The 72,089-nt window shown below is 46.4% G+C and overlaps 1 protein-coding gene across 2 annotated transcripts; it reads left to right on the top strand.

Annotated features, from left to right (window-relative positions):
• The first annotated feature begins 41,170 nt into the window (after nucleotides 1–41,170).
• On the top strand, nucleotides 41,171–70,770 carry LOC123188613 (folate-biopterin transporter 1, chloroplastic). 2 transcript variants are annotated; one of them, XM_044600778.1, is made up of 10 exons: nucleotides 41,171–41,420; nucleotides 55,770–56,029; nucleotides 56,328–56,392; nucleotides 56,479–56,641; nucleotides 60,998–61,072; nucleotides 68,555–68,703; nucleotides 68,790–69,038; nucleotides 69,454–69,622; nucleotides 69,709–69,801; nucleotides 70,152–70,770. In XM_044600778.1, exons 1-10 carry the CDS (start codon nucleotides 41,303–41,305, stop codon nucleotides 70,434–70,436), a joined length of 1,626 nt encoding a protein of 541 aa, XP_044456713.1. In that variant the 5' UTR covers nucleotides 41,171–41,302; the 3' UTR covers nucleotides 70,437–70,770. The 2 variants fall into 2 exon arrangements, with proteins under 2 accessions (XP_044456713.1, XP_044456714.1); XM_044600779.1 differs by lacking the exon at nucleotides 60,998–61,072.
• The last annotated feature ends 1,319 nt before the right edge of the window (nucleotides 70,771–72,089 follow it).

Genomic DNA, 72,089 nt, shown 5'->3' with positions numbered 1-72,089 from the left:
CACAATGTCCCCATTGAAATTGAAGGGTGGGAATGCCATGTTTCCCCCATTGTTTTGAAGTCTTCCAAAATTGACCACACTCTGGGAATGGAGAGATTGAAAACATGTACCGCTTCTATCATTTGCGCCACTAAAAACGTCCATCTACTACATCCTTCAAAGGAGATAGTAAGCTACCATGCTCATCTTGTTCAAAATGTCGAAGCACGAATTTATTCCTTGAATGTGTTAAACGCTTCTCCTCTTATGAGAATTAAAAAAGCTCTGGTTGTTGGTGAATTCCAAGGTGTCTTTCCAGAAGAACTACCCAGTCCATGACCTTGAACTTGTTGTTGTTAAATTTGCACTAAAGTTGCGGTGACATTTCCTTCTTGGTAATCGTTGCGAGATCTTCATCGATAATCAAAGTCTAAAGTATCTGTTACTCAGCTAGATTTGGATCTCCATCAGCAGCGATATATGGAAGTAATTACAGACTATGACTATGGTATTTCTTATACCCCTGGCAAGGCTAATGTCATGGCCGATGCCCTGAGTCGCAAGTCTTATTGCCACAACCCCATGGCTTATAAAGCCCAACCCCTGCATGATGAGCTCACTTACAGAGAGCATCCGATCCGCATTCTCGATCAAGCTAAACGACGCATCCATCAAAGGGCTATCAAATTTCTTAAAGTCCAGTGGTCAAATCATTCTAAAGATGAGGCCACATGGGAATGCGAGGATCATCTTCGTGATGAATACCCCGCTTTGTTTCCGTCTACCTCCTAAATCTCGGGACGAGATTTCTTGTAATGGAGGAGATTTGTAACGCTCGGATAATTAAGCTATAGTAATACCATGCTAATGGCGCCTAGTCATCACTGTTACTGTTGCTAATCTCACTTGATTCAAAACTGATTCATATTCAAATTTAAAATAAAGTTAAAGTTTAAAGTTTTCAAAATGTTAAAACTAAAGTGTTCTACATGTGTTATTATGCATAGAAAATATTGGTGAAGAAACCACATTTTTATAAACTATTTAAATACCCTAAAATAAATAAAACAGTAGCTAAAACAATTAATTAAATGCCTTTTGTAATTTCTAAAATGTTAAACTATTTCATTTGGGAGTTAAACTTTTTGTGGCAGTGGGCTAAGTCATAACACTAAATTAGGAGTTGGTTTTGTATTTTATTAAACTAAAAATAAATGAAACTAAAATAGAAAACATAAAACAGAAATAGAAAATAGAAAAGTTTTAGAAAGAGAAAAGAAGTAGAGGAACTGCTACTGCTGCACTGGACCCTAGTGGCCATAGTGCAGGCCCAGCCCACCAAACCCCTCATCTTCGTCCTCCTCGTTCACCCAGGAGTGGTAGCCGCATGCACAACGTCCGTGGGCATGGATGCGCACGCGACGGCCATATGAGGACCCTAGCGACCTACTAGGTCACCCCGCGCCCCTTTGGGCGAACCCTAGCCCCCAGATCTCTTCCACCCTCTCTCCCATGCTCTCCCTCTCTCGAACCCGCCCAAAAACCACTGCTATCGCCGTTGCCTAGCCACCCGCGCGGCCATCGGCTGCCCCTCACCGCGTCGTGGTGTCCTGGAGATCCGCCGTCGTCTCCTATGTCGCTCGAGGCCACCCATTGGAGCTCAAGACCTCCGCATCGAGCTCCTCGACTCCGTCTTCAACCTCTGCCCCACCGGACCTCACCGCCTCCAGTGATTCCCCGAGTTCGGTGGCCTCCCCTGCCACACCACCCCGAGCTCTCCTCCACTTCCCCTCTCTGCCTAAGCTCCAGCTCCTCCCTAGCTCGCCTCGTCGTGGTTGCTCGACTCACCGCCACCCTGTTCCGTAGTCACCATAGCTAGGAACCTCGTAACCTGTGACCGAGCACGGCATCGTGCTTAGTGCCTCCCCAGCAACCCAACACCGTCGCCCGCTGGCCTTGCCGTGCTTTGCTTCATCGGTTTCATCCTCTCCCGCGGCCGCTTCCACCGCATCTTGTCACCAATGTCGCCACAGTCCACCTCCAGCCTCCCCGCCGACCTCATCCGACGCGGCATCAAGCCCACGTTTGAACGCGCCAAGCATCTCCCCAATCCGCGCCTTCTACGTGAATTCTGGCAATGCCCGAGCCACTCCACGGCAGTTTTGGTCGACGAGGCATCGCCGCCAGTGCGCCACCACCCCCTGGCCCACTAATGTGTAGGCCCCGGGCTATTAACCACTAAACCCCTCGCCCCTCACTCACACTGGGGCCCCGCCCCCTAATTAACCACAACTTAATTAAATTGACTAATTAACTAACCTAATTAGTCCCTGACATGTGGGGCCTGCCCTCCAATTAACCCCGCGTTAATTTTAACCTGTGATTAAATGGTTGAGCTAATGACAGGTGGGACCCTCCACGGTTCCTGTGGATAAGGCTGACTAGACCGACCAGTCAGCCTCTGTGTTGCATTTGCTGGGTACACTTATATGTACCCATATCAATTAAATATTAATTTGTTTTCGAATTAAATTAAAACCAAAAATAAGAAATTGTTTAAATCTTTGGAAAAATTAATAGAAATTAATCCGTAGCTCGGATGAAAAAGTTTTATATATGAAAGTTGCTCAGAAAAATATGACGAATCCGAATATGCCTTCCATTCATCTGTCACATGCCCCCAGCATAGCGAACGTGGAACTGTCCCCTCTCGTTCATTTGTCCAAAATGCCAAACTTTGGGAAAATATTCTCGGGTGTTTTCCCCTTGCGTCGGTATCGTGTAGTACTGCGTTAGAACAACCCTAGCTCTGCCTATTGTCATGTCATGCATCTGTGTGCTTTGTATTTACTATTTCTTCCCCCTCTTCTACTCTGGTAGATGATGACCCACAAGTATATGGATCAATTGTAGTCCTTTCGATAAGAGTGTCGAACCCAACGAGGTGCAGAAGGAAATGACAAGTGGTTTTCAGTAAGGTAATTTCTGCAAGCACTGAAATTGTCGGTAACAGATAGTTTGATAGCAAGGCAATTTGTAATGAGTAAGTAACAGTAGCGATAAGTGAAGTGCAGCAAGGTAGCCCAATCCTTCTATGGCAAAGGACAAGCCAAAATGGTTTCTTATAATAAGGAAAGCGTTCTTGACGGTACACGAGAATTTCATCTGGTCACTTTTATTATGTTGATTCGATTCGTGTCCGCTACTTTGATAATTTGATATGTGGGTGGATCGGTGCTTAGGTGTTGTTCTTACTTGAATAAACCTCCTACTTATGATTAACCCCCTCGCAAGCATCCACAACTACGAGAAAATTATTAAGATAAAATCTAACCATAGCATTAAACTTTTGGATCCAAATCGATCCCTGACGAAGTAGCGCATAAACTAGGGTTCAAGCTTCTATCACTCTAGCAACCCATCATCTAATAACTACTCCACAATGCATTCCCTTAGGCCCAAATATGGTGACGTGCCATGTAGTCGACGTTCACATGACACCACTAATGGAATCACAACATACATACCATCAAAATATCAAACACATATCAAGTTCACATGATTACTTGCAACAAGATTTCTCCTGTGACCTCAAGAACAAAAGTAACTACTCACAAATGATAATCATAATTAAGATCAGAGGGGTATTAAATAGCATAATGGATCTAAACATATAATCTTCCACCAAATAAACCATATAGTAATCAACTACAAGATGTAATCAACACTATTAGTCACCCACAGGTGCCAATCTGAGGTTCCGGTAAAAAGACTGAACACGAGAGATGAACTAGGATTTGAGGGGAGATGGTGATGTTGAATATGTTGATGGAGATTGCCCTCCCAAAGATGAGAGGGTTGTTGGTGATGGTGATGACGATGATTTGCCCCTCCGGGAGGGAAGTTCCCCCGGCGGAATCGCTCCACCGGAGGGCAAAAGAGCTCATGCCCAAGTTCCGCCTCGAGACGGCGGCGCTCCGTCCCGAAAGTCCTCTCTTTATTTTTTCTAGGTAAAAATGACTTATATACCAGAACAGGGGCACCGGAGGTGGGCTGAGGAGGGCACAACCCACCAGGGCGTGCGTGGCCTCCCTGGCGCACCCAGGTGGGTTGTGCCCACCTGGTGGGCCCCTATGGTAGTTATGTGCTCCAATATTCATCATATATTCCAAAACAATTCTCCGTAAAGTTTCAGCTCATTTGGAGATGTGCAGAATAGGTAACTCTGATGTAGCTTTTTCAGGTCCTGAATTCCAGCTGCCTACATTCTCCCTCGTATAAACCTTGCATATTATGAAAGAAAAGGCATTAGAATAACCCAAAAGAATTATTATGCATAAAAACATAATAAATAACAGTAGATAAACATGATGCAAAATGGACGTATCGATATACCAAGAGACCACCGCTGCCCTTGTGATTGACTACGTCATTGACGACCCTTCTTCCTTTTCAGCAGATCTTTCAGGCAAGCAAAACCCCCCTTGATCATTCCTATATCGCCCATTTCATTATTTCTCATGCTTGCATTAGAATTTGCTACTATATTTGATTGCTCTTATTCCGATGCATAGCCTGCTTTTGTAACCTTCTCTTGTACCTTACCTACTTATCCTAAACTACATAGTATAGGTTGGATAGTGATCCATCAGTGACCCCTCATCTTGTCCTAGTTGCCCCGGCTTGATGACCGATGACTTGATCAACGTGATCGACGTCCAGAGCCCTACACATAATCTCACATCCTCTTTAATTGTATGACTCTACATAGCTACTATCGAGTGCCGAGGGCGATACCTCGTAACACACTCCTGATGATAACTCTCTAGCGCATCTAATCGGTCGTGGTCTATCGAGGGTGATTCCTCCTTCACAACGCCCGATACGACTCTATCATGCAACACCTCAAGTGTGAACCTCGAGGGTGATTCCTCCTAAGTTCATCTTGACGATTACATCAAGTGGATTCCATCGAGGGTGATTCCGTGGATTCCCCCTTGATGTTATGGACACACGGTTACCTTGGCTTTACCCCAGGACCATATTAAGTCAGGTCAGCCCTGAGGGGTACCCGCGAGATATGTGAAGTCGGGTTGACCGTGGGGGTACCCACAAGAGTTACTGTTACTATAGGACTAAAGGGACAGGCAGTACCAACCCGGTAGAGGTGGACCTGAGTTCCCGACAGTCTCTGGATATTTGGGTTGACCTAGAGGGTACCCGCGAGATAATTACGAGGCATGCCCGGGCAGGTAGACCGCCCTAGAGAAAGAGGGTTGGCCCTAGCCCTTGCCTTATTTCCTCGAGATGGCACGATGGAGTCACATGATCATGAGTCTCTGCTCGTCTCCGCGAGCTCCCAATACACTAAGGGTTTGGGTATTTGATCTAATTTAGCCACTGGCCTATACGCACTAACCGCCACGCGGGATCAGTTATGGGCACTCGGCGTCATACGTTTCTTCTGAAAGCTCTGTCAGACATCCAGTTCAGCATTGTGGCATGGTTGGATCATGCCATACATGACAGAGGTGGCGCTAGTATTCACCCTGCACACAACGACCCGGAGTGCAAAGGGCGATGAGCCCAAGACCCCAGAGCGCTTAGGATGTAGACCGGCGAGGACCTCTCTGCGGATCCTAGGTAGGACTACGACGTGTTGATATTCCGAGGCTGGGCATGACCCAGGAAAGTGTGTCCGGCCAGAGTAATCAAGTGTGTTGGGTAATGTGGTGCACCCTTGCAGGGAAGTTGTCTATTCGAATAGCCATGTCCACGATAATGACGCTCGGAGTTGTATCCTAGTCTATTACAACTAGAAATGGATACTTGAGACATGAGATGGATATGTTGGCTTTGGGATTGCTTTCTCGCGGGGAGTCGAGAAAGGATCTCTAGGCGTAATTACTACAACATGCTTGTTAATTATAATATGCTATTTTGTACTCTTCTGAATGTTGCAACATGCTTGAATATGCTAGCCTTTGATAGGCTAGGCATTCCCCTCTATTCTGGCATTCTATAGTTCAGTCCACATATACTTCCCTTCCCTTGATGCCCATGCATACTTTGTATAGATCCGATGCGTGCGAGTACTTTGGATGAGTACTCACGGTTGCTTTGCTACCTATTTTTCCCCTATCCTCAGTTGCTGCGACCAGATGGTGGATCCCAGGAGCTAGATGCCACCGCCGACATCTACTACTCCCCTGACAGAGCCTACTACTACATGGAGACCGTCGACGACCAGGAGTAGTTAGGAGGTCCCAGGCAGGAGGCCTTGCCTTTTCGATCCTTGTTGCTTTTGTGCTAGCCTTCTTAAGATAGTCTTGTTTAACTTATGTCTGTTCTCAGATATTGTTGCTTTCGCTGACTCTTGTGTTTCGAGCTTATGTATTCGAGCCCTCGAGGCCCCTGGCTTGTAATATAAAGCTTGTATTATTTTAACTTGTGTCTACTGTTCTGTTGTAACATCTTCCCGCGAGTCCCTGATCTTGATCGTACACATTTGCGTGTATGATTCGTGTACGATTGAATTCGAGGCCTCACAGAAATCAAGAAGAGTCTTGATATGATCCTAAGTATGATAAAACCAATATTACTATATTATGAATATAGATCATTAAGAAGTGTCTTGATGTGAGTTGGACTAATAGTAAGTTTAAATAAAACCAATGATACTATGTTAAATAAGCAGTGTCTTGACAGAGTTGGTGTGATACCAAGTGCAGTGAAACCAATGACACTATATTAGGCATTGTTCATAAGGAAAAGGAATCAAGATCAGACATGAGTAACACAAATATTGCAAGGTTTTGAATATGTCAAAACTAATGATGAAGGCTCTACCACAAACAAAGCATGAGGAACACCACATAAAGCCAAGGTGTTAAATGGACTATGCAGCTAGATTATTGACTCTAGTGCAAGTGGGAGATTGTTGGAAATTTATGCCCTAGAGGTAATAATATTGTATTATTATATTTACATTTTTCATAATTAAGAGTTTATATTCCATGCTATAATTGTTGTGATACTGGAATATGTGATTCAATGGAAAACTCATATGCGCGTGTGAAATGATAAACGATAAAGTATAGGTTCCTGGTCTTGCCTCTAAGACTGGCTCAAGTGTTGATGATGATCATGTTTTCCGAATCTCAGGATATCGTTAAGTGTAACAATAGTCCTGAAACAACGTTGAGAGTATAACATTAGAAGAACGATCATATTGAGTCGACCCAATCTTGTTTGTTATGCTTTGAGATAATATTGTCTGAAATCAATTGTTATAACACAGAGTGTTAGTATGTGTTTTAGTTCCTCAGACCATGAGAGTATCATAGTCGCTTCCCGCCATACGGTGGACTTTGGGGTTGCTCAAACGTCATTAGTAACACGATGATCATAACGACAACTTACGGGTTCATTGGAAAGTTTGATAATGGACTAGATAGCTCGAGAGTAGGATTTTCTCCTTTGATGATGGAGAGTGCTTCTCGGTGTGATGGAATCCATCATTGTCTAGCCAGACACAGGTGACTATGTCACAAAGGTGTCGGAATACTTCAACGGGAAAGAAGAGCAAAATCGGCAATGTGATCAACGGTATTTTGAGCATGTGCATGACTTAGGAGGATATCGATGCACACCGGGTTTTGTAAAGTATCATGAAGGAAAGGTAACATCACATAATAACCAAAGTTTCACTCGAATGTCATTCCTTAATCATAGGATCGATATGGACATCCACAGTTCTACTATGGGTCATTGAACAAAGGAGTTTCATTCATGTCTATGATTTACCGAACCTACGAGGTCACAAGATTAAGGTAATCACGATCTGTTGAATGTTTGTAGGATGAGAGTACCAAGGATTTATTTGTGGATTTTTTCATTAAAATCTGAAATAGTCCAAAGAGGAACCAGAAGCGTTTCGGGGTCACCGGAAGGGTTTGGAAGTTTATTGGGCAATACCGGGTATTATCAATAATTAATATATAGGTGGAAAATGTTTTTGGTGATGTTAGATTATATATAATATGCTCTAGTAATTGTTAGAGGGCTTTTATACTTAATTTAATATCAATGGACCTAAAAAGGCCAAGTGGCAGAGGGAGAATCGGGCCACAAAGGCCCATGTAGGGGTGGCGCCCCCTTTTCCCCTTGAGGGAGGCCGAATTGGACTTTGGAGGGGAGGAGGATTCCTTCCCTTGTGTGGCACCCCTTCCTCCCCTCTCAACCTATATATACTTGAGGTATTGACACTATTTGATATATATACAAGTTTTGGGAGCCTCCTCTAGTTCTAGTTCTTGTTGATCCTAGTTGATAAATTAGATCTTGACCTAGATCCTCTGATCCTCATAATTAGAAGCCTGGTGAGGTTCTAATCTCCCCCTCTAATTCTTTAGCGGTGATTAGCTTTGGACGGCGAAGCGTTGCCGGATCGTGAAGACCGTACGCTTGCAACCAAGTAGAGAGGTCATGCTTTTGGTCTTCCGTTTGAGGGATCATTCGAGGGTGATACGTCCATTTTGCATCATGTTTTCTTACTATTATGTATGATGTTTTTATCCATAATAATGATTTTGGAGTAATTCTAATGCCTTCTCTCTCATAATATGCAAGGTACACACAAAGAGGGAGAAGTCCGGCAGCTGGAAATCTGGACCTGGAAAAGCTATGTGAGGCCACCTATTCTGCAAAACTCCAAAAAAGCTAAAACTTCATAGAGATTTTTTATCAAATATATGAGGAATATTGGAGCAAATAACTACCAGAGGGGGCCCACCAGGTGGGCACAACCCACCTAGGCGCGCTAGGGAGCCCAGGCGCGCCCTGGTGGGTTGTGCTCACCCAGGCCCACCTCCGGTGCCCATCTTCTGGTATATAAGTCATTTTGACCTAGAAAAAATCAGGAGAGGACTTTCGGGATGGAGCGCCACCGTCTCAAGGCGGAACTTGGGCAGGAGCACTTTTGCCCTCCGACGGAGCGATTCCGCCGAGGGAACTTCCCTCCCGGAGGGGGAAATCATCGTCATCATCATCACCAACAACTCTCCCATCTTGGGGAGGGCAATCTCCATCAACATCTTCAACAGCATTATCTCATCTCAAACCCTAGTTAATCTCTTGTGTTCAATCTTGTTACCGGAACTATAGATTGGTGCCTGTGCGTGACTAGTAGTGTTGATTACATCTTGTAGTTGATTACTATATGGTTTATTTGGTGGAAGATTATATGTTCAGATCCAATATGCTATTTAATACCCCTCTGATCTTGAGCATGATTATCATTTGTGAGTAGTTACTTTTGTTCTTGAGGTCACGGGAGAAATCATGTTGCAAGTAATCATGTGAACTTGATAGGTGTTCGATATTTTGATAGTATCTATGTTGTGATTCCCTTAGTGGTGTCATGTGAACGTCGACTACATGACACTTCACCATATTTAGGACTAAGGGAATGCATTGTGGAGTATCAATTAGATGATGGGTTGCGAGAGTGACAGAAGCTTAAACCCTAGTTTATGCGCCATTCCGTAAGGGACCGATTGGATCCAAAAGTTTAATGCTATGGTTAGAATTTATTCTTAATACTTTTCTCGTAGTTGTGGATGCTTGCGGGAGGGTTAATCATAAGTAGGAGTTTTGTTCAACTAAGAACAACACCTAAGCACCGGTCCACCCACATATCAAGTTATCAAAGTACCGAACACGAATTAAGCCAACATGATGAAAGTGACTAGATGAAAATCCCGTGTATCCTCAAGAATGCTTTGCTTATCATAAAAGACCGTTTTGGCCTGTCCTTTGCCTCAAAAGTATTGGGCTACCTTGCCGCACTTTTGTTACTACTATCGTTACTTGCTCGTCACAAATTATATTGCTATCAGACTACTCTGTTACTTACAATTTCAGCACTTGCAGACATCACCTTGCTAAAAACCACTTGTCATTTCCTTCTGCTCCTCATTGGGTTCGACACTCTTACTTATCGAAAAGAGCTACAATTGATCCCCTATACTTGTGGGTCATAAAGGCTATTTTCTGGCACCGTTGCTGGGGAGTGAAGCGCCTTTGGTAAGTGGAATTTGGTAAGGAAATATTTATATAGTGTGCTGAAATTTATTGTCACTTGTTACTATGGGAAAAAAAATCCTTTGAGGGGTTTGTTCGGAGTATCTTCACCTCGACCGGAACCAAAATTAGCTACCCCTCAACCTACTGCACCCACTGAAAATATTGAATATGAAATTCCTTCGGGTATGATAGAACAACTGCTAGCTAATCCTTATGTAGGAGATGGAACCGAACATCCTGATATGCACTTGATATATGTAGAACAAATTTGTGGATTGTTCAAGCTTGCAGGTTTACCCGGAGATGAAGTTATGAAAAATGTTTTTCCTTTATCTTTGAAGGGAAAAGCATTGTCATGGTATAGGCTATGCGATGATATTGGATCTTGGAATTGGAATCATTTGAAATTGGAGTTCCATCAAAAAAATTATCCTATGCATCTAGTTCATCGTGATCGGATTTATATATATAATTTTTGGCCTCGTGAAGGAGAAAGTATCGCTCTAGCTTGGGGGAGGCTTAAGTCAATGTTACATTTATGCCCCAATCATGAGCTCTCAAGAGAAATTATTATCCAGAACTTTTATGCTCGGGTTTCTCGTAATGATCAAACCATGCTTGATACTTCTTGTGCTAGTTCTTTTATGAAGAAGACTATTGAATTCCGGTGGGATCTTTTGTAAAGAATTAAATGCAACTCTGGAGATTGGGAACTCAAAGAAGGTAAAGAGTCAAACTTAAGTATGATTGTGTTAAATCTTTTATGGATACCGATGATTTTCAAAAGTTTAGCACTAAATATGGACTTGACTCTGAGATAGTAGCCTCCTTTTGTGAATCATTTGCTACTCATGTTGATCTCCCTAAAGAGAAGTGGTTTAAATTTCACCCACCTATTAAAGAAGAAATCAAAGAACAGGTACCAATTAAAGAAGAAACTATACTTTACAATGTTGATCCAGTTGTTCCTTCTGTTTACATTGAGAAACCACCTTTCCCTGTAAGGATAAAGAAACATGCTAAAGTTTCAACCGTGGTCAACAAAATCTATATTAGAACACCTAAACCTGATGAACAAATTAAACTAGAACCTAGTATTGTTATGGTTAAAGATCTTTTGGAAGAATATATGGATTGGCATGTTATTTACTTCTGTGAAGAAGCTACTAGAATTGCCAAACCTGATCAAAAGGATAAACATAGACCTGTTGTTGGCATGCCCGTTGTCTAAGTTAAAATAGGAGATCACTATTATCATGGTTTATGTGACATAGGTGCTAGCGTGAGTGCTATTCCTTACACTTTGTATCAAGAAATTATGAATGGCATAGCACCTGCAGAGATAGAAGACATAGATGCTACTATTAAACTTGCTAATAGAGACACTATATCACCAATTGGGATTGTTAGAGATGTTGAAGTCTTGTGTTGGAAAATAAAATATCCTACTGATTTTCTTGTTCTTGGTTCCCCACAAGATGACTTTTGTCCCATTATCTTTGGTAGACCTTTCTTAAAAACGTTAATGCTAAAATTGACTATGAGAAGCAAATTGTCGGTGTTAGTTTTGGTGATGACTCTCATGAGTTTAATTTTTCCAAGTTTAGTAGAAAGCTTCATGAAAAAGAATTGCCTAGTAAAGATGAATTAATTGGTCTTGCTTCTATTGCTGTACCTCCTACTGATCCTTTAGAACAATATTTGCTAGACCATGAAAATGATTTACATATGCATGAAAGAAATGAAATAGATAAGATTTTCTTTGAACAGCGTCCTCTGCTTAAACACAATTTGCCTATTGAAACTCTAGGAGGTCCTCCTCCACCTAAAGGTGATCCTATGTTTGAATTAAAACAATTTCCAGACACTTTGAAATATGCTTATCTTGATGAGAAAAATATATATCATGTTATTATTAGTGCTAACCTTTCAGAACATGAAGAAGAAAGATTATCAAAAGTTCTAAGGAAGCACCGAGCTGCTATTGGATATACTCTTGATGATTTAAAGGGCATTAGTCAAACTCTATGTTAGCACAAAATTAATATGGAACCTGATGCTAAACCCGTTGTTGATCACCAACATCGGTTAAATCCAAAAATGAAGGAAGTGGTAAGAACGGAAATCTTAAAACTTCTGGAAGCGGGTATAATCTATCCTATAGCTGATAGTACACGGGTAAGTCTTGTTCATTGTGTCCCTAAGAAAGGAGGTATAACTGTTGTTCCTAATGATAAGAATGAACTTATTCCACAAAGAATTGTTACAGGCTATAGAATGGTAATTGATTTTAGAAAAATAAGCAAAGCAACTAGAACAGATCATTACCCTCTGCCTTTTATTGATCAAATGCTTGAAAGATTGTCTAAGCACACACACTTTTGCTTCCTTGATGGATATTCTGGTTTTTCACAAATACATGTTTCTCAATCTAATCAAGAAAAGACCACTTTTACTTGTCCCTTTGGAACCTATGCTTATAGACGTATGTCTTCGGTTTATGTAATGCAGACCTGCTACTTTTCAAAGATGTATGACTGCTATATTCTCTGACTTTTGTGAAAAGATTGTTGAGGTTTTCATGGATGACTTATCTGTTTATGGGAAGTCTTTTGATGATTGTTTAAGCAATCTTGATCGAGTTTTGCAGAGATGTGAACAAACAAATCTTGTTGTGAATTGGGAGAAGTGCCACTTTATGGTTAATGAAGGCATTGTCTAGGGTCATAAAATTTCTGAAAGAGGTATTTGAAGTGGACAAAGCTAAGGTTGACACAATTGAGAAAATGACATGTCCTAAAGATGTAAAAGGTATTCGTAGTTTCTTAGGTCATGATGGTTTCTATAGGAGATTTCTAGGCCTCTTACGAATCTTTTGCAAAAGGATATTCCTTTTGTTTTTTATGATGATTGTTTAGAAGCCTTTGAAACACTCAAGAAAGCCTTAATTTTTGCACCTATTGTTCAACCACCTGATTGGAACTTGCCTTTTGAAATTATGTGTGATGCTAGTGATTATGTTCTTGGTGTTGTTCTAGGACAAAGAGTTGATAAGAAATTGAATGTTATTCATTATGCTAGTAAAACTCTAGACAGTGCTCAACGAAACTATGCTACTACTGAAAAAGAATTCTTAGCAGTGAAGTTTGTTTGTGATAAATTTAGACCTTATATTGTTGATTCCAAAGTAATTGTTCACATCGATCATGCTGCTATTAAATATCTTATGGAAAGGAAAGATGTTAAACCTAGACTTATTCAATGGGTTCTCTTGTTACAAGAATTTGATTTACATATCATTGATAGAAAAGGAGCTGAGAACCCCGTAGCTGATAATTTACCTAGGCTTGAAAATGTGCCTAATGACCCACTACCTATTGATGATAGTTTTCCTGATAAGCAGTTAGCTGCAATAAATGTTGCTCATAGTACTCCTTGGTATGCTGACTAAGCTAATTACATTGTTGCTAAATATTTACCACCTACCTTTACGTATCAACAAAAGAAAAAAAAATCTTCTATGATTTAAGACATTATTTTTGGGATGACCCACATCTTTATAAAGAAGGAGTAGGTGGTATTATTAGACGTTGTGTACCTGAGCATGAACAGGGACAAATCCTACGGAAATGTCACTCTGAAGCTTATGGAGGATCTTGATAACCCACAAGTATAGGGGATCTTTTGTAGTCTTTTTCGATAAATAAGAGTGTCAAACCCAACGAGGAGCTAAAGGTAGAACACATATTCCCTCAAGTTCTATCGACCACCAATACAACTATACGAACACTTGACGTTTGCTTTATCGGAAACAAGTATGAAACTAGAAGTACTTTGTAGGTGTGACAGGATAGGTTTTCAAGATAATAAAGAGCATGTAAGTAAAATCTAGGGGCTGTTTAGATAAAGACACAACTAGGTAAGTTTTAGTAGAGAGCTTTTGTCAACAAGAAAGTTATTTGTCCCTAGGCAATCGATAACAAGTACCGGTAATCATTCTTGCAATTTTATATGAGGGAGAGGCATGAGCTAACATACTTTATCTACTTAGATCATATGCACTTATGATTGGAACTCTAGCAAGCATCCGCAACTACTAAAGATCATTAAGGTCATGAAACCCAACCATAGCATTAACTATCAAGTCCTCTTTATTCCCATACGTCATACCCCACCTACTCGGGTTTAAGTTTCTGTCACTCTCGCAACCCACTGTAAGCGAACCATGAACATATTGCAACACCCTACAGCGGGGGCCCCTCACGTTTGCATGAGAACGGAGGGCACGGTAGGACAGCACCATATATAAAATATACAATCATACCAACCAAGATCATGATTAACCCAGAGGACAAAACAGATCTACTCGAACATCATAGGATAACCATAGATCATTGGGAAATAATATATGGAGTTGAGCACCATGTTTAAGTAGAGATTATAGCGGGGAGAAGAGGTGTTACACCGCTGCATAGAGGCGGAGAAAGTTGGTGTTGACGGTAGCAAGATTGTTGATGTAGATCGTCGTTCCGATCGTTGCCCCTGTGGCACTCCGGCGCCACCGGAAGCGAGGGGGAGAGAGCCCCCTACTTCTTCTTCATACTTGGCCTCCCCCTAGATGGGGAGGAGAGTTCCCCCTCTGGTCCTTGGTCTCCATGGCGGTGGAGGGGCAGGGGGCCCTCTGAGATTGGATCTCCCTCTCTGTTCTCTTCTATTTCGCGCTCCCGATCTGGCCGAAAACCGTTTCTTATATTCCCAGTGATATGTAACTCCGATTGCGCTAAGATTTTAACACGATTTTTTCTGGATATAAGATTCCTTGCGCCCGAAGTGGAGGTCCAACCGACGTACGAGGTGGGCACAACCCACCACCGCGCGCCTGGCTCAGGGGTGGTGCGGTGGTGTCTTGTGCCCTGTGTGGGCCTCCGTTTGCGGTGATTCCAACTCCAAAAAATCACATATATTCCAAAATAATTCTCCGTGAAATTTTATTGCATTTGGACTTCGTTTGATATGGATACTTTGCGATACAAAAAACATGTAGAAAACAGGAACTGGCACTGGGCACCGGATAAGTAAGTTAGTCCAATAAATCATATAAAAAGTTGCCAAAAGTATGTAAAACTTGTATAATATTGGCATGAAACAATAAAAAATTATAGATATGACGGAGACATATCAGCATCCCCAAGCTTAATTCATGCTCGTCCTCGAGCAGGTAAATGATAAAAAAGATAATTTTTGATGTGGAATGCTACCTAACATAAACTTGATCATATGTCTAGTCATGGCATGAATATTAAGACATAAGCGATTCAAAGCAATAGTCTATAATTTGACATAAAGACATCAATACTCAGGCATCCCAACAAACAATCATGTCTTTCAAAATATCAACGCTAAAGAAAGTTATCCCTACAAAATCATATAGTCTTGTCATGCTCTGTCTTCTTAACATAAAGTATTTATCATGCACAACCCTGATGACAAGCCGAGCAATTGGTTCATACTTTTTAATGTGCTTCAGCTTTTTCAACTCTCACGTAATACATGAGCGCAAGCCATGGATATAGCACTACGGGTGGAATAGAGTATAATGATAGGGGTAAATATAGAGAAGACAAAAAAGTATAAAGTCTCACATCGATGCGGCTAACCGACGGGCTATGGAGATGCCCATCAATCGATATCAACGTGAGGAGTAGGGATTGCTATGCAACGGATGCACTAAGAGCTATAAGTGTATGAAAGCTCAATATGAAAACTAAGTGGGTGTGCATCTAATACTATAATGAAAAATTCCCACTAGTATATGAAAGTGACAACATAGGAGACTCTCCATATGAAAAACATGGTGCTACTTTGAAGCACAAGTGTGGCAGAGGATACTAACAATGCCCCTTCTCTCTTTGTTTATTTATTTATTTTTTCTTTTCCCCCTCTTTTTTCTTTCTTTTTTCTCTATTTCTTTGTTTTCTTTTTATATATTTTTTCTCTCATTGTCCGGAGTCTCATCCCGACTTGTGGGGGAATCATAGTCTCCATCATCCTTTCCTCACTGGGGCACTGCTCTAAAAATGATTAATGATGATCATCACACTTCTATTTACTTATAACTCAAAAGAAAATAAAAATTACAACTTGATACCTATGACAAAGTATGACTCTATATGAATGCCTCTGGCATGTACCAGGATGTGCAATGATCTAGCGTAACATGTATGAAAAATGATGAACGGTGGCTAAGCCACAAACACTATGTCAGCTATATGATCATGCAAAGCAATATGAAAATGAATGCTCAAGTCATCAAACAGAAGCGGTGGAAGTTGCATGGCAATATATCTCGGAATGGCCATGGAAAAGCCATAATAGGTAGGTATGGTGGCTGTTTTGAGGAAGATATAATTAAGGCTTATGTGTGATAGAGCATATCGTATCATGGGGTTTGGATGCACCTGCGAAGTTTGCACCACGTCTCGATGTGAGAAAGGGCAATGCACGATATTGTAGAGGCTAGCAAATTGCGAAAATGTAAGAGTGCGTATAATCCATGGACTCACATTAGTCATAAAGAACTCACATACTTATTGCAAAAGTTTATTAGCCTCGAAGCAAAGTACTACTACGCATGCCCCTAGGGGGGATAGATTGGTACGAAAAGACCATCGCTCGTCCCCGGCCACCACTCATAAGGAGGACAATCAATAATAAATCATGCTCCAACATCATAGCATAACGAGAGACTATACGTGCATGCTTCGGGAATCACAAACCTTAACACCAATATTCTTACTAAACACAACCATTTACTAGTACCTCCCACATATTATCATCTCTATATCGCAAAACTATTGCAAGGAATCAAACATATCATATTCAGTGATCCATAAGTTTTATGTAGGATTTTATGACTAACCATGCAGTTGACCAATTCCTTTTAACTCTCAAAATAGATATAAGTGAAGCATGAGAGTTTAGTTCTTTCTACAAAAGACCATGCTCTAGCAAATATAAGTGAAGCAAAAAAGCATTCTTCAAACAACAGTTTTCTATGTGAAGAGAAACAGGCAATCCAAACTTCAAATGATATAAGTGAAGCACATGAAGCATTCTATAAAGCCATACTCAAAAGATATAAGTGAAGTGCAATGAGCATTCTATAAATCAACCATGGACTATCTCATACCAGCATGGTGCATAAAATAAAAATGAAAACTAAAAGCAAAAGACACTCCAAGATTTGCACAGGTCAGGTGAACGAAACGAGACCGAAAATATGTCGATACTTGTTGGAGAAAGATGGGATGCCTTCTGGGCATCCCCAAGCTTAGATGCTTGAGTCTCCTCGAATATTTACTTGTGGTGCCTTGGTCATCCCCAAGCTTGAGCTCTTGCCTCTCCTCCTTCTCCTCATATCGAAGCCTCCTCGATCTTTGATCACTTCATCCACACAAAACTCAACAAAAAGTTTGGTAAGATCCGTTAGTATAATAAAGCAAACCAGTACTCTAGGTACTACTGCAAACCAATTCATATTTTGTTTTTTCATTGTAGCTACTTTAATATAACTTTTCCATAGCTTATACTACGGATAAAAATCGATAGTTTCATCAGAACGAGCAAAACAATGCATCAAAAACAGAATCTGTCTTAAATAGGACAGTATGTAGTAATCTGAACATTCACCATACCTCTGGTACTCCAAAAATTCTGAAAAAATAGGAAAAATAAACAATTTGTATAGAAAGACAGTGCAAAAAGGTTTCAGAACCGTTTGACGTTCCAGTAAAAAATGTAAAATTGAGTACTACAGCCAAAGTTTATGTTTTGCACCGCACAAACCAACAAGCAATCTAATCATCCTAAAGGCAAATCTTGGCACATTATTTTTATAATACAATGGAATTGTACAAGGGTATAATTATTTTTGTGAGAATCTTGATGAAAATTTTTGCATTGTTTCAATGAGCATGAACACAAGTGTTCAAGGTCGACCCTCACCTCTCCAATGCATAACTTCCAATCACTTCTCTTTTGTGAAAAGGTTTTTAAGTTCCCCTCTATATTTTTCATTTTTAAACTTTAAGAAAACACTCAACAGAAATAAATGACTCTCTAAAACTTATGGGTTGTCTCCCTGGCTGCGCTTTCTTCAAAGCCATTAAGCTAGGCATAAAGTGCTTAAGTAATGAATCCACCCGGATCCCAAGGTATATCAAAGCCAATTTGAATCAACAATGGCATTTAGTAGTGAGCACAAAGCAACATATATCAAGCAATGATGAAGTCTAACTTTATTCCTATGCATCAGCATGTCATACAAGAACAATTCATGAACATCAAGTAAAGGCCAATACATAGTATAAGCAGTTTCTTGCAATTTTATCGTGTTGGAAACATAAAGAGTCGGAGATGTAGTTCCTCTCTCATAATAATCGCAAGTAGGAGCAGCAAGTACATTCATAATATATTCATCAAAATCATCATGTGTGGTGGTAAAAGACAACCCATCAATAGAATCCTTAATAAGTGCAAACTTCTCCGATATAGTGTAGTTTGGAGAATTCAAAAAGATAATAGGACTATCATGTGTGGGTGCAATAGCAACAATTTCATTCTTAACATAAGGAACTATAGCATGTTCATCTCCATAAACATAATTCATATTGGCCACAAGCATAGCAAGCATCAAGTTCATCAAAAAGGGATATTTCAAATGAATCAATGGGATCATAACAATTATCATAGCATTCATCCTTCAGTAAGAACGAAGGGGTATTAAACAATGTATGAGTTGGAGGGTTACCCTCATTAGAAGGTGGGCACGGGTAGAAAATCCGTTCTTCCTCCGTTTGTTCTTCGCTCTCCTCGTCGTCTTTTTCATCCAATGAGCTCGCAGTTTCATAAATTTCTTCTTCCATAGACTCCTGCAAAATATTAATCTCTTCTTGGACAGTGGAGGAGTCCCCAATATATGGTTTAACATAGACATTAGAAGCATAATTATCATAACAATATTTAAGTATAGCAAAAATTTCAGATTTGTAAAGAGTAGCATCATACTTTTCAATCAAAGAATCAATTTCATAAGCACCCCTAAAAGCAACAAATTCTTCAATTTGTTCGATGTCAAAGTAATTATAATCACCTTTGGCATAAGAAGATACGATTCCATTATCAATAAACTCACATTGGTAGGGAAGGTGTTTCTTAGGGTCTTTAGAACAACAAGTAACATCATATAATTCACATAAATTCCAAGCATATCACAGCATAGTATTAATTTGATGCTATAAAAGTTTCCCTTTTCCAGTTAAACAATGTCGCACAAAACAAGCATTATCATCTAATAATTTTCCCTCAACTAAGCTAGTTGGGTTTTCAGCACGAGCACAAATGGATCGAAGATGATCCAAGTAGAAAGCTTCAGTAGTATGATATATTTTGGGTGGTTCTTCAACCATTGGTTTAGTAGGTACAACTAATTTTTTTGGTATTTTGCATTTCCTACCTATAAATAAAGATAGAAAACAAGAGCACAAAATAAAAATTACTTAGTGATAAAGCAAACAAGCACACACGAGAATATTCACTCCACGCTATTGCTCCCCGGCAACGGCGCCAGAAAAATGTCTTCATAAACCACAAGTATAGGGGATCATTTGTAGCCTTTTCGATAAATACGAGTGTCGAACCCAACGGGGAGTGAGGGAGTCCTGGATTAGGGGGTCTCCGGACAGCCGGGTTATATCCTTTGGCCGGACTGTTAGACTATGAAGATACAAGATTGAAGACTTCGTCTCGTGTCCGGATAGGACTCTACTTGGCGTGGAAGGCAAGCTAGGCAATACGGATATGGATATCTCCTCCTTTGTAACCGACATTGTGTAACCCTAACCCTCTTCGGTGTCTATATAAACCGGAGGGTTTTAGTCCGTAGGACAACATACAATCATACCATAGGCTAGCTTCTAGGGTTTACCCTCTCTGATCTCGTTGTAGATCTACTCTTGTACTACCCATATCATCAATATTAATCAAGCAGGACGTAGGGTTTTACCTCCATCAAGAGGGCCCGAACCTGGGTAAAACATTGTGTCCCCTGCCTCCTGTTACCATCCAGCCTAGACGAACAGTTCGGGACCCCCTACCCGAGATCCGCCGGTTTTGACACCGACATTGGTGCTTTCATTGAGAGTTCCCGGGGGCCACCTCCTTGTCCCCACTCGTCGATGTTGATCTCCTCCACTCGTAGATGTTGATCTCCTTGTCCCTGGGGCCCACCTCGACGCCCTCCATGTTGTCATCGTTGTCGCCTTCGACCTCGTCATCATAGGAGAGCGTGATAACCTCTCCGCCCTCCGCGTCGCCGTCCTCGCCGCCTTCGACCTCGTCATCGGAGGAGAGCGCGATAACCTCGCCGCCCTCCGCGCCGGCAAAGATCGCCTGCTCCGCCTCCATGAGCTCCGGGTGTTGCTGGTGGAGCTCTTGCATGTAGGCCTCGTCGGCGGCCTCGGCCTCGAGGCGCTCCCACGCCTCGCGGTCCTCCCGCGCCATAGCCGAGCTCACCAACCCTGGCTCCGGCGGAACGAGGTCGACCGGACATGTGCCAAAGGGGAAATTGAGCCTAACCACCGCGCCGTGGTAGCGGACCTGCCAGCGGTCGTACTCCATGGTCATGAGCTCGCCTGTGTGGAAGCTACCAAGCCACCAGCGGGTGTGGTCTCTCGATCTGTAATCTCAACGACCCACATCCCCACCGCCGCTGCCAGACCCAGAGGTAGGACTTCGTCGGCTGCTGGGTCCGGGGGAGGATGGGGAAGTCCTCAAACCGGCGTAGGGGTGCGGTGACGGGTGGATCGGGGGACCGACGACGGCAGATCGGGCTCGTGGAGGACGACGGGGACACCTCGGCAGCCACCTTGCCGGCGTCGGGCGAAAAGGCTGCGATAAACCTCTTTTTGGCCATTGGCTCCTCGAGCTCCCCGGCACACAGGCAGAGGTTGAGGATGGAGGCGCCGGCGATGGCGGCGACCTACCAATGGTTTCGAGGGTTGTGTGTGTCTGTGTGAGCGGAGGTTGTGTTTGAGGAAATACTACGGCAACTGAAAATTTTACTAGGCAGGAGTAACAAGGCAGGGCTACTGAAAATTTGGATCAAGGGTGAGCATATATTTTTGAGATTGCGAGGGATGCAAAGGTGGGAGTAAAATGTTGGGGCTACTGTAAATTTGAATCAAGGGACTGAAGCAGAGCGGGAGTAATAGACATCGCACACGGTCCGCACATACTAATCGTGTGCTATAAAACGTTAAAACCTTCCAGGCGGTAGATATTTTCGAGATTGCGAGGGATGCAGAGGTGGGAGTTTTGGGGGAGCGAGCTAGTGTGCTTGACACGCCGGCCGTGGACTGTAGCTGATGGACCTTCTCGCGTAAGCCATAGACGTACTATATACACCGACGGTGCTCCAAGATATTTTGTACTACATCTCACACGGTTGGTGATAATAAACTGTGTGGGGTCTACTTGATTTGAATTACAAAATGGGGTCACAGCGGCAATGGACGTTGTTTGAATTGCTAGACCTTTTATCTGCAGTGAACATGCAACTACATGTGTGTCGTAAAAGAATTGGAATTATTCAGGGTTTGTTTGGACATTTTATACATTAAACTGGTTTTCTAGCCATTTCAGGTGCACAATTCAAAATAAACTATATGCACATACTCCAGTGCATACAAATTGGTTGAAAAATCAAATATGTGTCCTTCAGTGCATGCTTAGGTCCCATGCAAGAAATGGGAATGAATTTTTCAGGGTTCGTTTGGCCTTTTTATACATTAACTGAGTTTTCTAGGCGTTTTATGTGCATAATTCAAATTTGAACCGCAAGCACATGCTCCAATGCACTAAAGTTGGTTGAAAAATCACATGTTGTCCTTGGGTGAATTTCTAGGTCCCATGCAAGAGATGTGAATGAATTTCAAACACCAGGGCACTGTTGATTGTCGGCAAAACGTTGAGATACCTGGTTTTTAAATTCTAGTAAATCCAAAACTCGTCTGAAATTCATGAAACTTAGCATGCTATCATGGAGTAGCATCAACATGTCATGGTGAAAATTTTGTCCCATTTGGGGCAGGTTTGGGTATAAGCTTCTCACAAACCAGAGCTTCTCACAACAAGCATGATGGTTTCTATAGGGAACGTACCACCTTTGGGTACGGGACGATATCCGTTGCCTCTTATTTCTTTCCAAAATTTTCTAGTGTAAACATAGAATAACAGGAGTGTTGTGTTTAATCTTGGATTTTTTTCGGGTTCGTTTGGCCTTTTTATACATTAGCTGGGTTTTCTAGGCATTTTATGTGCATAATTCAAATTTGAACTACAAGCACATGCTCCAATGCACCAAAGTTGGTTGAAAAATCACATGTGTGTCCTTGGGTCAATTTCTAGGTCCCATGCAAGAGATGAGAATGAATTTGAAACACCGGGGCACTGTTGATTGCCGACAAAACGTTGAGATAGCTGGTTTTTAAATTCTAGTAAATCCAAAACTTGTGTGAAATTCATGAAACTTGGCATGCTATCATGGAGCGGCATCAACATGCCATGGTGAAAATTTTGTCCCATTTGGGGCAGGTTTGGGTATAAGCTTCTCACAAACCAGAGCTTCTCACAACAAGCATGATGGTTTCGATAGGGAACGTACCACCTTTGGGGACGAGACGATATCCGTTGCCTCTTATTGTTTTCAAAAAAATTCTAGTGTCAACATAGAACAACAGGAGTGTTGTGTTTAATCCTGGAATTTTTTGAGGTTCGTTTGGCCTTTTTTATACATTAACTGGGTTTTCTAGGCATTTTATGTGCATAATTCAAATTTGAACTACAAGCACATGCTCCAATGCACCAAAGTTGGTTGAAAAATCACATGTGTGTCCTTGGGTGAATTTCTAGGTCCCATGCAAGAGATGGGAATGAAATTCAAACACCATGGCACTGTTGATTGCCGGCAAAATGTTGAGATGCCTAGTTTTTAAATTCTAGTAGATCCAAAACTCGTCTGAAGTTCATGAAACTTGGCATGCTATCATGGAGCGGCATCAACATGCCGTGGTAAAAAAATTGTCCCATTTGGGGCAGGTTCGGGTATAGGCTTCTCACGAACCAGAGCTTCTCACAACAAGCATGATGGTTTCGATAGGGAACGTACCACCTTTGGGGATGGGATGATATTCGTTGCCTCTTGTTGCTTTCAAAAAATTTCTAGTGTTAACATAGAACAACATGAGTATTGTGTTTAATCTTGGAATTTTTTGGGGTTCGTTTGGCCTTTTTTATACATTAACTGTGCTTTCTAGGCATTTTATGTGCATAATTCAAATTTGAACTACAAGCACATGCTCCAATGCACAAAAGTTGGTTGAAAATCGCATGTGTGTCCTTGGATGAATTTCTAGGTCCCATGCAAGAGATGGGAATGAAATTCAAACACCATGGCACTATTGATTGCCGGCAAAACGTTGAGATGCCTGGTTTTTAAATTCTAGTAAATCCAAAACTCGTCTGAAATTCATGAAACTCGGCATGCTATCATGGAGACGCATCAACATGCCATGGTAAAACATTTGTCCCATTTGGGGCAGGTTCGGGTATAAGGTTCTCACAAACCAGAGCTTCTCACAACAAGCATGATGGTTTCGATAGGGAATGTGCCACCTTTAGGGACGAGACGATATTCGTTGCCTCTTGTTGCTTTAAAAAAATTCTAGTGTCAACATAGAACAACAGGAGTATTGTGAATTTTCCGGGGTTCGTTTGGCCTTTTTTATACATTAACTGGATTTTCTAGGCATTTTATGTGCATAATTCAAATTTGAACTACAGGCATATGCTCCAATGCACCAAAGTTGGTTGAAAAATCACATGTGTGTCCTTGGGTGAATTTCTAGCTTCCATGCAAGAGATGGGAATGAAATTCAAACACCAGGGCACTGTTGATTGCCGGCAAAACATTGAGATGCCCGGTTTTTAGATTCTAGTAAATCCAAAACTCGTCTGAAATTCATGAAACTTGGCATGCTATCATGGAGAGGCATCAACATGTCGTGGTAAAAATTTTGTCCCATTTGGGGCAGGTTCGGGTATAAGCTTCTCACAAACCAGAGCTTCTCACAACAAGCATGATGGTTTTGATAGGGAACGTCCCACCTCTGGGGACGAAATGGTATCCATTGCATCTTATTGCTTTCAAAAAATTCTAGTGTCAACATAGAACAACATGAGTGTTGTGTTAATTTTTGTGATTTTTCGGGGTTCGTTTGGACATTTTTAGGCATTAACTGGGTTTTCTAGGCATTTTATGTGCATAATTCAAATTTGAACTACAAGCACATGCTCCAATGCACTAAGGTTGGTTGAAAAATCTAATCTGTGTCATTGGGTGAATTTCTAGGTCCCATGCAAGAGATGGGAATGAAATTCAAACACTATGGCATTGTTGATTGCCGGCTAAATGTTGAGATGTCTGGTTTTTAAATTTTAGTAAATCCAAAACTCATCTGAAATTCATGAAACTTGACATGCTATCATGAGAGGCATCAAAATGTCGTGTTATAAAATTTGTCCCATTTGGGGCAGGTTCGGGTATATGCTTCTCACAAACCATAGCTTCTCACAACAAGCATGATGGTTTCGGTAGGGAACGTCCCACCTTTGGGGACGAAACGATATCCATTGCCTCTTATTGCTTTCAAAAAATTTCTCGTGTCAACATAGAACAACAGGAGTGTTGTGTCAATTTTTGGGATTTTTTGGGGTTTGTTTGGACATTTTAATGCATTAACTAAGTTTTCAATGAATTTATGTGCATAATTCAAATTTGAGCTACATGCACATGCTCCAGTGCATATAAATTGGTTGAAAAGTCAAATCGGTGTCCTTGGGTGCATGCTTAGGTCCCATGCAAAAAATGGGAATGAATTTTAAACACCAGGGCACCGTTGATTGCCGGCAAAACATTGAGATGCCTGGTTTTTAAATTCTAGTAAATCCAAAACTCGTCTGAAATTCATGAAACTTGGCATGCTATCATGGAATGGCACCCGACATGTTGTGGCATTTTTCGTGTCCATTTTGGGAGAAGGCGCACTCGAATAATGACAGCCAACAAAGGCATTTTGAAAAAATAGCTGCCACTTTAATATCTCAAACGTTTGTATAATTCAACCCGTGTGCATTCTGTTAACCATTCACGTGATGCCATGTGTCTTGGTTTTAATGGTTGTAGGAGGTGTTGTGCGGACAACTGCTTGACCTTGACTGAACAGGAGGCGTGCGAGCGCAGTCCGGTCCGCAGGCTGACCGAGAGGCGTGCAAGTTGTCCTCCAATGTGCAGGCACCGGGAAGCGTGCAAGTTGTATGTTGCGCAGGCTCACTGGGAAAGGGGGCCCTTTGACTTCCCCGCCTTCCTCTCCATTAATGGGGCCCGAGCCGCTGTTTAATATGGCTGGCCTTACTGTTCGCCTCCCATTCCCCTCCCTCCCGTAGACCTCCACCAACGCCATGGCGCAGAATGATCATCTGCCACTAGTGTTCAAGTTTGGTGAAGTCAACTCCGAGTCAGAGGAGAAAGAAAATAAGGAGGAATGGGGCCTCATGGACCTGGCCCAGAACGAGCTGGCCGTGGCGGTTGCTGCCCCCGCTCCCGTCCCAGCTCCCATCCCCGCGCCCGCGCCAGCGACCATCCCTATAGCATTGACGAGCTGGTCACCGAGCACTATCGCAGAGCTGGAAGCCGCGGGCATCAGCGAGGTCTCCGTGAACCCGCGCGACCTCGTGTACATGCTAGCGCCAGCTCCCGTGCCCATGCCCGTGCATGCCCCTCCACCCACCGTGGCATCGGCCCCCTACGTTTGGCCGCACCCGCCACACTCATGCTCCGGCCCGTGCGCGCCCCTCCACCCACCAAGGCGCCGGTCCCCGTGCGTTTGGCTGCACCTTCTGCGCCCATGCCCGTGCCCGTGCGCGCTCCCCCCTCAGCCGTATGGGATGCTGCCGTCAACCGCTACCTCTTAGCGGCGCCAGTCGCCGTCCTCCCGTGCCCCGCCCGTCGATCGCGCGACGACATGATGTTTGATTTACAAGTAAAGAACATTTTGTGATGCCTTGAAGGCTTCAACAATGGCGTCCCGGAGGACGACAACGATAACGACGGCGCAGCACGCCGCCTCCGCCGCCGCCGGAAATAGATTTTTGGGGTTTAATACTATATCTCGAATTCTCGATCATATGAATATAAATTTGCTATGTGACTGGATGAAAGATATGGTTTGAACGAACTTGCGTTTTTCTCTCTTAATGTATAGACTTATCAAACGATTTTCTTTTGAAAAAATGTCAATGGTTTTTAAATATAAAACACTCATCGCAAACGTTTTAGTTAGAACACCTGTCGTGGAATTGTCACGGCAGATGTCCTAGTGTGAGGACTTAGTCGTGGAGCCATCACGATGAGGTTAGCTTAAAGGGGTTAATCAGGACAAAGGACATGAGGAGTTTATACTGGTTCGGCCTCTTGTGGTGAAGGTAAAAGCCTAATCCAGTTGGAGGTGGTACTGCTAGGGTTTCTGCCAGTGCGGATATCTCTGCTTAGACTCAATAAGCACCTCGCTGATGTAGTAAACCCGCCTTTGAACCAGATACTCCTTGCCTGCCTCCTTCCGTTCCACCACAATAGCTACACTAACAGCCCGGGCATTGGCTGTTATGTACAACAATAATGGCTCTTTATCAATAGGAGCAGGCAGAACAGGCGGCTCAACCAGCTGCTTCTTCAAGTCCTCAAATGCTGCATTAGCGTCATCACTCCAGAAAAAATTATCTGTCTTTTTCATCATCTGATACAGAGGGATGGCCTTCTCTCCCAACCGGCTTAATGCCGCAATATGACCCGCAAGACGTTGCACATCATTGACACACGCCGGTTTAGCTAGAGAAGTGATGGCCTTGATCTTCTTCGGATTAGCTTCAATGCCCCTGTTAGACACCAAAAAACCCAGGAGCTTGCCTGCCGACACACCAAAAACACACTTCACCGGGTTAAGCATCATTTTATAAACCCGGAGATTATCAAAGGTTTCCTTCAAATCATCTATCAATGTTTCCTTCTCTCTGGATTTCACCACAATATCATCCACATAAGCATGAACATTGCGCCCAATCTGATCATGAAGGCAATTCTGCACACATCTCTGATAAGTCGCCTGGGCACTCTTGAGCCCAAAAGGCATAGACACACAGCAGAAAGCTCCAAAGGGAGTTATGAAAGCTGTCCTCTCATGGTCCTTAACTGCCATCTTGATCTGATGATAACCAAAATAAGCATCCAAAAAACTCAAACGCTCACAACCCGCCGTAGCATCGATAATCTGATCAATACGAGGGAGAGCAAAAGGATCAGCCACACAAGCCTTGTTTAAATCCGTGTAGTCCACACACATACGCCAAGTGTCGTTCTTCTTAAGTACCAGCACCGGGTTAGCCAACCACCCAGGATGAAAAACCTCAATAATAAACCCAGCCGCCAAGAGCCGGGCTACCTCTTCACCAATGGTCTTATGCCTCTCTTTGTTGAAGCGACGAAGAAACTGCTTAACCGGTTTAAACATGGGATCAATATTAAGAGTGTGCTCAGCGAGTTCCCTCGGTACACCTGGCATGTTAGATGCAAAGATGTCCCGGTTCTCACGGATGAACTCGATGAGTGCGCTTTCCTATTTCGGATCCAGGTTAGCATTGATGCTGAACTGCTTGGATGAATCGCTAGGAATAAAGTCAACCATCTTGGTATCATCTGTTGATTTAAACTTCAAGACCGGATCATGCTCTGTAGTTGGTTTTTTCAAAGATGTCATATCTGTCGGATCAACATTGTCCTTATAAAATTTTAACTCCTCTGTTGCACAAACCGACTTAGCATAAGCCGCATCACCTTCTTCGCATTCCAAAGCTATCTTTCGGCTCCCATGCACTGTAATGGTCCCCTTGTAACCTGGCATCTTGAGCTGCAGATAAACATAACAAGGCCGCGCCATGAACTTGGCATAAGTCGGCCGTCCAAACAGAGTGTGATACGGGCTATGAATCTTGACTACTTCAAAGGTCAATGTCTCTGACCTAGAATAATGATCATCTCCAAAAGCAACTTCTAGAGCTATCTTACCAACTGGGTATGCTGACTTACTAGGTACCACGCCATGGAAAACAATGTTTGGCGGCTTAAGATTTTTATCAGTCAACCCCATGCGATGGAAAGTTTCATAATAAAGGATATTGATGTTGCTCCCTCCATCCATGAGTACCTTGGTGAACTTATACCCTCCGACCTGAGGTGCGACCACCAAAGCCAAGTGACCCAGATTATCAACCTGGGGCGGGTGATCTTCCCGGCTCCACACAATGGGCTGCCCAGACCAGCGCAAGTAATGGGGAATCGCCGGCTCAATAGCATTGACCGCCCTCTTATGAAGCTTCTCATCACGCTTACATAAGCTAGTGGCGAAGACATGATACTGTCCACTATTCAACTGCTTCGGGTTGCTCTGATAACCAGACTGCTGCTCCTGTTGATTCCCCTGATTACTCTGCTAATTGTAACCACCCTGGTTGCCGTGATTACCTTGATTTCCTTGGAATCCAGAGTTAGAGCCACCACCTCCATAACCTGGCCCGTGAGAGTCGGATCCTGAACCGCCACCTGGCCCATGACTGTCTTGAAAAAGATTGGAATTCTTGTACTCCATCATGATGTAACAATCCTTCCAGAGGTGCCCGGATGGTCTTTCTCGCGTACCATGTCTTGGGCAGGGCCGATTTAGCATCTGTTCAAGATTGAAACCGGATCCTCCAGTCCGTGGGGGCGGTTTACCCTTACGACGCTGACCATTGTTCTGCGTATTGGTGTTCGCCACAAAGTCAAAACTATTATCAGCTTTGCGCTTACTGTTGCCTCCCTAGTTCGTCGGGTTATGCTGTTGCCCCTTGGTGTTGCTGCTCTTCTTTCCCTTTCCCGGCTTTTCATCACCAGACTCGGGGTCCTTGGTACCATCAGAGTCGGCATACTTAACCAACACCGCCATGAGTGTCCCCATGTCATTGAAGTGGCGTTTGAGCCGCCCTAATTTTAGCTTTAGGGGCATGAAACGACAGTTGTTCTCCAACATCACCACTGCTGAGTCGGCATTGATGCGATCCGACGAGTGCAGGATTGTTGAGACCCGGCGCACCCAATGGGTTGTCGACTCACCTTCTTCTTGGACACAGGAGGCTAAATCCACAATTGACATGGGTTGCTTACATGTATCCTTAAAATTCTGGATGAACCGGGCTTTTAACTCGGCCCATGACCCGGTGGAATTGGCAGGGAGCCCCTTCAACCAAGTGCAGGCCGTTCCTTCCAACATCAGGGGGAAATATTTAGCACAAACAACATCGCTGACATCTAGCAATTCCATGGCCATCTCATAACTCTCAATCCATGCCTCAGGAGGTAAATTGGCTGTATAGTTAGGCACCTTGCGAGGACCCTTGAAATGCTTGGGCAGACGCTCATTACGTAGAGCCGGCACTAAACATGGCACACCCAAATTCCTGAAGGTCACACCTGGCTCCACAGAAGTAGTTGGACGAACCGGAGTAGGTTGACGGGCCGCATACTGTGCCGCCAGCTCGGCCTCTCGACGTGATCTACCTTGATCCACTACGTTCTAAGCGTCAGCGCCACCGCCCGCCGGGTCATGCCCACGAGGCAGGTTATGGTTCCGCCCACTGCTTGACACAACCGGCTCATCGATATGCCTGCTGTAACTCCGGCTCGGGCGAGGGGTGGAATGAATCCTGTCACGACTGTAAGAATAAGCCTGCTGTTGTACCAGTGCTATCTGAAGGAGCTCTCTAGCCCTTCATGTTTCAACCGCCGTCGGCGATTCACCTTCAACCGGGAGAGCCGCCAATCATGACGCCCAGCGATCATGTTATCCAAAGGGTTAGAGTAATGACCCAGTGGCATCGGCATGTGCTGCGGCGGGTTATTGTTTTGTCGAGGCGGGTCCGTCGTGTGTGGCTGAACCGGCGTACCCGTCCCAGGTGCTTTGACCCGGTTTACCGCTGCCGGGTTACTGGTTCCTGCTCCTTGCGTGTTAAAGAGATTTCTTGCCTCGTAAACCGAGGGTAGACGAGTCCGATGCCTCCTCCTCATGACTTCATTTGAAGCGTTCTGATCTAACATGAGCCGGTAAGACCGCGACTGAATCCGTTGCGCCTGAGCATCCAAAGCAGCCCGCTCCTTGGCCATCCTAGTGTTTTCTGTGCTCAGCTCCTCCTTGGCCTGCGCTATCTCATCGTGCAATTTTGCGACCGCCGCATTATGCTAAGCCTGATCCGCCAGGTTAACCACTGTTGTTAGCAATGTTGTCAGCTTATCCAGTAGGTTAGTTAAGATCTGACCCGGCGGGCGCACCGGGTCTCCTGCCCCGACGGCCGTTGCCGCTGCTGACCCTGAAATCAGCTCTGCTGCCATCGATGAGTGTTGCATGGGCTGTGTATCGGCCATGAAGATTGCAACCCGGTTCGGCGGCTCGCAGGGGGCCAGAATACTGTCGCCATCGGAACAGCCCCCAAGCCAGCCGTCTTGCAATTGATACAATGAATCGATCTCACCAGTGGATGACTCGCCATCAGAGTAAACGACAGTCTCACCACTAGATGCTGATCTATCCTCAGGTTCTGCTCCATGGTTAAACCCCACGAAGGTACGATTCATGGTGGGCCGAACCCGGGCGGGTCTCACACACCGAGTCGTCTCGATGATGTCGGTGCAGATGTCCGGCTCAGGGCCCGGTTCACCGATCTTGCCAATGAAGATGTGAATTCCACCAAAGGGGACCCGATACCCATACTCAGTTGAGCCGGCCTCGGGGCCCCAGCCTGCGTCGTCGATGTAGAGCTTGCCGCGACGACTCTTGGTCATCCGGCCCATGGTGTATCCCTTGATCCCTTTGAAGTTGCCCTCTAAGAACTTGAAACCATCGTGCGATATCCCCACGATGGGCGCCAACTTTCGTGGAATTGTCACGGCAGATGTCCTAGTGTGAGGACTTAGTCGTGGAGCCATCGCGATGAGGTTCGCTTAAAGGGGTTAATCAGGACAAAGGACATGAGGAGTTTATACTGGTTTGGCCCCTTGCGGTGAAGGTAAAAGCCTAATCCAGTTGGAGGTGGTATTGCTAGGGTTTCAATGAGCAGGGAGCAAATACGCTTAACCTGGCTCTCGATCTGTTGTTTCTTGTCCTAAGTCATCGCTGGGTCATCCCCTTATATACACGGGTTGATTCCCTGTGGCCTACAGAGTCCCGGACGGCTCATACAACGTATCCGGCTCGGTGACCTTTCTTACATGCCTTATAATACAAGTCTACATACATGACAGTTTATATCCGTGGGCCTTAAGCCGCCTTCGGGTTTTGGGCCCTTTACTAAGCCTATCTATGAACCGCCATTGTTAATATGTTCTTGGGCTTCATTGAGATGAACCGCCATAGGGATGACCCGGCCCCTTCTGGGCGCGTCATACTTGATAGTCATATCCCCAACAACACCCGTATGCAAACTGACAGCTTCCCCAGGAAGCCAAGGGAAAATGTGCTGAGCAGGATTTCTGCATCCCTTCAACGCAAACGGTTGTTTTGCATGACCCGTGTGCAAGCACGTACAAACAATTGGGTAAGATTTGCATATCTATCATTTTGGGTATGTTGCCATTTGTCAAACTGGAAAGACTGACATTTGTTTATCTAGTAACATTGTCATTTGTCAACCTTGTAACACTGCGATTTGTCAAAATATGCAGCTAAAAATCACTAGCACTATATAATTTTTGCAACTAAAGTCACTAGCACTGTTCATATGGACACCACTAGCAGGCGTGAGTTGATGGACGCATATGCAAATGTACCATTGATTACATACAACAAGTCATCAACCACAACCACAGCGAGGATAGACGTTGGATTATAGATCATTTCCAACAAAACATCCTAGTAAAGTTTTTCTCACACAACAAAAAACAAAGCGATGAAATGAACTTCAGCTCAACCACTCGTCGGCGTTGGAAACGCTTGCTTTGAACCATAAGTGATTCTCTGGGAAGGGCCAGCTACTGTCAATCTCGAGACCAATGCAGGACTGATCATCGAGGCTGAAGCGGCCTATGTCAGGACCCATATTGGGAAGGTAGGGAAGCATAGTAATGTCCGAGGTATAGATACAGTTGCTTCTCATAAATGGCAGTAACGTTGTGTCAACAGCAACTGGATCGCCTTCCACCATCATTGGATAGTTTTGTCCAAGGAAGAGCGAGTTTCCTCCAAGACTTTCAATACTGAACCAGGAAGAAGGTGTTGGCGCTAGTACACTAGTATCCATCCCGAATACCCTGCAACGGATGTTGGAATAGGTCCGGAGAGTGCGACCATGTGAGACAACACTTGCTTCCTTATTAACATCAGCAGTGCCCTGTATACAGACAAGAAGAGGTGATCCATCGGAATAAGTTGCCAGGCGCCACTGAGTATATGGGTCCTGCTCGTCCTCATGCTCATAAATTTTTTCAAGTATAAGTGGTGGAATGTTCACAGGACCTTGGAAACACAAGAAGATTAATTAGTAAAGGGAAACTAGCTAACCGCATGCATGTGGATGAAACAATTGTAATTACGGTGGAAGGCAAATGTACCGAAAGCATCAGGATTCCATGCAAAACAGTGCCACGAGTGGTGGCAGCAAACACAAGACCCTCATATTGAATTGCATCACAGTACTCATCTGTGTACAGAAATTGATTTTTGAGCAATATCCATCGAGGCGTGGAAGTAAGGAAGGCAACAAGCTTGTCGAAGATAGCAACAACTTCATAGTTCGTGTAATCCCAAGAGCGGTTGGGAACTCGACAAATTGCTATCTTCCATAGACGACAGTCAGGATGATCGTATTTGAACTCACATAGAATACCGGTGTACTCAACCTCTGGGCAGTCGTCTAAGATTTTTGGAAGTGGAACCCGGTGACGGGTGTACACATTCACAAGTTCCCACTCGCAGTTGTACCCAATATAAACAACCCAATCTCCATTTGCGCCTGCCCAAGCCTTGCCCTCAAGCGATGGCATCTTAACATCATACGTATCATTATCAAGCGGCATCAACCTACACAAGGTGAGGCTTCCCTCGTCCTCGCGCCAGTCAGCAGGGTCACGGTGAAGAATATAGGGGAGATCAAACCGCTCCTGAACCCTTGGGTTCCTTGTAATGATGTTATTAGTTGAGTCGAGAATGGTCTTGAACGAACCTGCCATGCTAGCCGAGGTGATGATGTCGCACCGATCAATGAGTTCCTCCACCGCGTCATCATTCAGATCGGGGCAAGAATAACGGGGTCGTTTCTGGCTTGTTCCCTCCATGGCGAAGACGACCGAACAATGGCAGAAGGAAGGGTGAAGGAAAACGGAGGAGGGAAGAAGAGCTAGCATGAGGCAGCAGTTCCAGATCGAGAGGGGAAGGCAAAGAGTCGATGGACGGTTGCCACAGTACACGAAGAGGCGCCTGGGGAGTGAATGGCTGCCACAGAGGTCACACACCGACGACAAGGTATGAGTGAACCGCATGCATATATCGCACACACCTTGATCTGGCTGACAGTTTCTTTTGTGTTGCCTAATCACAAACAGTTCATCCGAGTGAACCGTATGCTGTACATCGCACACAACTTCATCTGGCTGCCCGTTTCTTTTGTTCCTCCTCATCACAAACAGTTCATCTGAGTGAACCGTATGTTGTGTATGGCACACACCTTCATCTGGCTGCCCATTTATTTTGTTCCTCCTCATCGAAAATAGTTAATTGAACTGAACCATATGCCCTTCATAGCACACACAACTAAAATATGAACTGTGTTTGATGCATCCATCATCGCAAACGTTTAATACATTTTTGACGGTTTTCATACACCACCGTTTGCGATTATTGCATCGCACACAGTTTCTCGAAGGGTCTCTGATCGTAGTGTCGCGTTAGCAGCATCCTGCAGTAGTGAAATAAAATTAATTTTGCAAAAGACTATCAATAGGTCCAGGAAGAATTGGTCTAAGAAATTAGATGATGCACTTTGGGCTTATAGAACATCATATAATCCTATGGGTATGTCTCCTTATAAAATGGTTTATGGACAACCTTGTCATTTGCCTCTTGAGTTAGAACATAAAGCATATTGGGCCATCAAAGAGCTCAACTATGATTTCAAACTTGCTGGTGAAAAGATGTTATTTGATATTAGCTCATTAGATGAATGGAGAACCCAAGCTTATGAAAATGCAAAATTATTCAAAGAAAAAGTTAAACGTGAGTTTAAGGTCGAAGAATATGTTCTTTTGTACAACTCTTATTTCAGATTCTTTGCAGGAAAAATCCTCTCAAAATGGGAAGGCCCCTACATTATTGAGGAGGTTTATCGGTCTGGAGCCATCAAAATAAATAATACTGAAGGTACTAACCCGAAGGTTGTCATTGGGCAACGAATAAAACATTATATCTCAGATACACGCATTAATGTTGAAAGTAATATTATCCAAACTATGACACCGGAAGAACACATAAAAGAGTCCTTCTGGAACACTCTAGAATCGTGATAATAAGGAGGTACGTGATACGGCAAGTAAACGGACTCCGGAAAATCCGTAAAAATATTTTTTGTCAGTTTTCGAATATTTAGAAAAATAGGAAAATAAGAAATTATCGGGAAGTGTACCCTGGTGGGCACAAGACACCATGGCGCGCTGGCGTGCCCAGGTGGGTTGTGCCCACCTGGGACACCTTCCGGACTCCGTTTTTCTTCCATTTGCTTGTACCCCAAGATAAAAAAAATCTATATATACTTCCCGAACCTGTTGGCCACCGTATCGCGGAGAAATCCTCTATTCTCTTTTCTTGTTGTTTTTCTGCCAGATCCCATCTACCATGGCCACCTCAAGCTCCTCCAAGGACAAGTTCTTCAAGAACGTCATCAACCCATATCTGCGGGAGGTGGTGCAGCACCCTCAGACCATCGAGATGCATGAGGGGGTGCTTCACCTTCGCGATGTGGCATGTCCCAAGGGGACGGGAACCATGGAGGCCATACTTGACGCTATGGAGCAAGATGTCTTCCGGTGCAAGGGGATGGTGGAGCGTGGGCTCAATGCCAATCACCTCATGATCACGAACCTCTCTCGCGATCTCAAGGTGGATGGCAAGCCCATGAAGGACATTGTCTTCACCCTCAACGAGCAAATCAACTTCCTCCAAAGCCAGATCTATGATCTCCAAAATCAAGTCTTTGAAAATGAGGGAGGTTTAAAGGTATGGGTTTGGCTGCTAGTTGTAGGACCCGTGAGACTCACTCCTCCTCTCATGATGGCAGACCACTGCCATGGAAATCCGAGGACAAGATCTCTTCACCACCACCTTCTTCTTCATCACCAAAGGAGAATTGAGTATCGGGTATGGGCACTCCCCTTGGCTTCCGCCAAGCTTGGGGGAGGTGCCCCGGTATCCTATCATCCCACTATCTTTTTTCCTTTATTTATTTTAGTTCAATCTTTTGCTTTAGATGAATAAAAGTTTAGTTCGATCCTTTCTTTTGGAGAGTTTGCTTAGTGATCTATCCTTGTAATCGTGTGCGAGATATATAATAAAATTTAGTTTGATTTTTGCTTTCTTTACTTTCATGTTGCAAGTAAAAGAAAAGTAAAAGAGAAAGGAAATAAATGAAAGAAAGGAAATAAATCAAAAAGATCATATACTAATCTTATGGTAGGTGATGACACCACATAAGGAAAAGTATAAGTAAAATATTTTACTAGAGGTTGACAAACATAGCATTAGTCAATGATGTAACTCATGAAAGAATTAATAAGGGAAGAGAAGATGCACATATAAATATACTATCCTAGAAATCTTTTGTGATTGTAAGCCCTCATCAAAATATTATATGCCAAAATTGTCGACGTTGGACAAGGAAGACAACTTAATGGTTTATGTTTGTTTATATTCACACAGAAGTCATATTGTCATGGATCCTTTAACATGTGGTGCTTGCCCCTATCTTTGCTAGCCAAAAATTCCGCACTAAGTAGAGATACTACTTGTGCATCCAAAAACCCTTAAACCCAAATCTTATTTTCAAGTGTCCACCATACCTATCTAGGGATTTAGCAAGATCCCTCAAGTAAGTTGTCATCGGTGCGAAAAGGCAATAAAAAATGCTTCTAAAAGTGTGAGATCATTTAGTGTAATAGAAAATTGAGTGTTGCACGAACTTGTGATGGTGAAGAATAAAAGCGACAGACTGCATAATAAAGATCGCTATCACAAGGGGCAATGCAACGTGACGCTTTTGCACTAAGAGGTTGAGCATACAAACAAATAAGCGCATGGCAACCTTTGCTTCCCTCTGCGAAGGGCCTATCTTTTACTTTTATGTATTTAATTTTATGCAAAGAGTCAAAGTTTTCCTCCTATTCCTTTTTATTTTCCTCCTTTGGCAAGCATCACGTGGTGAGGAAAGATCTAGGCACATATGTCCAGTTGAATATAGATAGCATGAGTTATTATTGTTGACATCACCCTTGAGGTGAATACGTTGGGAGGTGAAACTATAAGCCCCTATCTTTCTATGTGTCCGGATGAAACGTTTTGCTCATGTGTATGCGGTGAGTGTTAGCAATCATAGAAGACTATATGATGGTTGAGTATGTGGACTTGCCTAAAGGCTCCGATACGTGATCCTTCCTGAAAAGATGATGAATTGTAGGTGCAAAGTTGACTGAGAACATAGTTTGTTGGTTTCTAATAGAGTTTTTGCTTTATACTTCAATAGTGTGATGAATTATCACTTATTCATGAGAAGTCTATGATAAAATTTCTATGATATGAGTCTTATGTTTAAGTTTGTTGCTGTTATAATAATGAACATGATGCTTCTATGTCTGTATTTTGTTTTTATCGACACCTCTCTCTCTAAGCATGTGGACATATTTTTCGATTTCAGTTTTCGCTTGAGGACAAGCGAGGTCTAACCTACGGGGAGTTGATACGTCCATTTTGCATCATGTTTTCTTACTCTTATTTATGATGTTTTTATCCATAATAATGCTTTTTGGAGTAATTCTAATGCCTTTTCTCTCATAATATGCAAGGTACACACAAAGAGGGAGAAGTCCGGCAACTGGAAATCTGGACTAGGAAAAGCTACGTCAGGCCACCTATTCTGCACAACTCCAAATAAGATGAAACTTCACGGAGATTTTTTTATCAAATATATGAGGAATATTGGAGCAAGTAACTACCAAAGGGGGCCCACCAGGTGGGCACAACCCACCTAGGCGCGCCCTGGTGGGTTGTGCTCACCAAGGCCCACCTCCGGTGCCCACCTTCTAGTATATAAGTCATCTTGACCTAGAAAAAATCAGGAGAGGACTTTCGGGACGGAGCGCCGTCGTCTCGAGGCGGAACTTGGGCAGGAGCACTTTTGTCCACCGACGGAGCGATTCCGTCGGGGGGACTTCCCTCCCGGAGGGGAAAATCATCGTCATCATCATCACCAACAACTATCCCATCTTGGGGAGGGCAGTCTCCATCAACATCTTCAACATCACCATCTCATCTCAAACCCTAGTTCATCTCTTGTGTTCAATCTTGTTACCGGAACTATAGATTGGTGCTTGTGGGTGACTAGTAGTGTTGATTACATCTTGTAGTTGATGACTATATGGTTTATTTGGTGAAAGATTATATGTTCAGATCCAATATGCTATTTAATACCCCTCTGATCTTGAGCATGATTATCATTTGTGAGTAGTTACTTTTGTTCTTGAGGTCACGGGAGAAATCATGTTGCAAGTAATCATGTGAACTTGATATGTGTTCGATATTTTGATAGTATGTATGTTGTGATTCCCTTAGTGGTGTCATGTGAACGTCGACTACATGACACTTCACCATATTTGGGCCTAAGGGAATGCATTGTGGAGTAGCAATTAGATGATGGGTTGCGAGAGTGACAGAAGCTTAAACCCCAGTTTATGCGCCATTCCATATGGGACCGACTGGATCCAAAAGTTTAATGCATGGTTAGAATTTATTCTTAATACTTTTCTCATAGTTGCGGATGCTTGCGGGAGGGTTAATAATAAGTAGGAGGTTTGTTCAAGTAAGAACAACACCTAAGCACCGGTCCACCCACATATCAAATTATCAAAGTACTGAACACGAATTAAGCCAACATGATGAAAGTGACTAGATGAAAACCCCGTGTACCCTCAAGAACGCTTTGCTTATCATAAGAGACCGTTTAGGCTTGTCCTTTGCCTCAAAAGGATTGGGCTGCCTTGCTGCAGTTTTGGTACTACTATCGTTACTTGCTCGTTATGAATTATCTTGCTATCAAACTACTTTGTTACTTACAATTTCAGCACTTGCAGACATCACCTTGCTGAAAACCACTTGTCATTTCCTTCTACTCCTCATTGGGTTAGACACTCTTACTTATCGAAAAGAGCTACAATTGATCCCCTATACTTGTGGGTCATCAAAGGGCGGTCCGCAGGATCATCATCAACGGTTCGAGGGACTTCAAGTATGATCTACACTAACTCGTCTACTTCCGCTGCACTCCGGAGTCGGTAAAGATCGTTGATCCAAACACTATATGCATATTCATATTGTTCCTGGGTGTTCTTAGGGTGATCTTTTTTGTTTTCTACTACCTTTCCCAACAATTTGGGCCTAGGGAAAGGCATGGAATTAGTTTGTAGATGATGGGTTGCAGGAGTGACGGAAACCTAAACCCCATTTTATGAGTTATTTCGTAAGGGGTTGTTTCGGATCCTTTTGTTTAATGCTATGGTTAGATTTATCTTAATTCTTCTCTTGTAGTTGCAGATGCTTACGAGGGGGGAGGGGTAATCATAAGTTGATAGTTTGTTCAAGTAAGAACATAACATTAGCTCTGGTCCACCCACATAACAACTTATCTAAGTAGTAAATGCGAGTCAACGAATCATGGTGAAAGTAACTAGATGAAATTCTAGTGTGTCCTCAAGAATGTTTAAATCACTATAAGAAGTACTTCCGGCTTGTCCTTAGCAATAATAAGGATTGGGCCACCTTGCGGCACCTTTCTACTTTGGTTAGTTGTTACTTGCTACAAATTATTTTACTCTCAAACTATCTTTCACAATTGTCTTACAACACTTGCAGAGAATACCTTACTGAAAACCACTTATTGATTCCTTTTGCTCCTCGTTGGGTTCGACACTCTTACTTATCGAAAGGACTACAATTGATCCCCTATACTTGTATGTCATTAGCGCACCACTTGGCCACCGACCGTTTAGTTATTTCAAATGGCCGCAATACTTGCTCACAGCCTCTTGGATGGTGTACCATCGATGGTTGAGCGACTTAGTCCCAGGACTTTGGATGAGTTCGTTGTGGCAGACGAAATTCTCGTGCTCATGGAACCAAGTATGAATGTTAGCCCAAAATGTTGCGCCCTTTTGCTCCGTGCCATGGCCCGAATCGATGCTAGGGGTGAATGACGCCAGTCGCACAACAACTCATCCTCCCGCATGTTGAAGCTTTCTTCTCTACCCCTCTTATTTGGACGACCACAAAATCCTCCGGAACAAGGTCGTCATGCCGTCCTGATCCTGCCTGGTTAGTGTATGAATCCGGCTAGTTGGTGTGCATGCCCGACAAGGTGTACGTGCCTGGTTGTTGGGCGTGCACCTCTGGCTTCGAGTCATCCACATGCTCATCCTTGAAGCAGCCTCCGGCTTGGTCGCTGATCATGCCCATCATCTCACTGCTCGCGTCGTCGTACGTTGGCTCCCTTGGTTGAGACATACCAAAAGATAGAGAGCGGGCACCAAGATGCTCCACACCAGCGTTCATGATCGGACAAGTTGCGGCGATGTAGACTTGCGCGAAACGGAGCGACGTCGCGTTGACGTTGACGTAATAAGGCATGTGCCTGCCGGCGGATGGCAGAGACTGATTGCCGAGCTGTTGGGCGGTGTAGAAGTAGGGAGGCTGGTATTGTTCCTGCCAGGACGGCGTGTGCATGGACAACGGTGCCCGCTTCCCAGACCCTATCGCCCTCCTACACCCCGTCTACGGCCACGCTCGCAGCCCACGCCGCCCTTATTTTTGTCGGCCGCCTCTTTATCCTTTACCTTCTTTTTGTGGCGACATGCTTGCCATGTCGTCGAGTTGATCTTCCAGGCAACCGCCTCGCTGAATTCTCCACATTCGTCGTCTCCGGTAGCTTTTCGTACAGGTCCGTGCGGTGGCAGTGACGACGAAAAAGGGAAGGAATTGGGTGGAGAGCTATGAGATGGTAGCGGAGAGCTGAAGATTGCGAAAACAGTGCCCAACTCCAAATAAGTAGGCTCTGCCTCGATTTTGGGTGGGCCGACGCTGTCTGAGTCCTACGTGGCGGGTGTTCGAACTCCTGCAAGCCTCTTGTTTGCTTTTGGTTTGTGAGAAAACGGAGACCCGGACTAATCTGCGAACAAATACAAGACAATTGGATGAATTGTGGCGTCTGGACAACTCTGGGTGTGCGTTGAAGACTCCCTTATGCCACTTATACGGAAACACTAAAAATCCAACGTCATATTTTTAGGCATGGCAAATCTAACATTTTTCATGACAATTTACATTGGCGCGAAGATGACAAATTTAGCTTGCAAGCACAACATTTTTTTATAGAAAAATGAACCGAGGTAGATTTGTCATATTTGCCAACTAAACTTGTCCTCGGATAACATAATTTGCCATGAATGTTCGATTTGACATGGTTCAAAATCCGAGGTCAGATTTGCACTGGAGTCCATTTATTACGCGTTGGTTTGGGGAGGTGCTGTGTTCAGTTCATTCAATTCTATAATAGTACAAGGATTGTTTTGTAAATGTAGCATTAGCACATCTCGTCTCTTCGTTCCTCACGCAGTGGCCAACGAGTCCTTGGTTAGCAGGTGCACAGGATACGTTCTCCCCCCTCTCCGTTCCGCAGCGCAGGGCCGCCTATCTCCTCGTTTTTCAGGAAACGGTGCTGCCTCCGGCCCCACGGGATGGCCTCCGGAACCTCGGCAGGTCGCGAGCCGTACGACGAGGAGGCCGCGAGCCGCCGCCCGCTCGAGCTCGGCGTCCGCGACTCCGCCCCCGCTTCCGCCTCCGACCACCGGTCTGGTGAGCTCCCTATTCTCTCCTAGTACTTAGGAAGGTTCGCCTATATGCAAGGATCCGGTGCGACAATGCATCGAGGGGTGTTGGAATTGGGGAAACCCGAATGGGGCGTAGTTTCTTGTTGCGTGGCAGAAGTGGGGATCAAGTTGAATTGTGATGAGCAAGGGCTAACATAAAGCGTAATTGACTGTATTAGCAAATTCGACTTCTCAGTGTTAGCATTGTTCGTGCTCGTGCGCTCCCGTGCGTTAGTTGGTGAAAATGTGCAATGCAGCTGATGTGTGCAGCTGCAATAGTTAAATTACAGCTAGGTAAGCCTTCGGGTAGCTGTCTTGTTTTTCTTGCCAATAGTGCCTAAGGGCAACTCCAACGCGGATCACCTATTGGCAGTGGTGGATCCAGGAATTGAACCTAGCCGGGGCGAAACATTTGAGGTCTATATTTCGGAAGGTATAAATGCAAGTCCACTCAACCAAACTCATGAAATTGAACTACTAAAAACATGATGAAATGACATAAAAAGGTCTTAAAAACTACCGGTATAGACTCTTGCCGCTTGACATGCTCACTTGATGCCACAATTCAACTTCATAATACCAAGCGACACCTACAACATGTGACCCAATTTTCAATGACAGCAGCAGCAACAACAGCAACAACAACAACAACAACAACAACAACAACAAAGCCTTTAGTCCCAAACAAGTTGGGGTAGTCTAGAGCTGAAACACGCAAAATCTCGCAACCAAGCAAGCTTCCAGGCTCCTGTCCATGGCTAGTTCTTTGGTGATATTTGGTGATATTGCAGTCCTTCAGATCTCTATTTACGGACTCCTCCCATGTCAAGTTCGGTCTACCCCGACCTCTCTTGACATTATCAGCACGCTTTAGCCGTCTGCTATGCATTGGAGCTTCTGGAGGCCTGTGCTGAATATGCCCAAACCATCTCAGACGATGTTGGACACGCTTCTCTTCAATCGGTGCTACCCCATCTCTTATCTCGTACGTCATCATTCTGGACCCGGTCCTTGTGTGGCCACACATCCATCTCAACATGCCCATCTCCGCCACACCTAACCGCTGAACATGCCACCTTTTAGTCGGGCAACACTCAACACAAAACAACATTGCAGGTTGAATCGCCGTCCTATAGAACCTGCCTTTAGCTTTTGTGGCACTCTCTTGTCATAGAGAACGCCAGAAGCTTGGCGCCACTTCATCCATCCGGCTTTAATTCGATGGTTCACATCTTCATTGATATCCCCATCCTTATGCAACATTGACCCCAAATATCGGAAGGTGTCTTTCTGATGCACCACCCGCCCATCAAGGCTAACCTCCTCCTCATGCCTAGTAGTACTGAAACCACACCTCATGTACTCGGTTTTAGTTCTACTAAGTCTAAAACCTTTCAATTCCAAGGATTCCAAGGTTTGTCTCCATAGCTCTAACTTCCTATCGACCCCCGTCCGACTATCATTGACTAGCACCACGTCATCCGCAAAGAGCATACACCATGGCATATCTCCTTGTATATCCCTTGTGACCTCATCCATCACCAAAGCAAAAAGATAAGGGCTCAAAGCTGACCCCTGGTGTAGTCCTATTTTAATTGGAAAGTCATCAATGTCGCCATCACTTGTTCGAACATTTGTCACAATATTATCGTACATGTCCTTGATGAGGGCAATCACCCAAATTTTTAATTATGAATGTAAATCTCAGCAGAAGTGTCTTCTAATTTTTTGATACTATACATTTCAAATTCATACATAGTGTGGCATAAAAAAATGTAAACAGAGGATGAGCCCTTGAACAGGGGGAAGGAAGACCTTCTGATGTTGATCATTACCGCTATCGCGTGCGCTTGCAGTTGGTTGCAATGCAGGTAGGTCTCGTGCCGCCGTCACCGAAATTCCTACTTTCTCCGCCTCCTCCCCAATCCATCGCCATCGGCCGGAGTAGAGAGCAGCTGAGCAGGGAGTAGGTCCAGTGAGGGAGCCTCCAACAGAGTTGTGGAGGAGGAGCCGAGCAGTGTCCAACGAACGGCGACGACAACGTGAAAGAGGAGGCTTCCTAGTCCAGGAGAGGAGGTGTGGGGAGGAGCCTCGAGGAGGCATCCATCGGCGGCGCTAGGAATTGCATCGATCATCTAGGTCTCTTGCACTCGTCCCTCCTCGCTCGGTGAAGCCTCTCATCTTGGCTGGACTATAGCTTGCATGCAGTGAGTCTACGCGAGCTTTTCACTTAAGCCCACTTCTTTCTACCGTTATCTCCTTGTGCCCCTTCGACGTGAAATAACAACATGAGGCTGGAGCTTGGTCACAGACATGGCGATCTGGAGGCTAAAGGCCGACCTAAAGGATGGGGGCTGACAGGGGGTACTCAACTCCATCATTGGTGACCTGGGGCAGCTCCCTCTGTAGATCCGCCGTTGCCCATTGAACATCATCAAATGTCCGCGGACACGTCTGAATGTGTCCGCAGACAGCCGGCGGGGCACCGACCATCCAACTGTAGTCACCACTCACCAAATGTCCTCCCCTTGTTCAACGTCCTCCCTTTAAAAAATTTATCTAGATCAATAACAATTTAATCATACGTTTAAATAGTTGCAAACAGATGCAACTACAACAGAATGCATCGGATGTTCATCAAGTTTTGTACATCCATTGATCTCAAATCCCCCAGTCCGTCTGTCCGTGCCAAAGACCTCAAGTTTTGGTCTACTTTTCACCTTCCTTTTGCGTGAAGCGTTTGTACATGCTAGCACGGTACTCTTGAACAAACTTGGCCGCATCAGGCTCCAGGTCCGCTGCCTTCACGAACAACAACTTTGCGCCTCGGCTTCGGCCTTGATAGCAATCTTTTGCTCCTTGAGCTTAAGCTTATTGTTTTGCCTCTCGATGAACATGTCAAACCTCACTGCTTTCTTTTCCTCCTTCACCTCATTGTGCTTGGCAGCTGCCTCCTCCTTTGCCATGATGACCTCAAACTTCTCCATCATCTTGGCGATGGTCGTGGTCTTGATGGAATTGGCAATGGCCGCCCACTTGTTTTGCCCATCCAACTTCATCCAACAATGCATCAACATGATGGGCTTCTTCTCACCTTCTTGTACAAAGTGCATGCGCATTCGGGCTATGATATAGCCACGGCTAATGTCAGTGTTTTCAATGTCCATCAAACTTTTCCGCTCATCGATGGTTTAGAGGCCTGTATATGTACCAAAATACATTAGCTTTGGTGAGAAGTGCCGGAAGGAGGTTGGAGCTCTAGTTGAAGTTACGTGCATGCATGTTGGTGCCTTGCATGGCTTAGGTACAGATCAAGCAGAGAAGGATTAGCTGATACATGCATGTCGGTCAGCTAGGGATTAATTAGCACCTATCGAACAATGTACGTGCATGAAAGAAATGGCTTGTACACTAGCATGTTTGATATCTGGAAGAGGAGAGATAATATTGTCATGGTTATTCAGCATGTAAGCATCGGTCTGGCTAGCAAGGAAAGAGTTGGCTTCGTTCAGATATTTTACCAGAGGGAACAAGATATGAAGGGTCCATCCTGGTTTAAAAAAGAGACAATAAAGATTAAGTTTCTATTTTTGTTCTTGCCTTGCAAGGAAAATATCAGTGTGATCAGGATGGCCAAACTATGGGATTTCCTTTGCTTATGTGCGAGATGTTGGGGTCCACCACAAGTTAACAAATCTACAGAGAGAAGGCACAACATCCAATTAATATTAGTTAGTTTGTTTTTAGATATGGTAACTCCAAGATGTAAAAGTAGTCATGTTTTTTTGTGTGCGCGTGAGGGCCTTAGGTCAAGTTATAAAAGCCAGGGTGTGTCATTATAAAGACTCCGATTATGTTTTCGATAATAAACACGATGTGCTGTTAGGGTAGAAACCTGAATTGAGTTTTGGGGGAAGCTGTCTAAATGTCCCTAAGTTTTGGAGGAGGCTTTAGAAAACATCAGTGTTGCGATTTCTACATAGAAATTGTCGTGTGTGTGAGTTGCTATCGTCCAGATTGGTGCTCTCGTGCTGAACCACAAGGTTCAAATCCTCTATTTCGTGTACATCGCGTGCACGGCTGAGAGGTTACTGCTGCTGAAGATGGAGTGTCATGAAAGATCGGACCGCAACAACATATAAAATCTTGCCTTGAGGTTTGTTCCTTATTAGGTGGTATCAGAGCGAAGGTTATCACGACACTACGGAGGAGATGATCGAAGCTAAGCTATGGATTTCAATTGGAGGAGGAAGGTCGATGGGATGGGCTTTTTCATACTTGAGTTGTGGCACACGAGAGATCATTTGTCATGACGATTGACCACATGAGTTTAATCAACGTTGCAATCATTGAGATGCTCAAGAAGCTGGGTCTACTGACAACACTATGATAGCGACCGTACTCGCTGCCTTGGGGTCATGATGAGCTCACCATCACACAACAGACCAAGATATTGTTTTTGTTGGGAAAAATTCTTTTGCGAGGTTTTGTGCGACATGATTCTTGACACCGATGGTTTCATGTCATTTATTGTTGGACTAGCCATGGTATAAAGAGCACAATGTTGCGTATGATTGTCACACACAAAGATATACCGTTGAGAAGGGTAAGAAGTACAACCTTGTGCCCATGGCTGAGGAGCATTTCATCACGTGGAGGAAAAACACCAAGAGAAGATGAAAGAGCAGGAAGATGCCAACATGAAGGTCAAAAGTACTAAAATCTAGGGGGAAGAGATCAACGAAGACATGAAAATATTGATGAAGAGATCGACTCGAAACGAGGGACGATTTCGTTTCAAGGGGGAGAGGATGATACAGCCACGACTAGTGTCAGTGTTTTCAATGTTCATCAAACTTCTCCGCACGTCGATGGTTTGGAGGCCAGAGACATGTACATATCTAAATTCATTAGCTTTGGTGGGAAGTGCTAGAAGAGGTTGCAGCTCTAGTTGAAGTTACGGGCATGCATGTTGGTACCTTGTATGGCTTAGGTACAAATCAATCAGAAAACGATCGGCTGCATGCATGCCTGCCTGTCAGCCAAGGATTAATTAGCAACTACTCCCTCTGTTCCATATTTCTTGTGGTTTTCACTAAAAGCATGACAAGAATTATGGAACTGAGGGAGTACCAAACTATTTATGTGCATGAAAGAAATGACGTGTACACTAGCACGTTTGATATATGGAAGAGGAGATATGTTCTCATGGTTATTCAATGTGTAAGCATCAGACTTAGCAAGGATAGCGTTGGCTTTGTTCGGATATTTTACCAGAGGGAACCATATATGAAGGGTCCATCCTGGTTTAAAAAAGAGACAATGAAGATTAAGTTTCTATTTTTGTTCTTTCCTCACAAGGAAAATATCGACGTGATCTAGATGGCCAAACCGTGGGATTTTCTTTGCTTATGTGTGGGGTAGGTTGGGGTCCACCGTCAGTTAACAAATCAATAAAGAGAAGGCGCAACATTCAATTAATGTTAGTTTAGTTAGTTTGTTTCAAGATATGGTAACTCCCAAGATGTAAAAGGAGTCTTGTTTTTGTGTGCGTGCGTGAGGCCCTTAGGTGAAGTTATAAAAGCCAGGGTGCGTCGTTGTAAAGACTCAGGTTATGTTTTTGATAATAAACATGATGTGTTTTTTTAGGGTAGACACCCGTATCAAGTTTTGGGGAAAGCTATCTAAAAATCCCTAAGTTTTCGAGAAAGCTTTAGAAAACCTACGTGTTGCGCTTTCTACATAGAAATTGTCGTGCGCATGAGTTGCCCTCACCTAAATTAGTTCTCTCGTGCTAATTCTCAAGGTTCAAACCCTCTATTTCGTGTACATCGCGTGCACTGGCAAGAGGTTACTGCTTCTGAAGGTGGAGTGTCGTGAAAGATCTGGCCGCAACAACAGATCAAATCTCGCCTTTAGGTGCGCCTGATTCGCCGTCGTCTAGATTGGTTTTCTCGTGCTGAACCAGAAGGTTCTAACCCTCTATTTCGTGTACATCGTGTGCACGGGTGAGAAATTATTGCTGTTGGAGGTAGAGTGTCGTGAAAGATCGGGCCGCAACATCAAATCTTGCCTTGAGGTTCGTTCCTTATCAGGCTAGCAATGCGAGACAATGACATGATGAATAAATTGCAGCACTGAGCAAATCAATCAAATGACCAACACAAAGAGCAACAAGCCGCAAAACTTAACGAGCTGGAGGAGTGACGCGCCACTTGGCCGTTGGTTTTTCGCTTGTTTATACGCGCCACAATACTTGTTGACCTGCAAGTGAATGGTGTACCATGGATGGGCTATTGACTTTGGAAACCAATCGTGCACACTCTGCTAAAAAGCCGAGCCCTATTGCCCCGTGAATTGAAATGGATCCACACTAGTCGCCAACCATGCCAAACACACCAATTCATCCTCCTTGTCATTGTGCACGTTGCCCCTCTTCTTCTTTACGTCGCCATCCGGCTGCTCGGTGTCCGGGTGCAGCTCTTGTTCCGGCATTGGCGAGTAGAGGTCCTTGACTTGTCTGACTTTGCGTCTGCCACCACCGTGGATCATGTTCATCATAGCCTTGTCAGTCGACAAGCATCAGGTGAGTCGACAAGCATCAATGAGTCCATGAACACGTAGTCTGTGTTGAGGCCGACGATGTACGGTGGAGGGTGGCCGAAGGAGGCGGCGGAGTGCTGCGGTGCGCGCGCCTGGCTGACCCTTTAGATGGCCGGCGTAGTAGTGCGGTGGACCGGTGGCTTGAACTAGGGGAGGGGAGCAGGGTTGGGCGACGTCGGTACCTTCTTTGCAGGACGAACCCTGACCGCCGACGCCTTCTCCTCCCTCGCCTTTACGCGCTGGCATTGCCGTTCTGTGGATGCGGCTGTGTAACGCCCTCGATGCGGCTATATCTCCCACGTGTCGAAGCACGACTTAGAGGCATAACCGCATTGAAAGCAATGTCGCAAGTGAGGTAATCTTCACACAACCCATGTAATACATAAGGGACAGAGATATATAGTTGGCTTACAATCGCCACTTCACACAATACAAGAATAAAGCATTACATCATCCAGATACAATCAAGGTCCGACTACGGAACCAAAATAAAAGAAGACTACCCCAAAAGCTACACAGATCCCCGATCGTCCCAACTGGGCTCCACTACTGATCAACTGGAAAACGGAACAACATAAAGAACACGATCTTCATAGAGCTCCTCCTTGAGCTTGGTTGCGTCACCTGCTCGGTAACATCGGCACCTGCAAACTGGTTTTGGAAGTAACTGTGAGTCACGGGGACTCAGCAATCTCACACCCTCGCGATCAAGACTATTTAAGCTTATAGGAAGGGTAAAAGGTATGAGGTGGAGCTGCAGCAAGCGACTAGCATATATGGTGGCTAAACATACGCAAATGAGAGCGAGAAGAGAAGGCAAAGCACGTTCGAGAAATATATGATCAATAAGTGATCCTAGAACAACCTACGTCAAGCATAACTCCAACACCGTGTTCACTTCCCGGGCTACGCCGGAAAGAGACCATCACGGCAACACACGCGGTTGATGTATTTTAGTTAAGATCAACTTCAGGTTTTTTACAACCGGACATTAACAAATTCCCATCTGCCCATAACCGCGGGCACGGCTTTCGAAAGTTCAAATCCCTGCAGGGGTGTCCCAACTTAGCCCATCACAAGCTCTCACGGTCAACGAAGGATATTCCTTCTAGCGGGAAGACCCGATCAGACTCGGAATCCCGGTTACAAGACATTTCGACAATGGTAAAACAAGACCAGCAAAGCCACCCAGATGTGCTGACAAATCCCGATAGGAGCTGCACATATCTCGTTCTCAGGGCACACTGGATGAGCCAGACGTCGGGTGGGCCAGCCCAGGGTTGCCCCTGGTAGCTCCGGACATCGCTCAGTTTAGACCAACACTTGACAAGCACTGGCCCGGGGGGGTTAAAATAAAGATGACCCTTGAGTCTGCAGAATCCAAGGGAAAGAAAAGGCTAGGTGGCGAATGGTAAAACCGATGTTGGGCCATGCTGGAGGAGTTTTATTCAAGGCGAACTGTCAAGGGGTTCCCATTATAACCCAACCGCGTAAGGAACGCAAAATCCGGGAATATAACACCGATATGGCGGAAACTAGGGCGGCAAGAGTGGAACAAAACACCAGGCATAAGGTCGAGCCTTCCACCCTTTACCAAGTATATAGATGCATTAAGTAAATAAGAGATATTGTGATATCCCAACAAAATAACCATGTTCCAACAAGGAACAAACTCCAATCTTCACCTGCAACTAAACAACGCTATAAGAGGGGCTGAGCAAAGCGGTAACATAGCCAAACAACGGTTTGCTAGGACAAGGTGGGTTAGAGGCTTGTCTCAACAATATGGGAGGCATAATAAGCAAGTGGTAGGTATCGCGGCATAGGCATAGCAAAAGAGCGAGCAACTAGCAAGCAAAGATAGAAGTGATTTCGAGGGTATGGTCATCTTGCTTGAAATCCCGCAAGGAAGAAGAACGAGTCCATGAAAAAGACAAACGGACATAGTCGAACGGATCCTCACAAACGCGACGTTATCGGAACCAACCCGAAGAAGCAACACCGGAAAGAAGCAAACAATATAGTAAACGACCACGACATAGCATGGCACGATGCACAACCAAATATGATGCATGTCCGGATTAATGAGGCATGGCATGGCAAAGTGCACAAGCAATTCTACAAATTAAGTGGAGATCAATATGCAACAAGTGCATATTGATGAAACACCACAACAAGTTATTTAGTTCGATCTCGCTTATGTACTCGACAATATTCAATGTTGTTTAGCATGGCAAGGGGTGAAGCAAAACAAAACTACCTATCTAGGCAAGTTTAAATGAGGCCGGAAACAACGAACAACAATTCTGGTAAATCCCCATGTGCATATATTATGTTTGGTCCTGTTCTGCCCTAAAAACAATTTTAGGGTTGTTAAACATGCAAAGTGAGTACACCATGTTAAACTAGGCATTTTTCTACCCCATTTGCATATAAAGTTTGTTACAAACCGAGTTACGGTTATTTAGTTATGAAATAAAGCATTTTAGCATGTCATATGAGTAAATTTAATCAAACAGCATTTTAAACATTTCGAACATGGATGAAAGTGGCATATTATGAAACTAGACAAGATTCTAAGCAACTTTCATATATAAAGTTTTTACATGTGATGCATGGTTATAAAGTTATTAAATGCATGGACTTGAAGGGCTTTTCTGTAAAACTGGTAAATCTCTGGATAAAAGACAAAATTGCAGCAGGGAAAAAAACACACTGGGCCGAAACACAACAGGCTGGCTGACCCAACAAGAGGGAAAGAGAAAAAAAAGAGGGGCGCGGGGTGCCCTCACCACGCTGGGCCGGATCTGGCGGTTGGGCCTTGCTGGACTGGAAGCGCGCTGGGGCGGGGTCAACACGGGCGAGCGAGGCAGCGGTTCCTCTGTTCGACAGGAAGAAGACAGAGGGGAACGCGGGCGGCTTCAGACGATGCAGGGGAAGCAGTGGCGCGCACAGGAGGTCAAGGATGGACGGGTTCGTGGCGAGGCGGCGAGATCCAGCGGGGAAGCAAACTTGGCGGCGCCGGGCTTGGGAGGAGGCCGTCGGCGGAAACGGCGTGGACAGAGCAAGGCGGCGGCGACTCGGTACATGATGCGCAGGGGCGAAGCAGAAAATGCCGGCGCACGGGCTTGGCGGGTCGAGCTGCGGAACTTGACGGGTCACTGGAGCGTTCGACGCGGGGCGGCGTACTCATCCAAGGTTCGACAGAAGCGGGGCTCGGTAGCCGCAGGAAGATGCGCTCGGGATGATGCAGGGGAGCGGTGGCGGTGACGGTGACTTGGCGCTGTCGTCCTCATCCTCCTCACTTGCACACAGGAGCAGGGAAGGCAGCGGCACCACTCAGGTGGCTTGGTCACCGGCAGCGTGACGGACGAGGACGGCTGGGTTCGGGCGACATGGGAATTTTGAACGCCGGCGGAGGCAGAACAACGCGGCGGCAAGCTCCTGTCCATGGCAACAAAAACGAGAGAGAGGAATGAGAGAAAGAAAACAGAGGAAGGAGAAGAAGGGAGAGAGGGGCGCGAGGGACTCATCTCCGGCACGGCGGTGCTCCAAACGGCGGCGGTGGCACTCGTTCTGGTTGGAGGAGGAACTCGGGTCAGCTGGGGTCTCAGGCGCGAGGGCGAGGCAGAGTCGAGGGGAGCCACGGGAGGGCTCTGACTGGGTGGCGCTGAAATCAGGGTAGAGGCGCTCGGGTGGATCTGGATCGGGAGGATCCCGAGGTGGAGAGAAGGCATGTAGGTGGCGGCGGGCAGGAGGATGGATGGGACAAATGGCCTAAAAACTAGGGTTTTGCCTAGGGGATTGGTCTATATATATAGCACTGGATTTTGGTTAGGGGCTATTCCGTCCCTCCGATCGTAATCGAACGGTCAGAAAAAAATAGGCTAAGGAGCCCAAATAAGAAAACAGAGACGTTTTGTAGACGTTTGGGGATGATCCGGATCCAACGGTGACGACTGCCCGGGTCGGGTCCGGGACAGCTTTTCGGACGCGCGCGAGGAGGGCCGCGGGCTGACGAGAGGGGTTAGGTTGGGCCTGGCGGTAGTTATCCGTTGGGGCATCAAACGGACTCCGAATGCGATGAAACTTGGCAGGCGGTCTACTGACAACAAAACAACACCGCACGCCAACTTTCAACCCATTCCGAGAACATTTTCCGGCCACTTACAAAATACTATTTCGGACATGCCGCGGGCGCGTGCAAGTGTGGTTGGGCTCAGAACGGACAACGGACGGAACTGGGGGAACCCGGACGGATGCAGGTTTTGAAAACATGATGATGCAATGCACATGATGACATGACAAGATGCAGCACGCAAGCAAAGACAACGAAATAATTGGAAGACACCTGGCACATCGGTCTCGGGGCGTTACAGGCTGGGCGCATGACCGCCTTTGTGTAAGGGTCCGGGAGGACCACAAACCTCTCAAAGGGCTCTTGCGGATCCATCGCAGTGGCGGAGGATGGTGAAACGAGCGTTGGAAGATCGGGCGGAGAGGGTGTGCTTTTGCGCGGGAATAATGAGCGAAGTTGGGTGAGCCGGGGGTATTGGAGTCTAACGTGGTGGATGTTCGGACCCCCCTCCCCATCCCTCACCCTGATTTGGTGCCGGTATGTGGGATTTTGGACATACTAACCGGTCGGGACAGATTTTGTGGTTAAGCTTCATGCACTAGCCAACTCAACCAAAAGTCTGAACTGATGGAGAGAGCTAGGCAATCCACATATACACTTCAACACCCCCTCTCACGTGTGACGCGGGAAGTCAACACATGAATAGACTCAGAGGTATGGCTCAAGACGTGAGGGGGAGTGTTGGAGTATATTTTCGTTCCCTCTCCCATACCGAGGACAGATTGATGAGTGAACTGATTAGGTGCATACAACTTACAACCAAGAGGTTCAGGGTTCAAAACGTAGTAAATGCATTAAATAATTGTGGCCTGCCTCCGCTTCCGATGCCCAAATCATAACTTCAAAGGATAATAGACGTGAGGGGGGAGTATTGGAGTATAGTGTCCCGCCCTCTCCCATAGTTCGGACTGATGGGTGAACTAGTTAGGTGCATACAACTTACACCAAGAGGTTCATGGTTCAAAACCCAATAACCGCAATAAATAATTGCGGCCTGCCCCTGCTTTTGCTGCCCACGTCATAACTCCAAAGGAGCATAGACGTTGAAGGGGAGTGTTGGAGTGTAATGTCCGACACTCCCATAGTTTGGATTTTTGATTGCGTTGGTTAGTTGAAGCTTAATATTTGTGAGGTGCGTTGGATTGCTAGAAGTGTCCGGACTGTCTGGTCTGGACATTTGTGGGCGATTTGATGATCCGCGTTGGAGTTGCCTTAATGTGTAGGAAGGAGCGTAGTCAGAGAGTATGCCAGAAAGAGAGGAACCGAGAGGGGAAAGCTATCATGTACAATATGTATCACTGGGCACTAGTGGCAGAATAGTTGCCATGTTTATACCAAGTTCTGTATGCGAGGCTTCCTCACCTCCCCTGTCCTTGTGTGTGCAATAATCATCACTATTTTGTACTACAGCTTGTAAATAACTATGTTTTCGCCAATAGGCCACTTTTAGTATCTTAAGCTTACCAATTTGCTCCATGTGTTTTGTTACAGAATAAACTTCTTATTTATTTTCATGTGTTGTATTGTCTTGTTAAGCTCTTTTGTACACTTGCTGCATTGGCTGTCACTTATTTGAGAAAGACACTGATGTTTACAGGATAGTGTGATGTCAATTTTCACTGCTGCAGTTAATTGTGCTTTGATTCCTTGGGTTTTGTGATGTGCAATCATAGATACTTTGGTTTCTACGAGTTGAAAATTAAGAGCCGAATATTTTGCCCCGTGTTTCTCAAGTGGAAGCATAAAATTATTATTTTTTCTTCGAAAAGAAGGTTAAACGTGATGCACACATCCATTCTTATTAATTATTGAGTGGAGTACAGAACAAATGCAACCATTACAAGATATGAAAAAACACCTTCGACTAAGTCGACTTCTTCCACAACATCGCCTTCAATACGGATATAAGCGCCCTCACGCCGCCGTTGCCAGTTCGGCCAAAGACGACCAAGACAAGGATTTTCATCCTGATTGCCGAGACCGGCTACTGAAGGTCAGCACATCAGCAAGGAGACAACACTTTCAACAAGTTAACGACGGAAGTTGTCGTTGTTGAGCCCAACCAATTAGGTCAGAACAAGAGTTTTCACCCCGGACATGAAGTGGTGTTTTATACATCATCCTGAAGATGGATCTTTCGGTAGTCACGCTAGTCTGTACTCCACGCCAGGCCGAAAAGGCGCTAGTGATTAGGTGGGACATCTCCCCACCTTAGACACTGCTAGTACTACACTATCTGTCTATCTCCATAAACCTGTTCAAGGAAAGGTTCCCACGTGTGTAGCATTTTTGCAAGTAGAAATCTAAGAACATAGTATTACCATCCTCCACACCCAAGTCTCATCTTTCTCAAGGTTGTAGACCATATTGTTCTGTATTTGAAGTTACAACATCAAAGGATGAAGTATAATGGATATTAGGTGATTTTATGTCCGCTTGTGTATCCAAATGGTCTATCTTCTCACAAATTTTCTGCATAAAACACAAATAACAGACATACACCTATGCCCAATCCTCTCTTGTGCCACATAGGCCTATAGGTTTGTTCAGTGTTCTCTACTTTGTGCCACATTTAGTTGTACAACTCGCAAGGATGTACCTAGAAATTCGGTGCTCAGTGCAAACCGCAATTTAGGCACCATGTATAAAAAATGCAAAAAAAAATCAGTAATCATAGCGGTAGTGTAATTTTCTCATGTTTTGAAGGGAACACTTGAATGGAAGAATCAGTAGAGAAACATCTAATATGTAAAGCCCTCGAAGGAGAATCAAGAGAGGAGATGAGGACTAAATTTGCAGCGATTTAATTGCTGTGATTTGCCGCTAAGCACTGGAAAAAGAGCGTGGGCTGTTTATCCGCCTGTCATTCGCGAGTTTCCTTGTGAGGATGTGAGAAAAAATTTAGAGGGAAGAGGAAGACGAAGACAGATGGGAGAGATGTGAGTTGGGCCATGAGTTTGGAGTTGTTATCAAAGAGTATGCAGTAATGATGGAATTGGTAAATCAAATCCATGGTTTAACAACAAACTGTGTTAACCGATCATTAGTCTCCAATCGTTAGTGAAATTCCTATAGATAGAAATGCTTCTATCGCTGGCTTGGACTCCTTTTCTCTTAGTTTTTAACCGATCATTAGTCTCCAGTCCTTAGATTAGTTCTGGGCTTAGAGTTGTGCTGCCCACCACATGGGATGTGCACTAGCATCTATTTGATGTCTGAAACCACCTCCTAGGAGGATTGTAATTACAAACTCTCTCTTTTCAATGGAATGAAACGCATGGGTCCCCTGCGTTTTCTTGAAAAATAAGTCCTTAGATTAGTAATAATTAGTACAGTTAAAAAATCTGGGGCACTCAAGGGTTTTGGTACCCTGTGTAACTGCTCCAGTTGCACGTGTCTATATACGGCCCTGACGACTTGCATATTGGATCTGTTACAACATCACCCTTTCAACCTTTCTTCCGCATTCTCTCTTTCCCCACATTTTCCCCATGATATTTCCGTTACGTCAACCAAAATATTCTGCAAAATTGGACGACATTAATACAGCATGAAGAATTTAGATACTCATTCCCATCATGGTACCTACTGTAGGAAATATTGTGCCTAGATATCAGGTGGGATGTACTAAAGCTGATACAAGTAAGAGATACTTGGAGGGATGGCATAAGAAGCAATCTAGTACAGATGATGTACGCAAGAGCAAGTCAGGATACTTCACGGCATTCGGGGTGGACCTATCTCCTGATAATATGGCAGTTGCCATTGTATATTTTATGCAAGGGGTCTTAGGCCTTGCCCGACTTGCTGTGAGCTTTTACTTAAAAGACGATCTTCACCTTGATCCAGCTGAGGTACCTGGTCTTTTTCCCTTCGTTGTCTTTGTGGTCCTGATATTATTTAGAGATTTGGTCTTGCTACATGCATGTGATAATTTACCTTGCAAGCAATACTTCCTCCGTTCCAAAATATTTGTCTTTTTAGTGATTTCAAATGGCTACCACATACGGATGTATATAGACATATTTTAGAGTGTAGATTCACTCATTTTGCTCCGTATGTAGTCACTTGTTAAAATCTCTAGAAAGACAAATATTTAGGAATGGAGGGAGTAGATGTTAATAAGTGACTAATATGGTTTATGTTATATAGACTGCAGTTATATCTGGCTTCTCATCCTTGCCCTGGTTGATCAAGCCAATCTATGGCTTTATCAGGTCTTGTGAAAGTTCCCCATACATTCCTTTCTGCTGTATGTATATGTGCATTTGATGGCACTGACTCCACTGCTCTTGCCTTCCAGTGATTCTATTCCACTATATGGGTATCGAAGAAGATCCTATCTTATTCTGTCAGGATTTCTTGGAACACTTTCATGGAGTCTGATGGCTACAGTAGTGAACAGTAAATATGGTGCAGGATTCTCTATTCTTCTTGGATCACTTTCTGTTGCCTTCTCAGATGTTGTAAGTATGAGCTAAGTATTCTGCAAGAAAGTAATCTTTTCCAACTTTTCAGATCGAGTGTTAATTTCGAGTGACATATTTTTTTTGTACAGTCTTTAGCATTTATTTAAGTGCTGATGCTCTTGTGTCATTGGGATCACCTTCCATCATACAGAAAGGCAGACACTAATAACATCAACTTGCTAGAAATAATGATTAGTTCACATCAAGCACTTTCCTCTAGAGTTCCAAATTTATATATGGAGTACATGCCTATGTGCAGACCTTATCTTACAACATGTTGGGACTGCCTTCTTGAAGCTATTAAATATAATTAAAGTTATTGATAGGCATCAACAATCCTTAATGTAGGAACAAAATTATCTACCAGAGAGGGGGGTGGGTGGCGGGGGGGATGGGAGATTATTACAAATTCTTCGAAAACACGAAATATTTTGGTAAATAGAAGAATAATTGGATAGCAGTAAAGCAGTTCAGAGGCAATCTAGTAGAAGAACTAAATAAACTAGAGGACATGCAACAGTGTTACAAGGTAAACAAAACAATGGAAAACATGCTATCACAGAAACAATATACAAACAGGCTAAGATGTGAGTAAATCTAACAGTCTAAGCATAGACAAAGTTTTCACAGCGTGCACCACTTAGTGAAAATCTAAGCAGTGGAAGAGAATCAAAGTACTGAAAAGTCTTCGCAACAATCACAGAGAAATGAAAGGGGAAATTGTTCGGAACTCAGAGGAATACAATAAGTAAAGAGTTGCAAGGAAATAGAACCCGTTGCTTGACGAAGACACAGAGATTTGTTTACCCCAGTTCAAACTGCTGCCACAGTTCTACATCTGGGTTGGAGAGGCTGAGCCATAACTCTGAAGACATATAAGTCTTCGCCTTATTCTCCTCAGCCGACCATCCGCAGCCATCCGATGCAGAGTGGCCGCAATCCAGGCTTCATAACTCCGTGAAGCGGTACGAGCGTCCGTGGAGCGTCAGATCTTAGATGGACGGCTCTGGGCACTTCGCTCCAATCTATTTGAATTCAAACTTAACTGAATCTCGTTTCAGGTGTTCTGCTCGTCAGAAGATCGTTGCTTCAGTCCGGACAAAAGGCTACGTACAATAGACCCAGAGTGCTCGGACCCTTCTCTAGTTGTTATTAATCATCCAAAATCCACAAGGGGGCACTAGATGCACTTACTCTTAACCAAAATGTTGCTTAGTTTACAGTTATATCATGCATGCTACAACACAACCAATGAACAAGTGGTCACTACCTCAAAACCAATGCAAAAGACAAGCTCTTTATTCCCTACTTCCTCATCAGTCAGTTCAAAATTTTCCTAGATTGTTTTTTCAAGAAAACGCAAAAGAAGGGGGGGGGGGGGTTAATAGTTACAATCCTCCTGGGAGGTGGTTACAATTCGGGGTGAAGATAGTCGATGGACGTCCCAGGTTTGCGGGATGATGGCTCTAAGCCCTAACGCGCCAGCGGCAGCCCAAAGGGCGATTCCTCCTTGATCTTTGCGAGCAAGTCAGCAATGGGGGGGTGGCCATGATTGAAGACGCAGTTGTTGCGGTGCTTCCAAAGCATCCAGGGGACTAGCAGGACCGCAGAAGCGAGGCCTTTGCGCATGAGCTTGGGCGCGAGCTGTCTTGCGGATTGCCACCATTCGTTGAGGGATGGCTCATGAGCAGGCGGGGGGCATGGGGCCCGGAGCCAACTGAACACCTCATGCCAGGTCTGCCGGGCGAAGGGACAGACAAGGAGGAGGTGGTTCATGGTTTCGGGTGCCTGGTCGCAAAGGGGGCAACGCGCGGGGTGCGGCAAGCCGCGGCGGGTGAGGCAGTCGGCGGTCCAGCAGCGATCCAGGTGAGCTAGCCAGTGGAAGAACCTGACACGCGGGGGCACCCAGCACTTCCAGGTGAGCTTCCACGCGTCGCAGGCGATGGAGCCGTGGAAAGTGGCGAGGTAGGCAGATTTGTCTGAGTAGGTGACGTTCGCGCTCCACTTCCAGGTTAGGCGGTCTGGCTCCGCGGAGAGAGTAGTGTGCTCGATCTTATGCCATAGCTGCTAGTACTGCCCAATCTCCTGGAGCCCCACGACGCCTTGGATATCTTGCGCCCATCGGTTGGCGAGGAGGCCGTCCGCCACGGTACGGAGCTTGCGTAGAGGTGGTTCATCGTTTGGGGACTGTGACGCCCGGGTAATTAAGCTACAGTAATCCCCGCTAATGATGCCACGTCACCTCGGTTACTGTGGATAAACTCGCGTTAGTTCGGAACCTAGTTCGAATTTCAAATTCAAAATCGAGCAAACAATAAAAGTTTTCAAATATTAAAATTTAAATGTTCGGAGTGAACCAAATAATACATAGGTAATTATGGTGATGAAACCACATTTTTATAAAATGTTTAAATGCTCAAAGGAAAATAAAACAGCAGCAAAAGAAATAAATTAAACGCCTTTTGTATTTTGTAAAATATTAAACTATTTTATTTAGCTGTCCAAATTAATGTGGCAGTGGTATCTTTAACACACCATATTTAGGTGTTGTTCTCACATTCTTCAAAATTGAACTAAATTAATAATTTAATAAAACCAAAAGGAATAAATAAAAGAAAAGGAAAAAGAAAACAAAAAGAGGAAAAAAAAGGAGAAACCCCCCCTCTGGGCCGTGGCCCAACTGGGCCAACCCCCAGGCCCAGCCGGCCCACCCCTCCCATCCATAACCCCCCCGCCAGGGGAGAAACCCTAGCCGGTCCACCCATTCCCCCCACCCCCCGCGCGCACGATCCCCACTCTCCTCCCTCTTCCCCCCGATCTGAATCAGGGGCAGGAACCAGAGGAGGCCCCGACGCCGTACGCCGCTGCCTGGTGCCGCCTCGACCCCGCCCCGCCTCTCCATCGCCGGACGCCTCGCCCCCCCTCGCTTCCCCCCCGATCTGGATCCGGGGAAAAGGCGCTCTGCCGCCGCCCGGAACCCCCGCCGAAGCCGCCCCGCGTGGATCTGGATCGGGGCCGCTCGCCCCCGAAAGCGGTGCCCCGACCCCATTGCCTCGTCGCCTCGCGGACGCTGCCTGGAGCCCGCACCGCCGCCGTGGGACCCCGCCCGGAGCTACATCGCCGTCGCCTCGTCGTCCTCGCCGGATCTCCCTCGTCGGACTTCCCCGAACTCCGTCGAGCCCGCTGCCCGGACCTTACCCCCCCGCAGTGAGCACCCCCGCGCCCCTCCTCTCTCTCCCTCGTCCGGCCGCGTCCCCGACTGGCCTCACGGCGCCGCACCACGCCGGTCGCCCCGTGCCCTCGCCAGCCCCGCTCAGCGCCCTCCCCTGCACATCCCCGATGCGCGTTCGCGCTCACCGCGCGGCAACCGCGCCCGTTCGCGCGCCCGCGCCCCGCCTTTGCTCGCGGCCACCACGGCCACGGCCGTTCCCGCTCGCGACCTTGTCCTTCCTCTCGTTGGCCTGTGCCCGCTGCTGCCCTTCTGCCGGCGTCCCATTCCGGCGACCGCCCGTACTACGCCGTCGACCACGCGCTCGGCGCCGGCGCCCCCCTCTGCGCCCGCTCGGCCCTCTCCTGGGTAGGGCGCCCCGCAGCGCCTAGCGCCCGCACCTGCGGCGCCCGTAGCACCCAAACCCAATATGGCCCTTGGGGCCTATGACAGATGGGCCCCATGCCCATAACGTTTTTAAAAAAAAGAGGAATTAAAAATAAAAATAATAGATAAAAAATGATTTAATAAAATTAATCATTAATTAATTAATTATCTAATGAATTAATTAAGTTAATTAATCCGGTTTAATTAATTTAATTAACTAGTTAGGTTAATTAAATAGTAATTAAATTAACTAATCTGTAATTAACCTAAACAGAGAATGACAGGTGGGACCCACAGGACCCACATGTTAGGTTGACCAGGTCAACGGTCAACGCGGACTGCTGACGTCAGCATGACATCATGTTGATGTCATAAATCCATTTTTCGAATTAATTAAATAATTAATTAAATTCTAGAAATTAATAAAATCTTTAGAAAATCATATCTTTTAATCCGTAATTCGGATTAAAATATTTTCAACATGAAAGTTGCTCAGAACGACGAGACGAATCCGGATACGCAGTCCGTTCGTCCGCCGCACACCCCTAACCTATCGAACCCGCAACTTTCCCCCTCCGGCTCCTCTGCCCGAAAACATGAAACACCGGGGATATTTTCCCGGATGTTTCCCCCCTTAACCGGCATCACCTCATACCACGTTAGGGCCCGCCTAGCATCGTTACTTGTCTTGTCATGCATCGATATGCATCTGTTTACATGGTATTCATTGTTTCTTCCCCCCTTTTTCTCTCCGGTAGACTACGAGACCGACGCTGCTGCTGCCCAGTTTGACTACGGAGTTGACGACCCCTCCTTCTTGCCAGAGCAACCAGGCAAGCCCCCCCCCCCTTGATCACCAGATATCGCCTATTCTCTTCTATACTGCTTGCATTAGAGTAGTGTAGCCTGTTACTGCTTTCCGTTGATCCTATTCTGATGCATAGCCTGGCATTGTTGCTACATCTGTTGATACCTTACCTGCAATCCTAAATGCTTAGTATAGGATGCTAGTTTATCATCATTGGCCCTACATTCTTGTCAGGCTGCCTTGCTATACTATTGGGCCGTGATCACTCGGGAGGTGATCACGGGTATATACTATACATACATACATACTTTACAGATGGTGACTAAAGTCGGGTCAGCTCGAAGAGTACCCGCGAGTGATTCATGGATTGGGGGCTGAAAGGACCTTTGTCCCGACGGCCCTCTGTGTGGATCTTTGTGGCGGAGCGACAGGGCAGGTTAAGACCGCCTAGGAGAGAGGTGGGCCTGGCCCTGTTCGGCGTTCGCGGATACTTAACACGCTTAACGAGATCTTGGTATTTGATCTGAGTTGGCTACGAGCCTATACGCACTAACCAACTACGTGGGAAAGATATGGGCACTCGGCGTCGTGGTATCAGCCGAAGCACTTCGTGACGCCAGCGACTGAGTGGCGCGCGCCGGATTGGAACGTAAGCCTGCTCTTGTATTAAGGGGGCTAGTTCTGCTTTCGGCCGCGTACGCAACGTGCAGGTGTGCTATGGGCGATGGGCCCAGACCCCTGCGCGCTTAGGTTTAGACCGGCGTGCTGGCCTCTCTGTTGTGCCTAGGTGGGGCTGCGACGTGTTGATCTTCCGCGGCCGGGCATGACCCAGGAAAGTGTGTGCGGCCGAATGGGATCAAGCGTGTTGGGTAAGTTGGTGCACCCCTGCAGGGAAGTTAATCTATTCGAATAGCCGTGATCTTCGGTAACAGGACGACTTGGAGTTGTACCTTGACCTTATGACAACTAGAACCGGATACTTAATAAAACACACCCTTCCAAGTTCCACAGACAACCCGGTGATCGCTTTTCTACAGGGCGACGAGAGGAGGATCGCCGGGTAGGGTTATGCTATGCGATGCTACTTGGAGATGCTGCTTGGAGATGCTACTTGAAGATGCTACTTGGAGGACTTCAATCTACTCTCTCCTACATGCTGCAAGACAGAGACTGCCAGAAGCGTAGTCTTCGACAGGATTAGCTATCCCCCTTTTATTCTGGCATTCTGCAGTTCAGTCCACCGATATGGCCCTTTACACATATACCCATGCATATGTAGTGTAGCTCCTTGCTTGCGAGTACTTTGGATGAGTACTCACGGTTGCTTTCTCCCCCTTTCTTCCCCTTTCCTTTCTTTCTGGTCGACGCAACCAGATGCTGGAGTCCAGGAGTCAGACGCCACCGTCGACGACGACCCCTACTACATCGGAGGTGCCTACTACTACGTGCTGTCCGCTGACGACGACCAGGAGTAGTTTGGAGGATCCCAGGCAGGAGGCCTGCGCCTCTTTCGATCTGTATCCCAGTTTGTGCTAGCCTTCTTAAGGCAAACTTGTTTAACTTATGTCTGTACTCAGATATTGTTGCTTCCGCTGACTCGTCTATGATCGAGCACTTGTATTCGAGCCCTTGAGGCCCCTGGCTTGTATTATGATGCTTGTATGACTTATTTATGTTTTAGAGTTGTGTTGTGATATCTTCCCGTGAGTCCTTGATCTTGATCGTACACATTTGCGTGCATGATTAGTGTACGATTGAATCGTGGGCGTCACAGGGACGCACGCGTAGAGGTGAGGCGTGATCTCGCGGACGGAGCGCCCATCAATCCATCGGTCTTCCCAAAACAGGGCGTGCATGCCGTTCCCAAGAGACATGGTGGTAGAGGCGAAGAAGAACGCGCGATCGTCGTCGCTGAACTGCAGGTCCAGCCCGGCCCAAGCCCTGCCTTGGTCAGTGCGGCTGAACCACAACCACCGCGTGCGGAGCGCGAGGCCCGTGCGCGCCAGGTCGCGGATGCCCAGCCTGCCGAGAGCGATCGGCCTGGCGACGCGCTGCCAGTTGACGTGGCAGCAGTTGCCGCCGTTAGCCTCCGCTCGCCCGGCCCAGAGAAGCCTCACCGGTTCTTCTCAAGCGCCTTCAGTGTCTTCTTTGGGGGGGGGGGGGGGGTAAGCACGAGCAGTTGATGGATGGGGATCGCCGCCAGGATCGCCTTGACAAACGCGAGGCGGCCCGCCTTGTTCATGAGGTGCGCCTTCCAGCAAGGTAGCATGCCAGCGACTTTGTCTACGACGGGCTGAAGCTGGGTAGCAGTGGGTCGTCGCAGCGTGAGCGGGATGCCTAGATAGGTGATCGGCATCTCCACCATGGGGTAGCCCAGCTGGTGCCAAACCTATAGTGTCGCAGGACGTCGAAGAGGAACGGCCAGCTGATCGAGTCGAAAGCGTGAGTCAGGTCCAGCTTGAGCAGAACGCGTGGCGCGCCTAGTTGATGTAGCAGGCGCGCAGACTGCCGCACGAGGACGAAGTTGTCATGCAGGCTTCTTCCTAGGATGAATGCATTTTGGCTGGTGCTGACGAGATCGTTAAGCTTGGGCGCAAGGCGGAGCGAGAGGACCTTGGCAAAGATCTTGGCGACGAGGTGGATGAGGCTTATGGGCTTGTAGTCGCCGAGGCCCCTGGCATCCGCGCACTTCGGGAGCAACGTGAGGAGCGCCTGGTTGAGGTAGCTGAATCCGCGCCCTCGCAGCTCGTAGAGTTGCTGGAAGACAACAATGAAATCCTGCCGAACTATGGGCCAACATGCGCGGAGAAACTCGGCGGTGAAGCCGTCGGGGCCGAGGGCCTTGCGTGCGGGCAGGAGCTTAATGATGTTCCAAATCTCCTCGCCGTCGAAGGGAGCCTCGAGGTCGTCCAAGTTGACAGGCGTGATCAGCGCCTCAATCTCCAGAGCGCACTCACGGGGTGGCGCAAAGCCCAGGAGACCATCGAAGTGCGCATACGCCACCGCGGCCATGTCGCAGGGGTCCGTGACCACACGTCCGCCGACCACAAGGCTGTGGATCCTGTTCTTCCGCCGCCTATATGTGCACTGCCGGTGGAAGAAGGACGTGTTGGCATCCCCGTCCTTGAGCGAGGCGAGGCGGGAGCGCTGCCGGGCAATGGTTCGCTCGAGTGAGGCGAGGCTGAGGTAGGATGCCTTGAGTTGCCGGCGCAGCCAGTCCTCGTGAGGAGACAAGGCTCAGTAGTCTTGCGCGGTGTCAAACTTTGAGGAGCTCTCGAGAGATTGCGAGCTTTAGGCGCACATTACCCATTGTTTTGGCGCTCCAACTTGTGAGCCCACGCGCCGTTGCTTGCATGCGCAGCATGAGGTGGCGGAAGGGGTCGGCGTCGCTCACGGACTGCCAAGCGGCCTCCACGGTGTCATGAAACCCGTCCATGCGCGTCCAGAAGTCCGCGAAGCGGAAGCGGCAATGTGCCGGCGCCATCGGCAAGCAGTCGAGCAGCAAGGGGCTGTGGTCGGAGACGACCGAGGCGAGGCACCGGAGGTGGCACCCACCATGCAACTCCTCCCAGTCGGCGGTGCAAAGGACACGGTCAAGGTGGACCAATGTCGGGGGCGACTACTCGTTGGACCACGTGTAGCAGCGACCGTTGAGGTAAACCTCCTTGAGTGCCAAGTCGTTGATGGTGCGCCGGAAGCGGCCCATCATGCGTCGGTTGACGTTCCGGTTGTTCTTATCTTCGTTGCGATATATGAGGTTGAAATCCCCACAAATCATCCAAGGCCCGGAGCAGTCCATGCGTATGTCGCGGAGCTCCTGCAGGAAGGCGATCTTGGCCTCGTCCGGTTGCGCTCCGTAGACCACGGTGATCCACCACGGAGTGCGAGCGCCGGAGGGGGTGGAAAAACGGGCGGTCAAGGCGTTGGCGGTGAATAGGGGATCCAGAGATGACTATCTCCCTACTCTTCCAGGCCAACAGGATGCCGCCACGGGTTCCTTGCGCGGGCAGGTACACATAGTCATCGAACTCCGAGCCGAGGGCTTCGAGGACAGTCGACGAGCAGATCAAAGCCATCTTAGTTTCTTGCAAACAGACGAGGGATGCATTGGCGGTTACAACAAGCGACCTGACAGCAGTGCGACGTGCACGCTCGTTGAGGCCGCGCACGTTCCATATCAAGACTCTAGGGTTTTGCTCCATGGGGATGAGGTCGACGAGGGGGGCGAGGGCGAAGCTAGGCCTCGATCGGGCTGCCCGCAACCACCGTGGTGATAGGCGCGACGGCAGGATCCGCGGGGAGCTCGCGATCCACCAGAGCGGCGATGGCCGATAGGACCGACAAGGGGATGGGCGCGGCAAAGAGGTCGTCGTACGCCTTCATCTCCGCGGCTGTGATCTTCTGGTTGACACCAACGACCCCAAGGGTGCGCAAGATGTGGACTTGGGCACGTCGCTCGGCCGTGGGAGGGGCGACGGACTTGCGGGCTGCGGTCGCGGCTGATCGCCCGCGGCGTGGGGAGAAGTTGGGCGGGCAGCGCCTTGGTCGTTTGCCAGGGACCGGGAGAGCTGCATCGATCTGTTTGGTGGCCGCCGCGAGGAAGTCGCCAAGGGTCCAGGTCGTAGTTGCAGCCGCGCGGGGGCGGGACCGTCGCATCGTGATGGGAGGCGAGGCGAAGCGCATGGCCGGGCTGGGAGTGGCGGGGCACGCCGTGTGGGCGGCGCCATCCACGAGCGCGCCATGTTGGGCCTCCAGCCCCACCTCGTCATGCGGGTCCTCATGCTGGGCTTCATGCTGGGCCGTGGGGGGTTGGGCCGCGAGGGGGGCCGAGGGAGCATCCTTGCGCAGCACGTCACCGCAGGCGGGATCCCCAGGGCAGGCTCGGTCGTGGGCGGCATGCTAGGTGGGCTCCAGCGAGGGGATCTCTCCGTGGACCGGTCAGCTGGTGACGCGGGGCGGCTAGGAGGGGGCGAGGGCGGGGCTCCGCTTTGGCCCGACAGCGGATCAGGCACGGGAACCGAGGCCAGGGAATCTGGGACCTCGCTCTCCAGCGACAGGCGATCTGTGGAGCCATCCCAATCCACATGCGCGCTGGGATTGGCCACTTCTGGCGCAGCCGCGGCATGGGCGAGGTCATCCATGCAGCGCGATGGGGGCGGCCTGGATGGTGCTGCAGTGTCGGGGCGCGCAGCCAATGAGCCAGAGCCAGCAGGCGTCGTGATGTGCGTGTCGGGGCACGCGGGGGGGGGGGGGCACTCGGCGGGGAAGTCGTAGGAGGCGCAGTTCTAGTAGTACTGGACGCTCCTGTCGCCTTCCGATGCCTTCCGCCCCGCTTTCCCCTTTTGGAAAAGCGACGAGGCCGGCTTTGCCCGTTGGCAGAGGGCCAGGGGTCCATGGAACGGCTCCCAGGGCGCCTCGACGCCGGCGCCGCGGTGACCGTACGGGGACGGGAGGCGGCCCAGCCTTTGTCGACGGCGACACCATCAGCCCGGTGGCGGGGGACGGGGGCGCGCCAGCCAGTGGAGTCCATGGCCATGCCATCGGCACGGCCATCGTGGTCGCCGGGTCCGTCGTCGCTTGCGGCCGCGGCCGCGGCTGCGGCTCGCATCATGCCCGCGTCCAGCATCCCCATCGCGCTCACCAGGTGCGTCGTCGCTCGGGCCGCGGTCGCGGCGGGCAGGGGGCGCGGCAACTTGGCTGGCCGGAGCGTTGACGGTCGTGATAGACACCGGGTAGACGAGGGTGCGGATGGTGGGCGGGCCGTGGTCGCGGACGGGGACAGACTCCACGATCTCGAGGATGGCCGCCCGGCGGATGGAAGCCGGGTCGCGGGTGCGCGCCGTCAACCGGAAGGTGGCGAGGTCGGCGCGGGAGCGCGTGCTCGGGTGGAGCCGCTCAATCCAGCAGCTACTGCCGAGGAGGTGCTCCGCCATGGACAGGTGCCAAGCCTACGCAGGGATGCCGCGGAGCTCCAGCTGGACACTGAGGTCGAGGGAGTCGAAGACGGCATGTGCGAGCTTGTTCCAAGGGCGGATCGACAGGGTGAAGCCGCGCCCGTTGATGAAGTGGTCGCCGGCGATGCGGTCCATGAGCTCGCGGGTGGAGAGGTTGACGAGGAAATCCTCGGGGTGGTGCGTGTGGATGGTGAAGTCGCCGGGCTGGAGGCGGAGGGAGGAGTACAAAACCTCCTCGACATCACCAGGGGCGACCACCGGCCCGGCGCCGGTGATGGAAACGACCATCCCATGGCGCAGAACCACCTCGGCCTCCTCCATCTCCACAAAACGCGACAGGATAACGCGTACCGGGTCGACAGGCGAGGCGGTGGGCGCGGGCGGGGTCGGCAAGTCGCGGCGCGGCGCCACCGGCACGGAGGGGCTGCCACGACAGCGAGGGCAGCGCGCAGAACGCCCTTGTGGTACTTCTTGCAGTCGCGTGAGCCATGGCTGGGGTAGAGGCAGCGATGGCAGCGGATGTCGTTGGTGCAGTCGCGCACGGGGTGGCTCGGGTCGAGGCAGCGAAAGCAGAGGCCGGCAGACGCCACCGGGGACGGGCTGCGGCGCGCTGCGCGCCACGGTGTCGATTCCTGCGGCGCGGGAGTTGGAAGCCATCCGCATCCACCACCGGGGCGCCATTGACGTGGTGGACCTCGGAACGGGGTCCCAGGTGAGATGCGGTGGGGGCGCGCCGGGAGGGCGTGGCCGGTCCGCGCGTCGCCGACGCCGTGGCCGCAGCAGGGGCGGGCACGGCGGGAGCGGGGGGGGGGGGGGGGGGGGGGGGAGGGAGGGAGGGAGGGTCCGGGCCACGTCGCTATAAAACCTCGTCGAGGATTCGCCGTCGGAGTCCATCCAACGTTGCGGGCTGGAGTCGAGGTCGCTGGAGCTGCCGCTTGGGGGCGCCATGGCAGGGGAGGGCAGGGAGGAGGGGGGGGGGGACTACCTGGGTGCTCGCCGGCGGCGGGGTTGGCGGGAGGTGCTGCGCTAGGCTAGAGGGAGCACGGGAGCGGAACGGAGCGGATACCGAGGGATATTGGCTAGTTTTAATAAGTTAACTTAAAATGTTCTAATTGATGGTTGTCCGACATGTATTGGATCACGGTATCCGTGCGCTTTTGTTGTAGCTAATTTGCTGATCGATGATGTGAGACTGTAATGCCATTTTTTCTTGAGGAGAGGATATTGCGATTACTGAACATTTATCTATCTCCAGTTGAATTTGGCAATGCGATTGATAGATTGTATACATATTTCCTGTGTTATTTGAAGTTGCCAAACTATTTTAGGCCACGCCAGTCTCTAAATTGAGGACAACAAGCCAATGCTGCCGTTGTGCATTGAAAATAATCAAATATATCTAAATGAAGATTATCTTTTAAATAAGAAATCAAAACCTCATCTTACCACATCGTAGAGTTATTCCCGACATAAATTAGGACAAGATTACTATTATTTAAATAAAATGTTGCTTCCTAGATTTGTTTCTACAAACACCTGTGAAAATAATGCAGGTCGTAGATTCTATGGTAGTTGAGAGAGCTCGTGGCGAATCACAAAGTACATCTGGATCTCTCCAGTCTCTATGTTGGGGGTCCTCGGCATTTGGTGGAATTGTGAGCGCATATTTCAGTGGTTCGCTTGTGGATGCATATGGAGTAAGGTTCGTCACATAGCTGCCTGTAACCTACTGAAGCTCCACATGTTCTCTGGTGCAGTACACTGATGAAAATATTTCTGTAAACACAGATTTGTCTTTGGTATTACGGCATTTTTACCATTGATGACATCTGCTGTTGCAGTTCTTGTAAATGAACATCGCCTGACTCCTGGAGAACATGCTATGTCAGTCTCTGGTTCAGGATTCATTGAGAGCTCAATACAGCACATCAAGCAGCTATGGACTTCTGTAAAGCAACCTAACATTTTCTTGCCGACCTTGTTTATATTCCTCTGGCAAGCAACACCACACTCAGAGTCAGCCATGTTTTTCTTCATGTATGTATCAGGTTGCCACAATTTAACACAAGTCTGTGATTACAGTATCTCTGATGGCGTACATGATTATTGTTTACTGTTGTGTGGGAGCTAGTTTTAAATGCCGTACAGTAGTTCTATGAAATATAAATTACAGCAGGTTACTAGATCCTTCCTCTAGCTCATCCTTAATTGGATCAATTTGATTACATAGGTTTGACGTTTGAGGTACAACAAAACATCAACTAGAGAAATTGCCACAAGAAATTGATGATCGTAGTTAAGCTCTACATTGTTATATCTAGGTTGCGTTTTAGCAGGCTGGTTAGCGTATGCATAACTTTCCATTATGTATTTCAAAATGTATGATTACTGTTTATCTTTGTAATGTTTCTTAGTTGATTGAACTTTCATGCTCCCTTATTGTTGATCTCAGCACAAATAAGCTTGGATTCACTCCAGAGTTTCTAGGGCGTGTAAAACTCGTTACTTCCATTGCATCCTTGCTCGGTGTCGGAATTTATAACTATTTTCTGAAGGCAGTTCATCTGAGGAAAATATTTCTTGTGACAACCATCATAGGTTCAGCCCTTGGAATGACACAGGTGTTCATTTTGCTTTTATTTCAGTGCAGCGGCAGTTATTTTGCATCCTTCCAAGTTAAAACCTTAGTGTGTTGTATGTCCTCCAGGTTCTTCTTGTCACTGGGCTTAATAGGCAGTTTGGGATCAGTGATGAGTGGTTCTCCATTGGAGATTCGTTAATCATCACGGTCCTTGGCCAGGTATGTAACACGACTACTTTTGCTGAATGGCAAACTCTTATTTATTTGGTATTACTACATTTACTGCAGGACGTGAAAATTTTAGTTCATTGCATAATAATAGTGACATGAAGTCTAGTTGCTCTTCATATGCCTGAAAATAAGCCTGGCCAATTTGAACTTTCACAAGTTGTAATTCTCAGCATTACAACCACTCCGAGGAAAGCATTCTCCTGTCCCAATGTAGTTACATCATATCATTACTTAAGTTTTGTCGTCAACTTATCTGGCTTTGAACTGTTCTTACAATGCTTCCTTGTGCCTTGAGTTCTCCTTGCATGTAACTGTACATAACCTGGATTATGTTGCAGGCTGCATTTATGCCAGTTTTGGTGTTAGCTGCAAAATTGTGCCCTCCAGGAATGGAGGCGACTTTGTTTGCCACTTTGATGTCCATTTCTAATGCTGGAAGTGTTACGGGTGGTCTTGTCGGTGCTGGTCTAACAAAGATTTTTGGAGTCACTAGGGAAAGCTTCGGAAATCTACCTCTGTTGATTATTGTATGCAATCTCAGTTCCTTGCTGCCCTTGCCTCTTCTAGGTCTCCTTCCAGACGAAACAGGAGATTCAGATAATGAAGAAACAAAACACAGCTGACTGAGGTTGTCTTTTATAATGTGTTCAAATTCTCAAGTATAGTATGGCTTAGCCCCATTTCAACTGAGGTAATAGACATGGCTGTTCCCCAGTACTAGTTCAGCAAATCAGTAGGGAAATATGATATACTACAGTTTTCACTGCTGTCATGAAAACACCAAGATCAATCATCTTGATTTGGTTATCAGAAAATGGAACCCGATGCTATGGAGCACAGGTACTTCTCTTTCTTTTATGTAGCCAACATGTAACAGGACAATGTGATCTCTATGTAACTAATGTAACCCCATGAAAAGGTTGAATAGTAACCTAACTCCCTTACCGATTTTGGATATTTTACCCTGTGGGAGCTGTACTATGGGAAGTATAGATTATGAAGAAACAAATTATTTCAAAAAATAAAATAAAATTATGAAGAAACAAACACATCTCCATACCGTGGATTGTGATACAATACCAGGTCTTCTTTTAACATTATATTTCCATCTGGATGCATCCCATTAAGGTGAGGAACAAATAGGAACTGCAAGCACATATGGAGTAGTAAAGAAAAATAACACAAATTTGCATTATAGTTGTAGTTTCTGTGGAGTTTGCGACAGGAACATGCGACGCGTTTGGTTGGGACACAGGTAACGTATTCAGTGTTGTAATGAGAATACGATGTATTAGATCGTGGTTTCAGCGATTACACGATGTGTTTGGTTCAGGAAGGGAAAGGAAATGGGTAGCCTACTGATGCCGGCCCTGTAGAAGATGCTGGATGACGGATGTGAAGGGAAATCCTCTCACGAGGGCGCTGCTGCTCAAAGTGGCGAAGGGAAATCGGCGGTGCTGCTACGTGACGGCAGCAACGGGAGATCGACGGCGTTACTGCTGACGGCGGAGGGAGATCCCCGCGCCGCTGCTCACGGTGGAGGGAGGTCGCCTGCTTCGTTGTCCATGGCGGAGAAGGGAGAGGGCCGGCCGGCTTCGTTGTCCACGGCGGAGAAGGGAGAGGGCCGGCCGCCGGCGTTGTTGCTGACGGAGGCGAAGGAAGATCTCCGGCGCTGCTGAATGCTGCTCGTGCTCGTGGTGAAGAAAATATCGACTAGCGGTGAACAGAGAGACGCGATCGATACCGGGCGAGAGGTGTTATTCCATACCACTGCATCCGGGCTGTTTTCGATTTTGCGAAGAGCCGTTTCCGATTACATGGGATCTGAAACCGGCCCGACTCAAACAAACGCACGTAACATAATCAGAAGCCGATGTAATGAGAAGACGGGAAAAAGTCGCAAACCAAACGCGTCGATGTACTCTTTGTAAGCGCAGACCCCTGGTGTGCCCTGAGGTCATCTTTGAAGCATGATTCTAGTTTCTCCACACATGAAATCACAAATAATGAAGCTGTGGTTCCAATATCCTGCGGAAAGGTATGTTTCCCATTAGTGGACTTTGGAAAACAACTTAGCCTTGACTTCATGGACGGCAAGAGGCCGGACAGGCAAAGTCCTTTGCGACCCCATCAGGTCCCACTGCCTAAAGAATGAAACACGCAAGCACTCGTCCCTCGACTGAAAGCACTCTAGCCGACCAGGGGCCGTGACGGCAAGAGCCTCCGACTAAAAGTAGAACAAAGAAGTCAAATGGGCGACCAAGAAGCCAAGCAAC

This window comes from Triticum aestivum, chromosome 2A, assembly GCF_018294505.1.
Source record: "Triticum aestivum cultivar Chinese Spring chromosome 2A, IWGSC CS RefSeq v2.1, whole genome shotgun sequence".
NCBI lineage: Eukaryota > Viridiplantae > Streptophyta > Magnoliopsida > Poales > Poaceae > Triticum > Triticum aestivum.
Note: the sequence above shows the minus strand (reverse complement) of the source record. Positions and strands in the feature narration are given on the sequence as shown.

Excerpts from the sequence above, each read along its gene's own strand:
- LOC123188613 (XM_044600778.1), top strand. The coding sequence starts at position 41,303 with ATGGCCTCCGGAACCTCGGCAGGTCGCGAGCCGTACGACGAGGAGGCC. Across the intron at positions 41,421-55,769 it reads CGCCTCCGACCACCGGTCTG|GAAATATTGTGCCTAGATAT; the intron begins GTGAGCTCCCTA and ends TACCTACTGTAG. Across the intron at positions 56,393-56,478 it reads CCAATCTATGGCTTTATCAG|TGATTCTATTCCACTATATG; the intron begins GTCTTGTGAAAG and ends CTTGCCTTCCAG.